The sequence below is a fragment of the Coregonus lavaretus genome (genome assembly GCF_964263955.1).
Source record: "Coregonus lavaretus genome assembly, contig: HAP1_SCAFFOLD_440, whole genome shotgun sequence".
NCBI classification, from domain to species: Eukaryota; Metazoa; Chordata; class Actinopteri; order Salmoniformes; family Salmonidae; genus Coregonus; species Coregonus lavaretus.
Genome location: NW_028157292.1, coordinates 246,057 through 318,145, shown reverse-complemented (window position 1 = coordinate 318,145; position 72,089 = coordinate 246,057). Strand labels below are relative to the sequence as shown.

At 42.2% G+C, this 72,089-nt stretch overlaps 1 protein-coding gene across 1 annotated transcript; it reads right to left on the bottom strand.

Moving 5' to 3' along the window:
* Positions 1–27,957: 27,957 nt before the first annotated feature.
* On the bottom strand, positions 27,958–63,618 carry LOC311125578 (uncharacterized protein; the record flags this gene model as incomplete). Its single annotated transcript, XM_084199606.1, has 16 exons — positions 27,958–28,036; positions 29,673–29,899; positions 29,996–30,059; positions 30,158–30,248; positions 30,458–30,721; positions 30,830–31,090; positions 31,203–31,457; positions 31,721–32,080; positions 32,338–32,562; positions 32,683–33,006; positions 43,410–43,424; positions 54,141–54,258; positions 55,232–55,334; positions 55,734–55,796; positions 62,855–62,988; positions 63,589–63,618. 16 exons carry the CDS (start codon positions 63,616–63,618, stop codon positions 27,958–27,960), a joined length of 2,613 nt encoding a protein of 870 aa, XP_084055732.1.
* Between the last annotated feature and the right edge of the window lie 8,471 nt (positions 63,619–72,089).

The following is a 72,089-nucleotide window of genomic DNA, read 5'->3' as shown; positions in this document are numbered from 1 at the left end:
TAGTCAAATATATTATGCTATCCATATATAGTCTATGGTAGCATGTTACACATATATTGTCTAATGTAGCCTGTTATCCATATATAGTCCAATGTAGCCTGTTATCTATGTATAATCTAATGTAGCCTGTTATCTATATATAGTCTAATGAGGCATGTTATCCATATATAGTCTAATCTAGCCTGCTATCCATATATAGTCTAATGTATTCAGCTATCCATATATAGTCTAATGTAGCCTGCTATCCATATATAGTCTAATGTAGCCTGCTATCCATATATAGTTAAATGTAGCCTGTTATCTATATATAATCTAATTTAGCCTGCTATCCATATATAGTCTAATGTAGCCTGTTATCCATATATAGTCTAATGTAGCCTGTTATCCATACATAGTCTAACGTAGCCTGTTATCCATATATAGTCTAATGTAGCCTGTTATCTATATATAGTCTAATGTAGCATGTTATCCATGTAGTCTAATGTAGCCTGTTATCCGTATATAGTCAAAGGTAGCATGTTATCCATGTATAGTCAAATGTAGCCTGTTATCTATGTATAGTCTAATGTAGCCTACTATCCATACATAGTCTAATGTAGCCTGTTATCTATGTATAGTCTAATGTAACCTCTTCTCAATATAGTCTAATGTAGCCTGTTATCGATATATAGTCTGATGTAGCCTGCTATCTATATATAGTCTAATGTAGCATGTTATCCATATATAGTCTAATGTAGCCTGTTATCCATATATAATCTAATGCAGCCTGTTATCCATATATTGTCAAATGTAGCCTGCTATCTATGTATAGTCTAATGTAGCATGTTATCCATATATAGTCTAATGTAGCCTGTTATCTATACATAGTATATTGTAGCCTGTTTTCCATATATAGTCTAATGTAACCTGTTATCCATATATAGTTTATTGTAGCCTGTTATCCATATATATTCTATTGTAGCCTGTTATCCATATCTAGTCTAATGTAGCCTTTTATCCATATATAGTCTAATGTAGCCTGTTATCCATATATATAGTCTAATGTAGCCTTTTATCCATATATAGTCTAATGTAGCCTGTTATCCATATATAGTCTAATGTAGCCTGTTATCCATATATTGTCAAATGTAGCCTGCTATCTATGTATAGTCTAATGTAGCATGTTATCCATATATAGTCAAATGTAGCCTGTTATCTATACATAGTATAATGTAGCCTGTTATCCATATATAGTCTAATATAGCCTGTTATCCATATATAGTCTATTGTAGCCTGTTATCCATATCTAGTCTAATGTAGCCTTTTATCCATATATAGTCTAATGTAGCCTGTTATCCATATATAGTCTCTTGTAGCCTGTTATCTAAGTATAGTCTGATGTAGCCTGTTATCGATATATAGTCTAATGTAGCCTGTTATCTCTATATAGTCTAATGTAGCCTGATATCCATGTGGTCTAATGTAGCCTGTTATCCACATATAGTCAAAGGTATACTGTTATCCATAAATAGTCAAAGGTAGCCTGTTATCTATGTATAGTCTAATGTAACCTCTTCTCAATATAGTCTAATGTAGCCTGTTATCGATATATAGTCTGATGTAGCCTGCTATCTATATATAGTCTAATGTAGCATGTTATCCATATATAGTCTAATGTAGCCTGTTATCCATATATAATCTAATGCAGACTGTTATCCATATATTGTCAAATGTAGCCTGCTATCTATGTATAGTCTAATGTAGCATGTTATCCATATATAGTCTAATGTAGCCTGTTATCTATACATAGTATATTGTAGCCTGTTTTCCATATATAGTCTAATGTAACCTGTTATCCATATATAGTTTATTGTAGCCTGTTATCCATATATATTCTATTGTAGCCTGTTATCCATATCTAGTCTAATGTAGCCTTTTATCCATATATAGTCTAATGTAGCCTGTTATCCATATATATAGTCTAATGTAGCCTTTTATCCATATATAGTCTAATGTAGCCTGTTATCCATATATAGTCTAATGTAGCCTGTTATCCATATATTGTCAAATGTAGCCTGCTATCTATGTATAGTCTAATGTAGCATGTTATCCATATATAGTCAAATGTAGCCTGTTATCTATACATAGTATAATGTAGCCTGTTATCCATATATAGTCTAATATAGCCTGTTATCCATATATAGTCTATTGTAGCCTGTTATCCATATCTAGTCTAATGTAGCCTTTTATCCATATATAGTCTAATGTAGCCTGTTATCCATATATAGTCTCTTGTAGCCTGTTATCTAAGTATAGTCTGATGTAGCCTGTTATCGATATATAGTCTAATGTAGCCTGTTATCTCTATATAGTCTAATGTAGCCTGATATCCATGTGGTCTAATGTAGCCTGTTATCCACATATAGTCAAAGGTATACTGTTATCCATAAATAGTCAAAGGTAGCCTGTTATCCATATATAGTCTAATGTAGCCTGTTATCCATATATAGTCTAATGTAGCATGCTATTCATATATAGTCTAATGTAGCCTGTTATCTATATATAGTCTAATGTAGCCTGTTATCCATATATAATCTAATGTAGCCTGTTATCCATATAGTCTAATGTAGCCTGTTATCCATATATAGTCAAAGGTAGCCTGTTGTCTATATATAGTATAATGTAGCCTGTTATCTATATATAGTCTAATGTAGCCTGATATCCATATATAGTCTAATGTAATCTGTTATCCATATATAGTCTAATGTAGCATGTTATCCATATATAGTCTAATGTAGCCTGTTATCTAAGTATAGTCTGATGTAGCCTGTTATCGATATATAGTCTAATGTAGCCTGTTATCTCTATATAGTCTAATGTAGCCTGATATCCATGTGGTCTAATGTAGCCTGTTATCCACATATAGTCAAAGGTATACTGTTATCCATAAATAGTCAAAGGTAGCCTGTTATCCATATATAGTCTAATGTAGCCTGTTATCCATATATAGTCTAATGTATTCTGTTATCCATATATAGTCTAATGTAGCATGCTATTCATATATAGTCTAATGTAGCCTGTTATCTATATATAGTCTAATGTAGCCTGTTATCCATATATAATCTAATGTAGCCTGTTATCCATATAGTCTAATGTAGCCTGTTATCCATATATAGTCAAAGGTAGCCTGTTGTCTATATATAGTATAATGTAGCCTGTTATCTATATATAGTCTAATGTAGCCTGATATCCATATATAGTCTAATGTAATCTGTTATCCATATATAGTCTAATGTAGCATGTTATCTATTTATAATGTAATGTAGCCTGTCGTCCAGATACCTAATGTGAATATAAACTGCATATATTGTCAATATATAGAAGTATATAATTACATATTATAACTATTAACTAGTAATTTTTAGGATCTCTGTTTAAAGAACTCTGATTGGTCTATCTAGGACAGGAAGTTAGGACAGGAAAATGACGCTTAGTGTGATCTAAACCAATAAAACCACAACCCACCATCACTGTGTCTCATGTTAATACTACTCCTAAACACAACCCACCATCACTGTGTCTCATGTTAATACTACTCCTAACCACAACCCACCATCACTGTGTCTCATGTTAATACTACTCCTAAACACAACCCACCATCACTGTGTCTCATGTTAATACTACTCCTAAACACAACCCACCATCACTGTGTCTCATCTTAATACTACTCCTAAACACAACCCACCATCACTGTGTCTCATGTTAATACTACTCCTAAACACAACCCACCATCACTGTGTCTCATGTTAATACTACTCCTAAACACAACACACCATCACTGTGTCTCATGTTAATACTACTCAAAAACACAACCCACCATCACTGTGTCTCATGTTAATACTACTCCTAAACACAACCCACCATCACTGTGTCTCATGTTAATACTACTCCTAAACACAACCCACCATCACTGTGTCTCATGTTAATACTACTCCTAAACACAACCCACCATCACTGTGTCTCATGTTAATACTACTCCTAAACACAACCCACCATCACTGTGTCTCATGTTAATACTACTCCTAAACACAACCCACCATCACTGTGTCTCATGTTAATACTACTCCTAAACACAACCCACCATCACTGTGTCTCATGTTAATACTACTCCTAAACACAACCCACCATCACTGTGTCTCATGTTAATACTACTCCTAAACACAACCCACCATCACTGTGTCTCATGTTAATACTACTCCTAAACACAACCTACTGTCACTGTGTTTCAGGTTAATACTACTCCTAAACACAACCCACCATCACTGTGTTTCATGTTAATACTACTCCTAAACACAACCCACCATCACTGTGTCTCATGTTAATACTACTCCTAAACACAACCCACCATCACTGTGTCTCATGTTAATACTACTCCTAAACACAACCCACCATCACTGTGTTTCAGGTTAATACTACTCCTAAACACAACCCACCATCACTGTATCTCAGGTTAATTCTGCCCATAAACTCATCATTCTTACTCTTACTGTTACTCATAATTCAGGCCATTTTTCTAAAAAGTCCCCCCACTATATTATATTCTTCTCATCACCATGCCCATAACAGAGGAATATGGTTCATGGATACAGACATATAATAATAAAATAGACATATTTTAAGATATTGTCAAGCATACTTACAGAGTGAAGGGGAGAGAGGTCTTGTGATGAACTTTCTGGCAGTCTAAGGAAACAGACACTGACTGTGAGGTTTTAGGTCTGTGGTTGACACAACTTTGAAGTAGTGAGAGACCATAGAGTTGGATAAAAGACACACTAGCTACAAAGACTGTTTAAGCATTGACATGACATTGTATGCATCCTTTCAGTATGTTTATCGACTGTCATTATACTCAGGGAGGTTGAACAAGAAGAAATTGACAACTTTAAAATGGAGATAGCCCTCAAATGTGCTGCCGATGTTGTAACAGAAGCCAGCATGAAAAGATGCCAAGCTGTGCCCTCTGTCCAACTCTATGTCAGGGACCAAGACGCTGATTCAGAGATGGCTTGCTTCCTCATTCACAGAGGCTGTATTCAAGAGCATCCAAACTGTGACGTGTCATGGGTAAATTGTGACTGACTGACTGATCTACAAATCACCTTGCATGATAAATAACTACTTCATATTATTTGTAGATCAGTCAGTCTCGACTTTAAAGTCGGCTGCAATGTCGAACGCGGCCACATTTACATGCTTGACAACCAATGATGTCATTCGATATTATAATAACTTTCTACAGTACTGTGGAAAGATGTTTAACTTCTGTTTCTTTTTTGTTTTATTTTAAGGTAACAGACGATATAGAATGACAGGATAACCTGCAATATTTAAAAGAAAAAACATTAGTATGTATTGTCTTTAGCTTTGAGCTTATTTACAACATGATGCATACATTACACTGAATCACACTTCATCTAAAATAGGTAATTATGCATAATTTTACAATAAAACAAGCGTGATTATGGTATTAATATTCCTTCTCATAAATGCCATTGCTCAATAATGTCTGACAGCAATACAAAGTAAATCATTTTAACACATCAAGATAAACTTGGTCCAAGATTGTACACATTAAAAAGCTGTTATCAATGTTATCAATATCAGTCACTGAGAAAAGTACATTAGGTAATAAAAAAATCTGGAAATGTCAAAACCCCATAGAAAAATAGCAGAAGCATAATCTATCCCATTTATCATCAATATACATAATTATCATTACAAGGAAAGAGAATTCAACTCCACATTTACTCAAAAGTTAAAGCTATGGAAAACATCCTGGATCTGATAGCAATATGATAGTAGGAGAATAGAGGTGTGAGGCCTAGTTTTGGACTCCATCACATTGTAGAAACATCTCAAGGATGATCAATGGAAACAGGATGCACATGAGCTCCATTTCTAGTCTCATAGCAAAGCGTCTGAATACTTATGTAAATAAGGTATTTCTGTTTTTATTTTTAATACATTTGCAAAAATGACTGAAAACCTGTTTTCACTTTGTCATTATGGGGTATTGTGTGTAGATGTATTTATTATTTTTATTTAATACATTTTAGAATAAGGCTGTAACAAAAATGTGTACAAAGTCAAGGGGTCTGAATACTTTCCGAATGCGCTGTACACTACAAGGTTTTTGTGAAACTTGTTGTGTTCAGGTCTTCTTGGTTCTGGGTTTGTTGTGTTCAGGTCTTCTTGGTTCTGGGTTTGTTGTGTTCAGGTCTTCTTGGTTCTGTGTTTGTTGTGTTCAGGTCTTCTTGTTTCTGGGTTCGTTGTGTTCAGGTCTTCTTGCTTCTTGGTTCTGAGTTTGTTGTGTTCAGGTCTTCCTGGTTCTGTGTTTGTTGTGTTCAGGTCTTCCTGGTTCTGTGTTTGTTGTGTTCAGGTCTTCTTGGTTCTGGGTTTGTTGTGTTCAGGTCTTCCTGGTTCTGGGTTTGTTGTGTTCAGGTCTTCCTGGTTCTGGGTTTGTTGTGTTCAGGTCTTCCTGGTTCTGGGTTTGTTGTGTTCAGGTCTTCCTGGTTCTGGGTTTGTTGTGTTCAGGTCTTCCTGGTTCTGGGTTTGTTGTGTTCAGGTCTTCCTGGTTCTGGGTTTGTTGTGTTCAGGTCTTCTTGTTTCTGGGTTCCTTGTGTTCAGGTCTTCTTGATTCTTGGTTCTGAGTTTGTTGTGTTCAGGTCATCCTGGTTCTGTGTTTGTTGTGTTCAGGTCTTCCTGGTTCTGTGTTTGTTGTGTTCAGGTCTTCTTGGTTCTGGGTTTGTTGTGTTCAGGTCTTCCTGGTTCTGGGTTTGTTGTGTTCAGGTCTTCTTGGTTCTGGGTTTGTTGTGTTCAGGTCTTCCTGGTTCTGGGTTTGTTGTGTTCAGGTCTTCCTGGTTCTGGGTTTGTTGTGTTCAGGTCTTCCTGGTTCTGGGTTTCTTGTGTTCAGGTCTTCCTGGTTCTGGGTTTGTTGTGTTCAGGTCTTCCTGGTTCTGGGTTTGTTGTGTTCAGGTCTTCCTGGTTCTGGGTTTGTTGTGTTCAGGTCTTCTTGTTTCTGGGTTCCTTGTGTTCAGGTCTTCTTGATTCTTGGTTCTGAGTTTGTTGTGTTCAGGTCATCCTGGTTCTGTGTTTGTTGTGTTCAGGTCTTCCTGGTTCTGTGTTTGTTGTGTTCAGGTCTTCTTGGTTCTGGGTTTGTTGTGTTCAGGTCTTCCTGGTTCTGGGTTTGTTGTGTTCAGGTCTTCCTGGTTCTGGGTTTGTTGTGTTCAGGTCTTCCTGGTTCTGGGTTTGTTGTATTCAGGTCTTCCTGGTTCTGGGTTTGTTATGTTCAGGTCTTCCTGGTTCTGTGTTTGTTGTGTTCAGGTCTTCCTGGTTCTGGGTTTGTTGTGTTCAGGTCTTCCTGGTTCTGGGTTTGTTGTGTTCAGGTCTTCCTGGTTCTGGGTTTGTTGTGTTCAGGTCTTCCTGGTTCTGGGTTTCTTGTGTTCAGGTCTTCTTGGTTCTGGGTTTGTTGACTGTACTGTAGAGAACAGAGGAGTCCTCCTCAGCTGATTGTGCTGCGGGTCTGAAGAGAGAGAAACAAAAATGAAACTGAAAGTGTGTTCCAAATGGTGGCACCCTATACCCTTTATAAAGCACTATCTTTCACCAGGGCCTATGGGCTCAGGATAAAAGTAGTGCACTAAATAGGAAATAGGGTGCCATTTGGAACTCACTCGAACTGTTCATCAAAACCATCATCACATCACTCCCTCATTATAGACATGTCATAATAATTGTCTTGAGATGTCCATTGTTGGGTCCATAGTTTAAGGAAATGACATCAGTAGTGGTCACTAGGGGTCAACTGTTTTGCCTATTGATGATATCTACAATAAACAGCAGCATATGAATGACCTTATTGCAGAATATGCAGAATATGGCAGCAGTGGGGCGGTTCCATTTCACAGCAGTTTATTGCACTTCCTGTTTCTGGTGTTGAGGCATGAATGCACAATATGCATCACTCATGACATCATCATTGTCTACTCCTCCAATGAGCACATGGCCGTTACTACGTTTGAGGACACAGAGGTCGTGAATGTTTTTCTAATTTGGAAATAATAATAATAATAGCCTAATACAAATACTGTACACAGTAAAGAAAATTAATTACGGATCAACATCTAAATATTGCTCCCAGCGTTGGTCAAAGCTCAGAACGCTTATTTTCTTGATCTGACTAATCGCGCCTGCCTCTTTGTGAATGAGTGGAATCATGAACAGTGGTTTGTTTGTTATGATCTCTGGCATCCCCCAGATATGCCTCCCTAATTTTATCAGCACATTCACCACTCTCTCAAACGGCTAATTCCCCTTCTCGTGGCACTTCCCGAGGGCGACGTGAAACGAACTACCCCAGGCCGCAGGTTGCTCTGCTGACAGTGTATTTGCGAGATGCTGTGTCCCGCGACTCCTGCCTTGTCTACAGTCAGTCAGGTCTAGAAGGATGAAGTAAGAATCTAATGTTAAACGGAGCCTACCTCAGCAGGAGAAAACCAAACACTGCTAAGCTAGGCTACTGAGACAGACATTGATGTGGTGCTCATTGGAGAGGCTGAGGCAGGCTGCAATGCATGCAGGTGGAAGTAGAGGAGACAGAGAGAGAGAGGAAGCAAGCAGAGAGAGAGGTTTTTACAGTGGTTCCCAAACTTGGGGTCTGATCAAACAATTTAGGAACATAAAAAAAGATGTTTCAATATGAATATCTCCACTTGGCCTATCTTCCCTATAGGCATACATTAAAATGCTATCAACATGCGAACAATACAGTTATAAAAATGTCACACGTTTTTGTTTTGTTGCTGATGCTGCGTGTCAGTGTGAATCATCTCCCATATTTCCTCCCTTTCAGGGGTATAACATTACAACTGTATAGCTAATAGGCTATGTGTTTGTAGATGGACTGAGGTGAATGAACCTACAGCAGCCAAGGTGATAACGGCTGGCGTCATTTTTGCTTGTTTTTGCTGTTTTCCAAATAACATTTTAAAGTGTTTTAATTGTATAGAAATGCAGTAAATAAGAATCTACTTTCCAACCCCCTGGACATCCAGATTTGGTTGTAAACAAACAAACGTATCCTTAAATGCTGTGTGTTTCCAATGTTCTAGTATTGGTTCTATGTTGCTGTAATGGCAGAATATGCTCACTTGGTGGCAGAACTGGGGCGATTCAATTTCACAACAGCGTATTGGACATCTTCGTCTTGTTTCTGTTTCTGGACGGTTGAGTACAGTGGGACTTCCTGGTTTTTGGAGTGAGAGAAGTGGACGCTGGCGTAGTGAACATCATCCTGGTCTACGGTGGCTGCTGTCTGTGTTGCAGTAAGGGTCATGGCCATGCTTGAGATGTTGTCATACACTGGACTAGAGTCTCCCTGATGGAGAAAGAGGACAGACAACATGAGGAGTGGAAATGTTCCACAAAGCAATACCCAGACATCACAGTCATCTTCTGATTCCAACAGACTCACCTGTCCATTTTCTGCTATATCACTTGTGTCTCTCATGTCAGAGGTGGATTTGGAGGCCTTCTTCCTGTTTTGCACATTAATTAATTAATTAATGAAGTTAACAACAAATCAGAGTGCTACATTTAAAAAATAAACAACATAAAAATATGAATTTTCACTCACCTGAACCACATGAACCAGAACAACCACTATGTTTCCAACAGCTGTAGTCATAACTGAGGTTTGTTTCCCTATAATATAATATGGATGATGTGAGTACATGGCATGATATAATAAACTAAAAATAAACTGAAATACAGGACATTAATGCAATACTTGTTAAGGGATCTTATAACCCGATGTATAGTTATAAACTAAGGAGTAATAACACAAAGTATAATGATTAAGATTAAATTGAAACATGTAGTTTTGTATTGAAGTATTGAAGATGAATCTTGACCTGCTACGGTGATCATCAGAGCTTTAGAGTTGCAAGATGCTATTGTATTCTCAGCCTCACAGTAGTATTCTCCACTTTCCTCAGAGCTGATGTTAGTGATGTTGTAACTCTGTCCTGATGCTTTTGGTGAGGTTATGTTCTTCTTGTACCAGGTGTATTTGTCCACAGGTGGGTTGGCATCACTGCTGCAGGTCAGAGTCACTGAACTGCCCTCCACTATTTCACCAGAGGGACTGGCTGACACTGAGGTGTTCTTTGGTCCATCTAATGTAAAATACAGTTGATTTAAAAAGAGTAAAAATTAGGTCAGTTAAAAATATTATATATACTTTCCACAATTGTACTTTTCCACACAATGACTTTTAAATTCACCCTCTTATTGAAGATGATCAATTCAAGTGTCATGTGGAGCTAATATCTGTCACTGCAATGTTAATATAGCAAACTAAACATTTAAACCACATGTACTTACATCTGACATTGAGAGTCTCTTCAGGAGAGCGGAGATCCTCATGGCCTTCCACAGCACAGGAGTATCTTCCTGCATCCTCACTGCTGACTGGGAATAGGCTATAGACAGGAGAGTAGGTGTTGCTGTTTGGTATAGGCTGTCCATTCTTATACCAACTGTAGGCTGTAATGGGGTCCAGTGTACATTTGGTTCTACATGTCAGTGTGACTCTCGCCCCCTCTGACACAGATGTAGGATCCATCTCCAACACAACATCTAGAGAAAAAGGAAACACATCATTAGTCTCCTCCTATATATGTCCTCTTATATGATATACTAGATTTGTTTTTTTCTGTCACATTCCACTACTGTGTCTGTATGACTGCCCTTAATAAGGTCATTACAGTAATAGATGTGAGATGAGTGACAGATTACCTGTGACAGTCAGGGAGACAGGAGCCAGCAAACTTTCATCAATAATTATAATTAAACATCACATAGAAATGTATGTATAAACATGATCATTTGTTCAGTGTAACCTGTGACAGTCAGAGTTGTTCCAGTGAAGCTGTATCCCCATCTTGATGTATGTGTGTTGAATATGAACTTGTACTCAGCTGAGTCCTCTTCTCTCAGATCTGTGATTCTCAGGGTGGAGTGACCTCTCTCCTTCTCTCCACCATACTCCACACGACCTGCATACCCTGGGTCTGTGGTTATGTCCTCAGGGATCAACTTACCACTCCACCTAGCACTCTGTTTAGGACTAAACCAGAGTGATGATGTGACGGTATCATAACCACTGCCATAAGTACATGATATGTCCACTGATGACCCCTTCAAGACACAGATTATCCTCTTGGTGTAAGTCACTCTTTTGCAGTCCTGACCCTGGACACCTGAAATATAATGGAATCTGATGAGTACATTATACTGTATTTCCTGACTCTGAATGCCTGAAACATAAAGATTTTTGTTATTTCATTTATTTTATTTTCTAAATGTTTCTTGCCAAGAATATATCAATAGCAAGTTCCACTTTGGAAATATTGTAGTTTACTTCAACAGTAAATGTAACTTGAAGTTTCTGAGCATTTAATAAGTCATCACCAACTTTTCAGCTTACAGGCTTTGTCAGGGTTTAATCCACATTCACAGACTGCAGGAGACCGGAGATCCTCATGGCCTTTTACAGCACAGGAGTAGCTGTCTTCATAGTTACTGGAGACTGAGTATTTGACCTTGTAGGTGCTCTCATCTAGATGTTGTCCGTTCTTGTACCAGATGTAGGTGGGGTTACCAATCAGGGTACAGGTGGTGCTGCAGGTCAGTGTCTTCCAATACCCCCATCTTGTCCACATTCCCCCAGTCACCTTTAGATCTGAAGTTATGAAACAACAATGGAGAACATCTGTCTGTCAGCACCATTCCAAGGTTCTCACTGAAAATGTAATAAATCATTTGAAGTGGTAACTATACTCTTTATGTCAGATTACAGTACCTGTGACAGAGAGAGTAACATATGAGCCATATTTCGATGAGCCTGCTGTAAATGAGAAGTAATATGATGTTGAATCCTCCTTTCTCAGGTCTGTGATTCTCAGGGTGCAGTCATTCTCCTTGTTCCCACGGTACTCTATACGATCCTCATATTTATCTTGGACTTCAGTCCAGATCGAATTCTTCCATTTATACCATTTGGTTGTCGTGACTGTATAACCTCTGGGATATGTGTAGGAGCAGGACAGCTCCACTGTTGACCCCTTCAAGGTACAGATACTATTCTTGGTGTAGCTCACACTCCAGCCATTCTGACCCAGTACCACTGAAACACAGTCACACAATACAATGGTATCATAATTAAGTCAAGGTCTTTTGGCTCACACTAACAGTAGGGTTTGTCCACAATTTGTTGCCGTAGTTGTTGAGTTGAGTGTGAATGGAAACCACAGATAAGCATCACTCAGTGAGGTGTGAAAGATAACTATTTAAAGTGAAGTGGAGACGCCTAACAGAACACACCAGAATAATATTATGATTCTTATCCTTTTAGAAATGTCTGTAGATTGTTAAACAGAGCAACTAAAATATAATAATGAGACCATACCTGCTACAGACCAGAGAAAAACCACCAACACACTTCCTGCTGTTCTCAAGGCCATTGTTGCATCTCCCACCCTGCAGTCTTAGAAACATAAACAACAACTCACTCTATAGCTGGTGAATAACTACACCTGATACATTGAAGTATAAACTGGAAATGGGGTACAGGGCCTCATTACTGAAAATGAACCAGGCTCATATTGTGTTGAGTTGTATTGTGCTATATGGTTGTCTATGTGATTACTGTCTTTCTGTAAGTCTATTGTATTTAATGTGTGTGACGTGTTTCATGTCTGTCTACGTCTTTCTATTTAAGATGACATGATGTATGATGCTAAAAATTTTTCCTAATGGATTAAATAAAGTCATCATCATCATCAACAACATCAACAACAACAACAATCACTTATTGAACAGATCTGTAGTACTGTAAACAGATATTTCTATGTTGATTGTTCTGAAGTTGTTTTATTCTCAGAACTCCAAATAAAGGAGGATAAATGTTCAATACTCTACGGTCCGTCAAGCTGTACAGCAGCCTGAAGACTGACCACCAGGTTCAATGATAGCTCCTATCCCCAAGCAGTGAGGCTAAACATCAAGTGACACACACACACACACACACACACATACACACATACACACACATACATACACATACATACATACAGTGGGGAGAACAAGTATTTGATACACTGCCGATTTTGCAGGTTTTCCTACTTCCAAAGCATGTAGAGGTCTGTCATTTTTATCATAGGTACACTTCAACTGTGAGAGACGGAATCTAAAACAAAAATCCAGAAAATCACATTGTATGATTTTTAAGTAATTAATTTGCATTTTATTGCATGACATAAGTATTTGATCACCTACCAACCAGTAAGAATTCCGGCTCTCACAGACCTGTTAGTTTATCTTTAAGAAGCCCTCCTGTTCTCCACTCATTACCTGTATTAACTGAACCTGTTTGAACTCGTTACCTGTATAAAAGACACCTGTCCACACACTCAATCAAACAGACTCCAACCTCTCCACAATGGCCAAGACCAGAGAGCTGTGTAAGCACATCAGGGATAAAATTGTAGACCTGCACAAGGCTGGGATGGGCAACAGGACAATAGGCAAGCAGCTTGGTGAGAAGGCAACAACTGTTGGCGCAATTATTAGAAAATGGAAGAAGTTCAAGATGACGGTCAATCACCCTCGGTCTGGGGCTCCATGATAGATCTCACCTCGTGGGGCGTCAATGATCATGAGGAAGGTGAGGGATCAGCCCAGAACTACACGGCAGGACCTGGTCAATGACCTGAAGAGAGCTGGGACCACAGTCTCAAAGAAAACTATTAGTAACACACTACGCCGTCATGGATTAAAATCTCGTAGCGCACGCAAGGTCCCCCTGCTCAAGCCAGCGCATGTCCAGGCCCATCTGAAGTTTGCCAGTGACCATCTGGATGATCCAGAGGAGGAATGGGAGAAGGTCATTTGGTCTGATGAGACAAAAATAGAGCTTTTTGGTCTAAACTCCACTCACCATGTTTGGAGGAAGAAGAAGGATGAGTACAACCCCAAGAACACCATCCCAACCATGAAGCGTGGAGGTGGAAACATAATTATTTGGGGATGCTTTTCTGCAAAGGGGACAGGACGACTACACCGTATTGAGGGGAGGATGGATGGGGCCATGTATCGCGAGATCTTGGCCAACAACCGCCTTCCAACAGTAAGAGCATTGAAGATGGGTCGTGGCTGGGTCTTCCAACATGACAACGACCCGAAACACACAGCCAGGGTAACTAATGAGTGGCTCCGTAAGAAGCATCTCAAGGTCCTGGAGTGGCCTAGCCAGTCTCCAGACCTGAACCCAATAGAAAATCTTTGGAGGGAGCTGAAAGTCCGTATTGCCCAGCGACAGCCCCGAAACCTGAAGGATCTGGAGAAGGTCTGAATGGAGGAGTGGGCCAAAATCCCTGCTGCAGTGTGTGCAAACCTGGTCAAGACCTACAGGAAACGTATGATCTCTGTAATTGCAAACAAAGGTTTCTGTACCAAATATTAAAAGTTCTGCTTTTCTGATGTATCAAATCAAATCAAATCACATTTTATTGGCCACATGCGCCGAATACAAAAGGTGCAGACATTACAGTGAAATGCTTACTTACAGCCCTTAACCAACAGTGCATTTCTTTTTAACCCAAAAAAATTAAACAACAACAAAAAAAGTCTTGAGAAAAAAAGAGCAGAAGTAAAATAAAATAACAGTAGGGAGGCTATATATACAGGGGGGTACCGGTGCAGAGTCAATGTGCGGGGGCACCGGATAGTTGAGGTAGTTGAAGTAATATGTACATGTGGGTAGAGTTAAAGTGACTATGCATAAATAATTAACAAAGTAGCAGCAGCGTAAAAGGATGGGGTGGGGGGGCAGTGCAAATAGTCCGGGTAGCCATGATTAGCTGTTCAGGAGTCTTAAGGCTTGGGGGTAGAAGCTGTTGAGAAGTCTTTTGGACCTAGACTTGGCACTCCGGTACCGATTGCCGTGCGGTAGCAGAGAGAACAGTCTATGACTAGGGTGGCTGGAGTCTTTGACAATTTTGAGGGCCTTCCTCTGACACCGCCTGGTATAGAGGTCCTGGATGGCAGGAAGCTTGGCCCCAGTGATGTACTGGGCCGTACGCACTACCCTCTGTAGTGCCTTGCGGTCGGAGGCAAAGCAGTTGCCATACCAGGCGGTGATGCAACCAGTCAGGATGCTCTCGATGGTGCAGCTGTAGAATTTTTTGCTCAGTCCTCTTTTTTTTCCTGTAGTCCACAATCATCTCTTTTGTCTTGGTCACGTTGAGGGAGAGGTTGTTGTCCTGGAACCACACGGCCAGGTCTCTGACCTCCTCCCTATAGGCTGTCTCATCGTTGTCGGGGATCAGGCCTACCACTGTTTTGTCGTCGGAAAACTTAATGATGGTGTTGAAGTAGTGCCTGGCCCTGCAGTCATGGGTCAACAGGGAGTACAGGAGGGGACTGAGCATGCACCCCTGAGGGGCCCCCGTGTTGAGGATCAGTGTGGCAGATGTGTTGTTACCTACCCTTACCACCTGGGGGCGGCCCGTCAGGAAGTCCAGGATCCAGTTGCAGAGGGAGGTGTTTAGTCCCAGGATCCTTAGCTTAGTGATGAGCTTAGAGGGCACTATGGTGTTGAATGCTGAGCTGTAGTCAATGAATAGCATTCTCACGTAGGTGTTCCTCTTGTCCAGGTGGGAAAGGGCAGTGTGGAGTGCAATAGAGATTGCATCATCTGTGGATCTGTTGGGGCGGTATGCAAATTGGAGTGGGTCTAGGGTTTCTGGGATAATGCTGTTGATGTGAGCCATGACTAGCCTTTCAAAGAACTTCATGGCTACAGACGTCAGTGCTACGGGTCGGTAGTGATTTAGGCAGGTTATCTTAGAGTCCTTGGGCACGGAGACTATGGTGGTCTGCTTGAAACATGTTGGTATTACAAATACTTATGTCATGCAATGTCATGCAATAAAATGCAAATTAATTATTTAAAAATCATACAATGTGATTTTCTCTGGCGAGCACATGGAGGGCTGTGCGGCCCCCCAAAGAAATGCCACCCCACACCATGACTGACCCACCGCCAAACCGGTCATGCTGGAGGATGTTGCAGGCAGCAGAACGTTCTCCACGGCGTCTCCAGACTCTGTCACGTCTGTCACATGTGCTCAGTGTGAACCTGCTTTCATCTGTGAAGAGCACAGGGCGCCAGTGGCGAATTTGCCAATCTTGGTGTTCTCTGGCAAATGCCAAACGTCCTGCACGGTTTTGGGCTGTAAGCACAACCCCCACCTGTGGACGTCGGGCCCTCATACCAACCTCATGGAGTCTGTTTCTGACCGTTTGAGCAGGCACATGCACATTTGTGGCCTGCTGGAGGTCATTTTGCAGGGCTCTGGCAGTGCTCCTCCTGCTCCTCCTTGCACAAAGGCGGAGGTAGCGGTCCTGCTGCTGGGTTGTTGCCCTCCTACGGCCTCCTCCACGTCTCCTGATCTACTGGCCTGTCTCCTGGTAGCGCCTCCATGCTCTGGACACTACGCTGACAGACACAGCAAACTTTCTTGCCACAGCTCGCATTGATGTGCCATCCTGGATGAGCTGCACTACCTGAGCCACTTGTGTGGGTTGTAGACTCCGTCTCATGCTACCACTAGAGTGAAAGCACCGCCAGCATTCAAAAGTGACCAAAACATCAGCCAGGAAGCATAGGAACTGAGAAGTGGTCTGTGGTCACCACCTGCAGAACCACTTCTTTATTGGGGGTGTCTTGCTAATTGCCTATAATTTCCACCTGTTGTCTATTCCATTTCCACAACAGCATGTGAAATGTATTGTCAATCAGTGTTGCTTCCTAAGTGGACAGTTTGATTTCACAGAAGTGTGATTGACTTGGAGTTACATTGTGTTGTTTAAGTGTTCCCTTTATTTTTTTGAGCAGTGTAGTTAACAGAGGAAGAACAATGATTTCAAGCACCACCCTCCTTTTAAAGCTTCCAGTCTGTTATTCTAACTCAATTCAACACTCTCACCCGTGTTAACGAGAGAATCACTGACATGATGTCAGCTGGTCCTTTTGTGTCAGGGCTGAAATGCATTGGAAAAGTTTTTTAGGGATTAAGTTCATTTTCATGGCAAAGAGGGACTTTGTAATTAATTGCAATTCATCTGATCACTCTTCATAACTTTCTGGAGCATATGTAAATTGCCATTATAAAAACTGAGGCAGCAGACTTTAATTAATATTTGTGTCATTCTCAAAACCTTTGACCACGACCGTACATGATTCCATGTGTGTTATTTCATAGTTTTGATGTCTTCACTATTATTCTACAATGTAAAACATAGAAAAAATAAAGAAAAACCCTTGAATGAGTAGGTGTGTCCAAACTTTTCACTGGTACTGTACATATATACCTTTTAAATAATAATTATATGGACCGGGGGCTCTGATCCTGGATCAACACTGGGGGACACTGAGACACTTTATGAATACTGGCCCTGATGGAACAACCAAAACACAGCTCAAATAGTAACAATAAGTAAAATGTATATTTAGTATATGACTACATTTCAATATATTGTCAAGAGTACTTACAGAATGAAGGAGAGAGGTCTTGTACAGTGAGTCAACTGACTGGCAGTGCGCGGAAACAAGAAGTAGGAAGTAGTAAGTGTGAATTCTGTGGTTGATACATATTTAAAGTGGTCAGGGCAGAATTAGCTGATGCAGAACTTCCTTTCCTTCCACTTTGACATGTATGAGGACCAGACCAGCACGTCATAAGCGGGAGGTTTTATTTCAATAGAAAATGGACAACAGAATGCATATCTAGTTGCCTTTTTTCATTTGAGGATTGGTCTTACATTTTTTCTAATGGGCAAAATGTGGGCTATTTCCACTGTATTCTTTTGACCACATACACTATCATGTAAACAATGTGTTTACTATAGCCTACTATTTGGAATGTTTATAGTATCTTAGAATGTGTTTACTATAGCCTACTATTTGGAATGTTTATAGTATCTTAGAATGTGTTTACTATAGCCTACTATTTGGAATGTTTATAGTATCTTAGAATGTGTTTACTATAGCCTACTATTTGGAATGTATATAGTATCTTAGAATGTGTTTACTATAGCCTACTATTTGGAATGTTTATAGTATCTTAGAATGTGTTTACTATAGCCTACTATTTGGAATGTTTATAGTATCTTAGAATTTGTTTACTATAGCCTACTATTTGGAATGTTTATAGTATCTTAGAATGTGTTTACTATAGCCTACTATTTGGAATGTTTATAGTATCTTAGAATGTGTTTACTATAGCCTACTATTTGGAATGTTTATAGTATCTTAGAATGTGTTTACTATAGCCTACTATTTGGAATGTTTATAGTATCTTAGAATGTGTTTACTATAGCCTACTATTTGGAATGTTTATAGTATCTTAGAATGTGTTTACTATAGCCTACTATTTGGAATGTTTATAGTATCTTAGAATGTGTTTACTATAGCCTACTATTTGGAATGTTTATAGGGAGAGGTTGTCGGGAGAGGTCGTGTTTTTCTCTAGCTGGAGGTAAGCAGGAGGTAAGCTTCTCATATGGTGTTGAGTAAAGCTTAACCATGTATTAGATCGTAGGTAGGTAGTTAGCTGTAGTTAGGTATTGTATTTATTATAGGTTAGTATTGTTGTTATTGTAGGTTTCCGTAGGTAATTGTAGGTTAGTATCGAAGCACGAGGCTAGCTAGCTAGCGGGTAGTTACTGGTATCGATTAGCAACGCTGGAGAGCTGTTTCCAATGTTAATGTAGTCCTAGCCAACGTTTAATTTTTGCTGCGTTATGCGTTATGAAAGGAACTAGACACGGACTTGAATTATCTGTTTAGTGTGCTAACACACTCTTGGCAGTTTGTTGTAACCAAGTATTGATGCTAAATTGTGTGTTAATGGATGCTAGCTTGCAAGTTAGCTACGGCGTCATAGCTAGGCATCGTGGGTTGTTGTGGGTAGTTACTGTGTCTTGGCAGTGCCGGCTGTAGCACGAAGCGAGCTACCTAGCCGTTTTTTCGAACAGAGTCAGAGTCAACACAATAGCCATTGTGTGCCGGGTGTAGCACGAAGCTAGCTAGCTAGCCGTTCTTCAAACAAAGTCAACACAGTGGCCATTGCTAGCTACCCAACACGACCAGCTAACTGTACGGTAGTAGCTAAATACAATATACTTGTCCTAGCTAGCCAACGTCTAATCATTGCTGCGTCATGAAAGGAACTTGACACAGACACGAATGATCTGTTTAGTGTGTTATCACACTATTGGTGGTTTGTTGTGACCAAGTGTTGGTGCTATACGGTGTGTTATTGTTATTGGATGCTAGCTTGCTAGTTAGCTATGGTGTCATAGTTGAATAAAGTGGGTTGAGTCTATTCCTTTAAACATTGAACCGCTGTGGTTCACAACAATTCTGATTTCTAAAGGTGGAAGTTGGGAGAGTTTTTGTTCGGGTGGTTCAGTGAAACAATTTTAGTTTCTGAGGTAGAAGTTTTTGGTGAGGGAGGCCCTGCTCTCTCCGCTCCCAGATGCTTAGCTCATTTCATTCCGATCTCCTCTGCATTTTTGTAGCCATTTGCTACAGCCTGTCAACTATGCCTCTGCCTATCCCTGTTCTCTCCTCTCTGCACAGGCTACACAAACGCACCACACCGCGTGGCTGCTGCCTCTCTAACCTGGTGGTCCCTGCACGCACCACCCACGTGGAGTTCCAGGTCGCAGGCAGCCTCTGGAACTGCCGTTCTGCTGCCAACAAAGCTGACTTCATCCCAGCCTATGCCAACCTCCAGTCCCTCGACTTCCTGGCGCTGACGGAAACATGGATCACCACTGAAAACACTGCTACTCCTACTGCTCTCTCCTCGTCTGACCATGTGTTCTCGCATACCCCGAGAGCATCTGGTCAGAGGGGTGGTGGTACAGGAATCCTCATCTCTCCCAAGTGGACATTCTCAATTTTTCCCCTAACCCATCTGTCTATCTCCTCATTTGAATTCCATGCTGTCACAGTCACTAGCCCATTTAAGCTTAATATCCTTGTCATCTATCGCCCTCCAGGTTCCCTTGGAGAGTTCATCAATGAGCTTGACGCCTTGATAAGTTCCTTCCCTGAGGATGGCTCACCCCTCACAGTTTTGGGGGATTTCAACCTCCCTATGTCCACATTTGACTCATTTCTCTCTGCCTCCTTCTTTCCACTCCTCTCCTCTTTTGACCTCACCCTCTCACCGTCCCCCCCTACTCACAAGGCAGGCAATACGCTTCACCTCATCTTCACTTGATGCTGCTCCTCTACTAATCTCACTGCAACTCCCCTCCATGTCTCCGACCACTACTTTGTTTCCTTTTCTCTCTCGCTCTCCTCCCACACTACTCACTCTGCCCCTACACAGATGGTAATGCGCCGCCGCAACCTTCGCTCTCTCTCTCCCACTACTCTCTCCTCTTCCATCCTATCATCTCTTCCCTCTGCTCAATCCTTCTCCCTCCAATCTCCTGATTCTGCCTCCTCAACCCTCCTCTCCTCCCTTTCTGCATCCTTTGACTCTCTGTGTCCCCTATCCTCCCGGCCGGCTCGGTCCTCCCCTCCAGCTCCGTGGCTTGATGACTCATTGCGAGCTCACAGAACAGAGCTCCGGGCAGCGGAGCGGAAATGGAAGAAAACTAAACTCCCTGCCGACCTGGCATCTTTTCACTCCCTCCTCTCTACATTTTCTTCATCTGTTTCTGCTGCTAAGGCCACCTTCTACCACTCTAAATTCCAAGCATCTGCCTCTAACCCTAGGAAGCTCTTTGCCACATTTTCCTCCCTCCTGAATCCTCCTCCCCCCCCCCCCCCCTCCTCTCTCTTTGTGGATGACTTCGTCAACCACTTTGAAAAGAAGGTTGACGACATACGATCCTCGTTTGTTAAGTCTAATGACACTGCTGGTCCTGCTCACACTGCCCTACCCTATGCTTTGACTTCTTTCTCCCCTCTCTCTCCAGATAAAATCCTGCGACTTGTGACTGCAGGCCGCCCAACAACCTGCCCCCATCCCCTCCTCCCTTCTCCAGACCATCTCCGGTGACCTTCTCCCCTACCTCAACTCGCTGATCAACTCATCCTTGACCGCTGGCCATGTCCCTTCCGTCTTCAAGAGAGCGAGAGTTGCTCCCCTTCTCAAAAAACCAACACTCGACCCCACTGATGTCAACAACTACAGACCAGTATCCCTTCTTTCTTTTCTTTCCAAAACTATTGAGCGTGCCGTCTTTAGCCAACTCTCTTGCTATCTCTCTCAGAATGACCTTCTTGATCCAAACCAATCAGGTTTCAGGACTGGTCATTCAACTGAGACTGCTCTTCTCTGTGTCACGGAGACTCTCCGCACTGCTAAAGCTAACTCTCTCTCCTCTGCTCTTGTCCTTCTAGACCTGTCTGCTGCCTTTGATACTGTGAACCATCAGATCCTCCTCTCCACCCTCTCCGAGCTGGGCATCTCCGGCGCGGCTCACTCCTGGATTGCGTCCTACCTGACCGGTCGCTCCTACCAAGTGGCGTGGCGAGAAGCTGTCTCCGCACCACGTGCTCTCACCACTGGTGTCCCCCAGGGCTCAGTTCTAGGCCCTCTCCTTTTCTCCCTATACACCAAGTCACTTGGCTCTGTCATATCCTCACATGGCCTTTCATATCATTGCTACGCTGACGATACACAACTAATCTTCTCCTTTCCCCCTTCTGATAACCAGGTGGCGAATCGCATCTCTGCATGTCTGGCAGACATATCAGTATGGATGACGGATCACCACCTCAAGCTGAACCCTGGCAAGACGGAGCTGCTCTTCCTCCCGGGGAAGGACTGCCCGTTCCATGATCTCGCCATCACGGTTGACAACTCCGCTGTGTCCTCCTCCCAGAGTGCGAAGAGCCTAGGCGTGACCCTGGACAACACCCTGTCGTTCTCCGCCAACATCAAGGCGGTGACCCGCTCCTGCAGGTTCATGCTCTACAACATTCGGAGAGTACGACCCTGCCTTACACAGGAAGCGGCACAGGTCCTAATCCAGGCACTTGTCATCTCCCGTCTGGACTACTGCAACTCGCTGTTGGCTGGCCTCCCTGCCTGTGCCATTAAACCCCTACAACTCATCCAGAATGCCGCAGCCCGTCTGGTGTTCAACCTTCCCAAGTTCTCTCACGTCACCCCCCTCCTCCGCACACTCCACTGGCTTCCAGTTGAAGCTCGCATCCGCTACAAGACCATGGTGCTTGCCTATGGAGCAGTGAGGGGAACGGCACCTCTGTACCTTCAGGCTCTGATCAGTCCCTACACCCAAACGAGGGCATTGCGTTCATCCACCTCTGGCCTGCTGGCTCCCCTTCCTCTGCGGAAGCATAGCTCCCGCTCAGCCCAGTCAAAACTGTTCGCTGCTCTGGCACCCCAATGGTGGAACAAGCTCCCTCACGACACCAGGACAGCGGAGTCACTCACCACCTTCCGGAGACATTTGAAACCCCACCTCTTTAAGGAATACCTGGGATAGGATAAAGTAATCCTTCTAACCCCCCCTCCCCCCACTGGCTATAGGGTGAACGCACCAATTTATGAGTCGCTCTGGCTAAGAGCGTCTGCTAAATGACGTTAATGTGCCCTTGAGCAAGGCACTTAACCCTAATTGCTCCTGTAAGTCGCTCTGGATAAGAGCGTCTGCTAAATGACTAAAATGTAAATGTAATCTTAGAATGTGTTTACTATAGCCTACTATTTGGAATGTTTATAATATCTTAGAATGTGTTGCCTTTCTCCCTCTGAGTTCTACATGGAACCGGTCAAAGTTCCATTTTCATTTGGTCAGTTCTATGATGTCATTCATTCTATTCTACAAACCCATTCAATTTACACTCCTCATCAGCTGCACCACTCCCGAGTGGCGCAGTGGTCTAAGGCACTGCATCGCAGTGCTAACTGTGCCACTAGAGATCCTGGTTCGAATCCAGGCTCTGTCGCAGCCGGCCGTGACCGGGAGACTCATGGGCGGCGCACAATTGGCCCAGGGTAGGGGCGGGAATGGCCGGCAGGGATGTAGCTCAGTTGTTAGAGCATGGCGTTTGCAACATCAGGGTTGTTATCTATATATAGTCTAATGTAGCCTGTTATCCATATGTAGTCTAATGCAGCCTGTTATCCATATATAGTCGAATGTAGCCTGTTCTCCATGTAGTCTTATGTGGCCTGTTATCCATATATAGTCTAATGTAGCCTGTTATCCATAAATAGTCTAATGTAGCATGTTATCCATATATAGTCTAATGTAGCCTGTTATCCATATGTAGTCTAATGCAGCCTGTTATCCATATATAGTCTAATGTAGCCTGTTATCCATATATAGTCTAATGTAGCCTGTTATCCATATATAGTCTAATGTAGCCTGTTCTCCATATATAGTCTAATGTAGCCTGTTATCCATGTAGTCTAATGTAGCCTGTTATCCATATATAGTCTAATGTAGCATGTTATCCATATATAGTCTAATGTAGCCTGTTATCCATATATAGTCTACTGTAGCATGTTATCCATATATAGTCTAATGTAGCCTGTTATCTATATATAGTCTAATGTAGCCTGTTATCCATATATAGTCTAATGTAGCCTGTTATCCATATATATAGTCTAATGTAGCCTGTTATCCATATATAGTCTAATGTAGCCTGTTATCCATATGTAGTCTAATGCAGCCTGTTATCCATATATAGTCTAATGTAGCCTGTTCTCCATATATAGTCTAATGTAGCCTGTTATCCATGTAGTCTAATGTATCCTGTTATCCATTTATAGTCTACTGTAGCCTTTTATCCATATATAGTCTAATGTAGCCTGTTATCCATATATAGTCTAATGTAGCCTGTTATCCATATATAGTCTACTGTAGCATGTTATCCATATATAGTCTAATGTAGCCTGTTATCTATATATAGTCTAATGTAGCCTGTTATCCATATATAGTCTAATGCAGCCTGTTATCCATATATAGTCTAATGTAGCCTGTTATCCATATATAGTCTAATGTAGCCTGTTCTCCATGTATAGTCTAATGTAGCCTGTTATCCATATATATTCTAATGTAGCCTGTTATCCATATATAGTCTAATGTAGCCTGTTATCTATATATAGTCTAATGTCACATGTTTTCCAGATATAGAAGCATATAATTACATATTAGAACTAATAACTAGTAAGTTAATAGGATCTCTGTGTAAAGAACTCTGATATGATTCAGAAGGAATGCAATAGGTATAAATAGGACAGGAAGTTAGGACAGGAAAGTGACTCTGAGTGTGATCTAAACCAACAAAACCACAACCCACCATCACTGTGTCTCATGTTAATACTACTCCTAAACACAACCCACCATCACTGTGTCTCATGTTAATACTACTCCTAAACACAACCCACCATCACTGTGTCTCATGTTAATACTACTCCTAAACACAACCCACCATCACTGTGTCTCATGTTAATACTACTCCTAAACACAACCCACCATCACTGTGTCTCATGTTAATACTACTCCTAAACACAACCCACCATCACTGTGTTTCAGGTTAATACTACTCCTAAACACAACCCACCATCACTGTGTCTCATGTTAATACTACTCCTAAACACAACCCACCATCATTGTGTCTCATGTTAATACTACTCCTAAACACAACCCACCATCACTGTGTCTCATGTTAATACTACTCCTAAACACAACCCACCATCACTGTGTCTCATGTTAATACTACTCCTAAACACAACCCACCATCACTGTCTCATGTTAATACTACTCCTAAACACAACCCACCATCACTGTGTTTCATGTTAATACTACTCCTAAACACAACCCACCATCACTGTCTCATGTTAATACTACTCCTAAACACAACCCACCATCACTGTGTCTCATGTTAATACTACTCCTAAACACAACCCACTGTGCCCTCTATCCAACTCTAACTCTATGAAAAAACATTAGTATGTATTGTCTTTAGCTTTGAGCTTATTTACAACATGATGCATACATTACACTGAATCACACTTCATCTAAAATAGGTAATAATGCATAATTTTACAATAAAACAAGCGTGATTATGGTATTAATATTCCTTCTCATAAATGCCATTGCTCAATAATGTCTGACAGCAATACAAAGTAAATCATTTTAACACATCAAGATAAACTTGGTCCAAGATTGTACACATTAAAAAGCTGTTATCAATGTTATCAATATCAGTCACTGAGAAAAGTACATTAGGTAATTAAAAAATCTGGAAATGTCAAAACCCCATAGAAAAATAGCAGAAGCATAATCTATCCCATTTATCATCAATATACATAATTATCATTACAAGGAAAGAGAATTCCACTCCACATTTACTCAAAAGTTAAAGCTATGGAAAACATTCTGGATGTGATAGCAATATGATAGTAGGAGAATAGAGGTGTGAGGCCTAGTTTTGGACAACATCACATTGTAGAAACATCTCAAGTGTGATCAATGGAAACAGGATGCACCTGAGCTCCATTTCTAGTCTCATAGCAAAGCGTCTGAATACTTATGTAAATAAGGTATTTCTGTTTTTATTTTTAATACATTTGCAAAAATGACTGAAAACCTGTTTTCACTTTGTCATTATGGGGTATTGTGTGTAGATGTATTTATTATTTTTATTTAATACATTTTAGAATAAGGCTGTAACAAAAATGTGGACAAAGTCAAGGGGTCTGAAAACTTTACGAATGCGCTGTACACTACAAGGTTTTTGTGAAACTTGTTGTGTTCAGGTCTTCTTGGTTCTGGGTTTGTTGTGTTCAGGTCTTCTTGGTTCTGGGTTTGTTGTGTTCAGGTCTTCTTGGTTCTGGGTTTGTTGTGTTCAGGTCTACTTGGTTCTGTGTTTGTTGTGTTCAGGTCTTCTAGGTTCTGTGTTCGTTGTGTTCAGGTCTTCTTGGTTCTGTGTTTGTTGTGTTCAGGTCTTCTTGGTTCTGGGTTTGTTGTGTTCAGGTCTTCTTGGTTCTGTGTTTGTTGTGTTCAGGTCTTCTTGGATCTGTGTTTGTTGTGTTCAGGTCTTCTTGTTTCTGGGTTCGTTGGGTTCAGGTCTTCTTGCTTCTTGGTTCTGAGTTTGTTGTGTTCAGGTCTTCTTAGTTCTGTGTTTGTTGTGTTCAGGTCTTCTTAGTTCTGTGTTTGTTGTGTTCAGGCCTTCTTGGTTCTGGGTTTCTTGTGTTCAGGTCTTCTTGTTTCTGGGTTCGTTGTGTTCAGGTCTTCTTGCTTCTTGGTTCTGAGTTTGTTGTGTTCAGGTCTTCTTAGTTCTGTGTTTGTTGTGTTCAGGTCTTCTTGTTTCTGGGTTCGTTGTGTTCAGGTCTTCTTGCTTCTTGGTTCTGAGTTTGTTGTGTTCAGGTCTTCTTAGTTCTGTGTTTGTTGTGTTCAGGTCTTCTTAGTTCTGTGTTTGTTGTGTTTAGGCCTTCTTGGTTCTGGGTTTCTTGTGTTCAGGTCTTCCTGGTTCTGGGTTTGTTGTGTTCAGGTCTACTTGGTTCTTGTTTTGTTATGTTCAGGTCTTCTTGGTTCTGTGTTTGTTGTGTTCAGGTCTTCTAGGTTCTGTGTTTGTTGTGTTCAGGTCTTCTTGGTTCTGGGTTTGTTGTGTTCAGGTCTTCTTGGTTCTGGGTTTGTTGTGTTCAGGTCTACTTGGTTCTGGGTTTGTTGTGTTCAGGTCTTCTTGGTTCTGTGTTCGTTGTGTTCAGGTCTTCTTGGTTCTGTGTTTGTTGTGTTCAGGTCTTCTTGGTTCTGGGTTTGTTGTGTTCAGGTCTTCTTGGTTCTGTGTTTGTTGTGTTCAGGTCTTCTTGGATCTGTGTTTGTTGTGTTCAGGTCTTCTTGTTTCTGGGTTCGTTGGGTTCAGGTCTTCTTGCTTCTTGGTTCTGAGTTTGTTGTGTTCAGGTCTTCTTAGTTCTGTGTTTGTTGTGTTCAGGTCTTCTTAGTTCTGTGTTTGTTGTGTTCAGGCCTTCTTGGTTCTGGGTTTCTTGTGTTCAGGTCTTCTTGTTTCTGGGTTCGTTGTGTTCAGGTCTTCTTGCTTCTTGGTTCTGAGTTTGTTGTGTTCAGGTCTTCTTAGTTCTGTGTTTGTTGTGTTCAGGTCTTCTTGTTTCTGGGTTCGTTGTGTTCAGGTCTTCTTGCTTCTTGGTTCTGAGTTTGTTGTGTTCAGGTCTTCTTAGTTCTGTGTTTGTTGTGTTCAGGTCTTCTTAGTTCTGTGTTTGTTGTGTTTAGGCCTTCTTGGTTCTGGGTTTCTTGTGTTCAGGTCTTCCTGGTTCTGGGTTTGTTGTGTTCAGGTCTACTTGGTTCTGGGTTTGTTGTGTTCAGGTCTTCTTGGTTCTGTGTTTGTTGTGTTCAGGTCTTTTTGGTTCTGGGTTTGTTGTGTTCGGGTCTTCTTGGTTCTGGGTTTGTTGTGTTCAGGTCTTCTTGGTTCTGGTTTTGTTGTGTTCAGGTCTTCTTGTTTCTGGGTTCGTTGTGTTCAGGTCTTCTTGCTTCTTGGTTCTGAGTTTGTTGTGTTCAGGTCTTCTTAGTTCTGTGTTTGTTGTGTTCAGGTCTTCTTAGTTCTGTGTTTGTTGTGTTCAGGCCTTCTTAGTTCTGTGTTTGTTGTGTTCAGGTCTTCTTAGTTCTGGGTTTGTTGTGTTCAGGTCTTCCTGGTTCTGGGTTTGTTGTGTTCAGGTCTTCCTGGTTCTGGGTTTGTTGTGTTCAGGTCTTCCTGGTTCTGTGTTTGTTGTGTTCAGGTCTTCCTGGTTCTGGGTTTGTTGTGTTCAGGTCTTCCTGGTTCTTGGTTTGTTGTGTTCAGGTCTTCCTGGTTCTGGGTTTGTTGACTGTACTGTAGAAAACAGAAGGGTCCTCCTCAGCTGCTTGTGCTGCGGGTCTGAAAAGAGAGAAACAAAAATGAAACAAAAGTTGTGTTCCAAATGGTGGCACCCTATACCCTTTATAAAGCACTATCTTTCACCAGGGCCTATGGGCTCAGGATAAAAGTAGTGCACTAAATAGGAAATAGGGTGCCATTTGGAACTCATCCGAACTGTTCATCAAAACCATCATCACATCACTCCCTCATTATAGACATGTCATAATAATTGTCTTGAGATGTCCATTGTTGGGTCCATAGTTTAAGGAAATGACATCAGTAGTGGTCACTAGGGGTCAACTGTTTTGCCTATTGATGATATCTACAATAAACAGCAGCATATGAATGACCTTATTGCAGAATATGCAGAATATGGCAGCAGTGGGGCGGTTCCATTTCACAGCAGTTTATTGCACTTCCTCTTCCTGTTTCTGGTGTTGAGGCATGAATGCACAATATGCATCACTCATGACATCATCATTGTCTACTCCTCCAATGAGCACATGGCCGTTACTACGTTTGAGGACACAGAGGTCGTTAATGTTTTTCTAATTTGGAAATAATAATAATAATAGCCTAATACAAATACTGTACACAGTAAAGAAAATGAATTACGGATCAACATCTAAATATTGTTCCCAGCGTTGGTCAAAGCTCAGAACGCTTATTTTCTTGATCTGACTAATCGCGCCTGCCTCTTTGTGAATGAGTGGAATCATGAACAGTGGTTTGTTTGTTATGATCTCTGGCATCCCCCAGATATGCCTCCCTAATTTTATCAGCACATTCACCACTCTCTCAAACGGCTAATTCCCCTTCTCGTGGCACTTGCCGAGGGCGACGTGAAACGAACTACCCCAGGCCGCAGGTTGCTCTGCTGACAGTGTGTTTGCGAGATGCTGTGTCCCGCGACTCCTGCCTTGTCTACAGTCAGTCAGGTCTAGAAGGATGAAGTAAGAATCTAATGTTAAACGGAGCCTACCTCAGCAGGAGAAAACCAAACACTACTAAGCTAGGCTACTGAGACAGACAGTGATGTGGTGCTCATTGGAGAGACTGAGGCAGGCTGCAATGCATGCAGGTGGAAGTAGAGGGAGACAGAGAGAGAGAGGAAGCAAGCAGAGAGAGAGGTTTTTACAGTGGTTCCCAAACTTGGGGTCTGATCAAACAATTTAGGAACATTAAAAAAGATATGTTTCAATATGAATATCTCCACTTGGCCTATCTTCCCTATAGGCATACATTAAAATGCTATCAACATGCGAACAATACAGTTATAAAAATGTCACACGTTTTTGTTTTGTTGCTGATGCTGCGTGTCAGTGTGAATCATCTCCCATATTTCCTCCCTTTCAGGGGTATAACATTACAACTGTATAGCTAATAGGCTATGTGTTTGTAGATGGACTGAGGTGAATGAACCTACAGCAGCCAAGGTGATAACGGCTGGGGTCATTTTTGCTTGTTTTTGCTGTTTTCCAAATAACATTTTAAAGTGTTTTAATTGTATAGAAATGCAGTAAAGAAGAATCTACTTTCCAACCCCCTGGACATCCAGATTTGGTTGTAAACAAACAAACGTATCCTTAAATGCTGTGTGTTTCCAATGTTCTAGTATTGGTTCTATGTTGCTGTAATGGCAGAATATGCTCACTTGGTGGCAGAACTGGGGCGATTCAATTGCACAACAGCGTATTGGACATCTTCGTCTTGTTTCTGTTTCTGGACGGTTGAGTACAGTGGGACTTCCTGGTTTTTGGAGTGAGAGAAGTGGACGCTGGCGTAGTGAACATCATCCTGGTCTACGGTGGCTGCTGTCTGTGTTGCAGTAAGGGTCATGGCCATGCTTGAGATGTTGTCATACACTGGACTAGAGTCTCCCTGATGGAGAAAGAGGACAGACAACATGAGGAGTGGAAATGTTCCACAAAGCAATACCCAGACATCACAGTCATCTTCTGATTCCAACAGACTCACCTGTCCATTTTCTGCTATATCACTTGTGTCTCTTGTGTCAGAGGTGGATTTGGAGGCCTTCTTCCTGTTTTGCACATTAATTAATTAATTAATGAAGTTAACAACAAATCAGAGTGCTACATTTAAAAAATAAACAACATAAAAATATGAATTTTCACTCACCTGAACCACATGAGTCCAGAGAGACAGAGGATGAGAACCAGAACAACCACTATGATTCCAACAGCTGTAGTCATAACTGAGGTTTGTTTCCCTGTAATATAATATGGATGACGTGAGTATATGGCATGATATAATAAACTAAAAATAAACTGAAATACAGGACATTAATGCAATACTTGTTAAGGGATCTTATAACACAATGTATAGTTATAAACTAAGGAGTAATAATCCAAAGTATAATGATTAAGATTAAATTTAAACATGTAGTTTTGTATTGAAGTATTGAAGATGAATCTTGACCTGCTACAATGATCATCAGAGCTGTAGAGTTCTTAGATGCTATTTTATTCCGGGCCTCACAGTAGTATTCTCCACTTTCCTCAGAGCTGATGTTAGTGATGTTGTAACTCTGTCCTGATGCTTTTGGTGAGGTTATGTTCTTCTTGTACCAGATGTATTTGTCCACAGGTGGGTTGGCATCACTGCTGCAGGTCAGAGTCACTGAAATGCCCTCCACTATTTCACCAGAGGGACTGACTGACACTGAGGTGTTCTTTGGGCCATCTGGTGTTGAAGGTGACAGAAAATAATCAACTCACATAACATGTAAGGTACCAAGAGATCATGTGCATGATTCTCTGATCAAAAGAGGAGATGGTTCGGTGAACTTACACTGAACGTCCACAAACACAGAAGAGTTGAGACGTCCATATTTATTCTCAGCCTCACAGTAATATTCTCCACTGTCCTCAGAGCTGATGTTAGTGATGTTGTAACTCTGTCCTAATGCTTTTGGTGAGGTTATGTTCTTCTTGTACCAGGTGTATTTGTCCACAGGTGGGTTGGCATCACTGCTGCAGGTCAGAGTCACTGAACTGCCCTCCACTATTTCACCAGAGGGACTGACTGACACTGAGGTGTTCTTTGGTCCATCTAATGTAAAATACAGTGGATTTAAAAAGAGTAAAAATTAGGTCAGTTAAAAATATTATATATACTTTCCACAATTGTACTTTTCCAATTGTACTTTTCCACATGTACTTACATCTGACATTGAGAGTCTCTTCAGGAGAGCGGAGATCCTCATGGCCTTCCACAGCACAGGAGTATCTTCCTGCATCCTCACTGCTGGCTGGGAATAGGCTATAGACAGGAGAGTAGGTGTTGCTGTTTGGTATAGGCTGTCCATTCTTATACCAACTGTAGGCTGTGATGGGGTCCAGTGTACATTTGGTTCTACATGTCAGTGTGACATTCTCCCTCTCTGACACAGATGTAGGATCCATCTCCAACACAACATCTAGAGAAAAAGGAAACACATCATTATTCTCCTCCTATATATGTCCTCTTATATGATATACTAGATTTGTTTTTTTCTGTCACATACCACTACTGTGTCTGTATGACTGCCCTTAATAAGGTCATTACAGTAATAGATGTGAGATGTGTGACAGATTACCTGTGACAGTCAGGGAGACAGGAGCCAGCAAACTTTCCTCAATAATTATAATTAAACATCACATAGAAATGTATGTATAAACATGATCATTTGTTCAGTGTAACCTGTGACAGTCAGAGTTGTTCCAGTGAAGCTGTATCCCCATCTTGATGTATGTGTGTTGAATATGAACTTGTACTCAGCTGAGTCCTCTTCTCTCAGATCTGTGATTCTCAGGGTGGAGTGACCTCTCTCCTTCTCTCCACCATACTCCACACGACCTGCATACCCTGGGTCTGTGGTTATGTCCTCAGGGATCAACTTATCACTCCACCTAGCACTCTGTTTAGGACTAAACCAGAGTGATGATGTGACGGTATCATAACCACTGCCATAAGTACATGATATGTCCACTGATGACCCCTTCAAGACACAGATTCTCCTCTTGGTGTAAGTCACTCTGTTGCAGTCCTGACCCTGGACACCTGAAATATAATGGAATCAGATGAGTACATTATACTGTATTTCCTGACTCTGAATGCCTGAAACATAAAGATTTTTGTTATTTCATTTATTTTATTTTCTAAATGTTTCTTGCCAAGAATATATCAATAGCAAGTTCCACTTTGGAAATATTGTAGTTTACTTCTACAGTAAATGTAAATGGAAGTTTCTGAGCATTTAATAAGTCATCACCAACTTTTCAGTTTACAGGCTTTGTCAGGGTTTAATCCACACTCACAGACTGCAGGAGACCGGAGATCCTCATGGCCTTTTACAGCACAGGAGTAGCTGTCTTCATAGTTACTGGAGACTGAGTATTTGACCTTGTAGGTGCTCTCATCTAGATGTTGTCCGTTCTTGTACCAGATGTAGGTGGGGTTACCAATCAGGGTACAGGTGGTGCTGCAGGTCAGTGTCTTCCAATACTCCCATCTTGTCCACATTCCCCCAGTCACCTTTAGATCTGAAGTTATGAAACAACAATGGAGAACATCTGTCTGTCAGCACCATTCCAAGGTTCTCACTGAAAATGTAATAAATCATTTGAAGTGGTAACTATACTCTTTATGTCAGATTACAGTACCTGTGACAGAGAGAGTAACATATGAGCCATATTTCGATGAGCCTTCTGTAAATGAGAAGTAATATGATGTTGAATCCTCCTCTCTCAGGTCTGTGATTGTCAGGGTGCAGTCATTCTCCTTGTTCCCACAGTACTCTATACGATCCTCATATTTATCTTGGATTTCAGTCCAGATCAAATTCTTCCATTTATACCATGTGGTTGTCGTGACTGTATAATCTCTGGGATATGTGTAGGAGCAGGACAGCTCCACTGTTGACCCCTTCAAGGTACAGATCCTATTCTTGGTGTAGCTCACACTCCAGCCATTCTGACCCAGTACCACTGAAACACTGTCACACAATACAATGGTATCATAATTAAGTCAAGGTCTTTTGGCTCACACTAACAGTAGGGTTTGTCCACAATTTGTTGCCGTAGTTGTTGAGTTGAGTGTGAATGGAAACCACAGATAAGCATCACTCAGTGAGGTGTGAAAGATAACTATTTAAAGGGAAGTGGAGACGCCTAACAGAACACACCAGAATAATATTATGATTCTTATCCTTTTAGAAATGTCTGTAGATTGTTAAACAGAGCAACTAAAATATAAGAATGAGACCATACCTGCTACAGACCAGAGAAACACCACCAACACACTTCCTGCTGTTCTCAAGGCCATTGTTGCATCTCCCACCCTGCAGTCTTAGAAACATAAACAACAGCTCACTCTATAGCTGGTGAATAACTACACCTGATACATTGGAGTATAAACTGTAAATGGGGTACAGGGCCTCATTACTGAAAATGAACCAGGCTCATATTGTGTTGAGTTGTATTGTGCTATATGGTTGTCTATGTGATTACTGTCTGTCTGTAAGTCTATTGCACTATGTATTTAATGTGTGTGACGTGTTTCATGTCTGTCTACGTCTTTCTATTTAAGATGACATGATGTATGATGCAAAAGTAATTTCCAAATGGATTAAATAAAGTCATCATCATCATCAACAACATCAACAACAACAACAATCACTTATTGAACAGATCTGTAGTACTGTAAACAGATATTTCTATATTGATTGTTCTGAAGTTGTTTTATTCTCAGAACTCCAAATAAAGGAGGATAAATGTTCAATACTCTACGGTCCGTCAAGCTGTACAGCAGCCTGAAGACTGACCACCAGGTTCAATGATAGCTCCTATCCCCAAGCAGTGAGGCTAAACATCAAGTGACACACACACACACACACACATACACACATACACACACATACATACATACATACAGTGGGGAGAACAAGTATTTGATACACTGCCGATTTTGCAGGTTTTCCTACTTCCAAAGCATGTAGAGGTCTGTCATTTTTATCATAGGTACACTTCAACTGTGAGAGACGGAATCTAAAACAAAAATCCAGAAAATCACATTGTATGATTTTTAAGTAATTAATTTACATTTTATTGCATGACATAAGTATTTGATCACCTACCAACCAGTAAGAATTCCGGCTCTCAAAAACCTGTTAGAGGTTGCATCATCTGTGGATCTGTTGGGGCGGTATGCAAATTGGAGTGGGTCTAGGGTTTCTGGGAAAATGCTGTTGATGTGAACCATGACCAGCCTTTCAAAGCACTTCATGGCTACAGACGTCAGTGCTACGGGTCGGTAGTCATTTAGGCAGGTTATCTTAGAGTCCTTGGGCACAGGGACTATGGTGGTCTGCTTGAAACATGTTGGTATTACAAATACTTATTTCATGCAATGTCATGCAATAAAATGCAAATTAATTATAAAAAAAATCATACAATGTGATTTTCTGGATTTTTGTTTTAGATTCAGTCTCTCACAGTTGAAGTGTACCTATGATAAAAATGACAGACCTCTACATGCTTTGGAAGTAGGAAAACCTGCAAAATCGGCAGTGTATCAAATACTTGTTCTCCCCACTGTATATACATTTATACATACATACATACACTACCGGTCAAATGTTTTAAAACACCTACTCATTCAAGGGTTTTTCTTTATTTTTCCTATTTGTTACATTGTATAACAATATTGAAGGCATCAAAACTATGATATAACACACATGAATCATGTAGTAACCAAAAAATATATATTTTATATTTGAGATTCTTCAAATAGCCACCCTTTGCCCTGATGGCAGCTTTGCACACTCTTGGCATTCTCTCAACCAGCTTCACCTGGAAGGCTTTTCCAACAGTCTTGAATGAGTTCCCACATATCCTGAGCACTTGTTGGCTGCTTTTCCTTCACTCTGCGGTCCGACTCATCCCAAACCATCTCAATTTGGTTGAGGTCGGGGAATTGTGGAGTCCAGGTCATCTGATGCAGCACTCCATCGCTCTCCTTCTTGGTAAAATAGCCCTTATACAGCCTGGAGGTGTTTTGGGTAATTGTCCTTTTGAAAAACAAATGATATTCCCACTAAGCCCAAACCAGATTGGATGGCGTATCACTGCAGAATGCTGTGGTAGCCATTGGGTTAAGTGTGCATTGAATTCTAAATAAATCACAGACAGTGTCACCAGCAAAGCACCCCCACAAAATAACACCTCATCCTTCATGCTTTACGGTGGGAAATACACATGCAGTGATCATCCGTTCACCCACACCACGTCTCACAAAGACACAGTGGTTGGAACCAAACATCTCCAATTTGGACTCCAGACCAAAGGACACATTTCCACCGGTCTAATGTCCATTGCTCTTGTTTCTTGGCCCAAGCAAGTCTCTTCTTCTTATTGGTGTCTTTTAGTAGTGGTTTCTTTGCAGCAATTCGACCATGAAGGCCTGATTCACACAGTCTCCTCTGAACAGTTGATGTTGAGATGTGTCTGTTACTTGAACTCTGTGAAGCATTTATTTGGGCTTCAATTTCTGAGGCTGGTAACTCTAATGAACTTATCCTCTGCAGCAGAGGTAACTCTGGGTCTTCCATTCCTGTGGCTGTCCTCATGAGAGCCAGTTTCATCATAGCGCTTGATGGTTTTTGCGACTGCACTTGAAGAAACTTTCAAAGTTCTTGAAATTCAAGTAATGATGGACTGTAATTTCTCTGGGCTTATTTGAGCTGTTCTTGCCATAATATGGACTTGGGTAGCAGGTAGGGCGGCAGGTAGCTTAGTGGGTAAGAGCGTTGTGACAGTAACCGAAAGGTCGCTGGTTCTAATCCCTGAGCCAACTAGGTGAAAAATCTGTCAATGTGCCCTTAAGCAAGGCACTTAACCCTAATTGCTCATGAAAGTCACTCTGGATAAGAGCGTCTGCTAAAATGTTAATGTATTTTACCAAATAGGGCTATCTTCTGTATACCCCCCCTACCTTGTCACAACACAACTGATTGGCTCAAACACATTGAAATGGAAATAAATTCCACAAATTATATTTTAAGAAGGCACACCTGTTATTTGAAATGCATTCCAGGTGACTACCTCATGAAGCTGGTTGAGAGAATACCATGAGTGTGCAAAGCTGTCATCAAGGCAAAGGGTGGCTATTTGAAGAATCTCAAATATAAAATATATTTTGATTTGTTTAACACTTCTTTGGTTACTACAGTCGTGATCAAAAGTTTTGAGAATGACACAAGTATTGGTCTTCACAAAGTTTGCTGCTTCAGTGTTTTTAGATATTTTTGTCAGATGTTACTATGGGATACTGAAGTTTAATTACAAGCATTCCAGAAGTGCCAAAGGCTTTTATTGACAATTACATTAAGTTTATGCAAAGAGTCAATATTTGCAGTGTTGACCCTTCTTTTTCAAGACCTCTGTAATCCACTCTGGCAAGCTGTCAATTAACTTCTGGGCCACATCCTGACTGATGGCAGCCCATTCTTGCATAATCAATGGTTGGAATTTGTCCGAATTTGTGGGTTTTTGTTTGTCTCTTGAGGATTGATCACAAGTTCTCAATGGGATTAAGGTCTGGGGAGTTTCCTGGCCATGGACCCAAAATGTCGATGTTTTGTTCCCCGAGCCATTTAGTTATCACGTTTGCCTTATGGCAAGGTGCTCCATCATGCTTTAAAAGGCATTGTTCGTCACCAAACTATTCTTGGATGGTTGGGAGAAGTTGCTCTCGGAGGATGTGTTGGTACCATTCTTTATTCATGGCTGTCTTCTTAGGCAAAATTGTGAGTGAGCCCACTCCCTTGCCTGAGAAGCAACCCCACACATGAATGGTCTCAGGATGCTTTACTGTTGGTATGACACAGGACTGATGGTAGTGCTCACCTTGTCTTCTCCGGACAAGGTGTTTTCCAGATGCCCCAAACAATCGGAAAGGGGATTCATTAGAGAAAATTACTTTACCCCAATCCTCAGCAGTCAAATCTCTGTACCTTTTGCAGAATATCAGTCTGTCCCTGATGTTTTTCCTGGAGAGAAGAGGCTTCCTCGCTGCCCTTCTTGACACCAGGCCATCCTCCAAAAGTCTTCGCCTCACTGTGCGTGCAGATGCACTCACACCTGCCTGCTAACATTCCTGAGCAAGCTCTGCACTGGCGGTGCCCCGATCCCGCAGCTGAATCAACTTTAGGAGACGGTCCTGGCGCTTGCTGGACTTTCTTGGGCGCCCAATATCCTTGCCTATGAAGCCCTTTTTGTGCAAAGCAATGATGACGGCACGTGTTTCCTTGCAGGTAAACATACACTGCTCAAAAAATAAAGGGAACACTTAAACAACACATCCTAGATCTGAATGAATGAAATAATCTTATTAAATACTTTTTTCTTTACATAGTTGAATGTGCTGACAACAAAATCACACAAAAATGATCAATGGAAATCAAATTTATCAACCCATGGAGGTCTGGATTTGGAGTCACCCTCAAAATTAAAGTGGAAAACCACACTACAGGCTGATCCAACTTTGATGTAATGTCCTTAAAACAAGTCAAAATGAGGCTCAGTAGTGTGTGTGGCCTCCACGTGCCTGTATGACCTCCCTACAATGCCTGGGCATGCTCCTGATGAGGTGGTGGATGGTCTCCTGAGGGATCTCCTCCCAGACCTGGACTAAAGCATCCGCCAACTCCTGGACAGTCTGTGGTGCAACGTGGCGTTGGTGGGTGGAGCGAGACATGATGTCCCAGATGTGCTCAATTGGATTCAGGTCTGGGGAACGGGCGGTCCATAGCATCAATGCCTTCCTCTTGCAGGAACTGCGGACACACTCCAGCCACATGAGGTCTAGCATTGTCTTGCATTAGGAGGAACCCAGGGCCAACCGCACCAGCATATGGTCTCACAAGGGGTCTGAGGATCTCATCTCGGTACCTAATGGCAGTCAGGCTACCTCTGGCGAGCACATGGAGGGCTGTGCGGCCCCCCAAAGAAATGCCACCCCACACCATGACTGACCCACCGCCAAACCGGTCATGCTGGAGGATGTAGCAGGCAGCAGAACGTTCTCCACGGCCTCTCCAGACTCTGTCACGTCTGTCACATGTGCTCAGTGTGAACCTGCTTTCATCTGTGAAGAGCACAGGGCGCCAGTGGCGAATTTGCCAATCTTGGTGTTCTCTGGCAAATGCCAAACGTCCTGCACGGTTTTGGGCTGTAAGCACAACCCCCACCTGTGGACGTCGGGCCCTCATACCACCCTCATGGAGTCTGTTTCTGACCGTTTGAGCAGACACATGCACATTTGTGGCCTGCTGGAGGTCATTTTGCAGGGCTCTGGCAGTGCTCCTCCTGCTCCTCCTTGCACAAAGGCGGAGTTAGCGGTCCTGCTGCTGGGTTGTTGCCCTCCTACGGCCTCCTCCACGTCTCCTGATGTACTGGCCTGTCTCCTGGTAGCACCTCCATGCTCTGGACACTACGCTGACAGACACAGCAAACCTTCTTGCCACAGCTCGCATTGATGTGCCATCCTGGATGAGCTGCACTACCTGAGCCACTTGTGTGGGTTGTAGACTCCGTCTCATGCTACCACTAGAGTGAAAGCACCGCCAGCATTCAAAAGTGACCAAAACATCAGCCAGGAAGCATAGGAACTGAGAAGTGGTCTGTGATCACCACCTGCAGAACCACTTCTTTATTGGGGGTGTCTTGCTAATTGCCTATAATTTCCACCTGTTGTCTATTCCATTTCCACAACAGCATGTGAAATGTATTGTCAATCAGTGTTGCTTCCTAAGTGGACAGTTTGATTTCACAGAAGTGTGATTGACTTGGAGTTACATTGTGTTGTTTAAGTGTTCCCTTTATTTTTTTGAGCAGTGTAGTTAACAGAGGAAGAACAATTATTTCAAGCACCACCCTCCTTTTAAAGCTTCCAGTCTGTTATTCTAACTCAATTCAACACTCTCACCTGTGTTAATGAGAGAATCACTGACATGATGTCAGCTGGTCCTTTTGTGTCAGGGCTGAAATGCATTGGAAACGTTTTTTGGGGATTAAGTTCATTTTCATGGCAAAGAGGGAATTTGTAATTAATTGCAATTCATCTGATCACTCTTCATAACTTTCTGGAGCATATGTAAATTGCCATCATAAAAACTGAGGCAGCAGACTTTAATTAATATTTGTGTCATTCTCAAAACCTTTGACCACGACCGTACATGATTCCATGTGTGTTATTTCATAGTTTTGATGTCTTCACTATTATTCTACAATGTAAAACATAGAAAAAATAAAGAAAAACCCTTGAATGAGTAGGTGTGTCCAAACTTTTCACTGGTACTGTACATACATACCTTTTAAATAATAATTATATGGACCGGGGGCTCTGATCCTGGATCAACACTGGGGGACACTGAGACACTTTCTGAATACTGGCCCTGATGTAACAACCAAAACACAGCTCAAATAGTAACAAGAAGTAAAATGTGTATTTAGTATGTGACTAAATTTCAAGATATTGTCAAGAGTACTTACAGAATGAAGGAGAGAGGTCTTGTACAGTAAGTCAACTGACTGGCAGTGCGCGGAAATAAGAAGTAGGAAGTAGTAAGTGTGAATTCTGTTGTTGATACATATTTAAAGTGGTCAGGGCAGAAGTAGCTGATGCAGAACTTCCTTTCCTTCCACTTTGACATGTATGAGGACCAGACCAGTGCGTCATAAGCGGGAGGTTTTATTTCAATAGAAAATGTACAACAGAATGCATATCTAGTTGCCTTTTTTCATTTGAGGATTGGTCTTACATTTTTTCTAATGGGCAAAATGTGGGCTATTTCTTTTGACCACATACACTATCATGTAAACAATGTGTTTACTATTTGGAATGTTTATAGTATCTTAGAATGTGTTTACTATAGCCTACTATTTGGAATGTTTATAGTATCTTAGAATGTGTTTACTATAGCCTACTATTTGGAATGTTTATAGTATCTTAGAATGTGTTTACTATAGCCTACTATTTGGAATGTTTATAGTATCTTAGAATGTGTTTACTATAGCCTACTATTTGGAATGTTTATAATATCTTAGAATGTGTTGCCTTTCTCCCTCTGAGTTCTACATGGAACAGGTCAAAGTTCCATTTTCATTTGGTCAGTTCTATGATGCCATTCATTCTATTCTACAAACCCATTCAATTTACACTCCTCATCAGCTGCACCACTCCCGGCCGCGACCGGGAGACTCATGGGCGGCGCACTATTGGCCCAGGGTAGGGGAGGGAATGGCCAGCAGGGCTGTAGCTCAGTTGTTAGAGCATGGCGTTTGCAACGCCAGGGTTGTGGGTTCGATTCCCATGAGGGGCCAGTATGAAAAAAAATTAAAAATAATGTATGCACTCACTAACTGTAATTTGCTCTGGATAAGAGCGTCTGCTAAATGACTAAAATGTAAATGTGTTTCCGTAATGTTCCATCTCTCAGTGTTGGGATGCACTGGATTGACGTGTACGACAGCGTGTTCCAGTGCCCGCCAATATCCAGCAACTTCACACAGCCATTGAAGAGGAGTGTGACAACATTCCACAGGCCACAATCAACAGCCTGATCAACTCTATGTGAAGGAGATGTGTTGTGCAACATTAGGCAAATAGTGGTCAAACCAGATACTGACTGGTTTTCTGATCCACACCCCTACCTTTTTTTTAAAGGTATCTGTGACTAACAGATGCATATCTGTATTCCCAGTCATTTGAAATCCATGGATTAGGGCGTAATTAATTTATTTCAATTGACAAATGTCCTTATATGAACTGTAACTCAGTAAAATCTTTGAAATTATTGCATGCTGTGTTTATATTATTGTTGAGTATAAATCCACTGTGTCTCACACACACACACACACACACTGAGCAGGGATTCAAATGTATGTTTGCATGTCTTTTTTACCCTGGTTAATAATCTCATCCCTATGTAGATCAACACTCCTACACTGAGACACTTTATGAATACTGGCCCTGATGGAACAACCAAAACACAGCTCAAATAGTAACAAGAAGTAAAATGATACATTACCCTCAAGTATATGACTTACGACTAAAAACAAATAACTAAAAACTATTTTTCAAGATATTGTCAAGAGTACTTACAGAATGAAGTGAAGGGGAGAGGTCTTGTACAGTGAGTCTACTGACTGGCAGTGCAGGAACTGCTAGTAAGTGTCAGTTCTGTGGTTGATACATATTTAAAGTAGTCAGAACACAAGTAGCTGATACAGAACTGTCATTTCCTTCCTCTTTAAGACATTAACATGCATGATGACCAGAACAGCATGTGAGAGAAGGGAGGTTACTGTATTAGAGTGGGCCCTACATTTCTAAAATGGACAAAATGTCCCCCATTTCCACTTTTCTTTAATACAGAACCATGTTAACCACCTAAGGTTGATGTAGCATAATCCAAAAATCGCCATACAAATCTGTCAGTTTAAAGGTAGAGATATCTGTTTTTGGTCTCAATCCACCGCGTTCACCTATGTTGCACTTCTGCATCTGTGGTGAAAGGTGACAGAGCTAGACCATGTTTGTCAGACCATGAGACGTCCCGAAAATCGGTCTTCTCATAAAATGTTGCTCTACGAACCCCTCAAGCGTCTTGGGACTCGTCTGAAGTCGGTACAGTCGATCTGTAGCATCCAAACATTTTGGGCTACACACTAATGTGTGGAAAGATGAGACTCTCACGAACATGTCTGTTGTTTTTCTCTAGGACACCCAAAGGCCACATAAGACAAAATTATGGAAGTATATACTGTTCAGTGCCAAAAATAAGGGGTTAAATCCATGTTAAAAATATATATATATTACGATCTTACTTATATCTCTCAGGTATAGGACAGACACTTCAGAATAAACTTCCTTTAGATTTTTTTGGGGGGACTATATTTTATTCCATGTAGTGAATCTGCTATTCAATGCGTTTGTATGGGCTAATAGCAGTAAGGCCAAAAATAATTTTTAATCAAATAATCGTTGTATCTATTGTAGTGTATTAGGATTATGTCTTTGTTCATGTTTTTCATGTGGAACTGAAAGGATGTTTATTTTAGTTCAAAAGTAGCCATTTGTAGGGCGACGCCCCATGGGAGACAGGTGATTGGACAGCAGAGGGAGCAACCCATATTTTTGCATTGTTTATAAGTAAATGCTGGAGGCAGAGGGGGTTAGAACAGACAGATTAATTTGGGACACTGTTTCTCCAGACACTGCAGGTCTGTAAACTTATGCTGAAATCTTGTGATATAAATAAAACTTATAATCAAAGTGCAGCCTAAGCGGACTCTTTGTTTGACAGCAATAAATACCAGCATCGACGCGATACAACAAATGGGGGCTCGTCCGGGATTGGTCTGCATCTTCCCTTTGTTTCATTCATGAGCAGCGAGGTGACTACCGCTCAAGATAAGGTGAGATTCCTCACAAATTATTGGGTGTTAGTTGTTTGGCTGGCTTATGGATGTGCGCTGGTGAAGGTGTACCATGTAAATTACTTGGGTAGATGTGGTCTTATTGCGGTCGACTAAGGGTCTGTCATAATTATTCTAAAATTTTAGAGCAATCGATGGTAGTGAATGAGGCAGATATTGAGGCAGATATACAAGGCAGATATTAAAGGCAGATATACGTATACAAAATTAGGGCATTGCAATCTTGTAAAGACCCCAGGGAGGCGACCTCATGGTGGGCCATAAATCCTCATAACAAGTTAGGTGTTTTTAGGTCAGTCTATGACTGGAGTTGTGGAATTTATTTGATTGTGGTTACTGCTCATCTTCTATCCGACGGGATAGCTGGTTGGGAGAACCTCTCTGTGGATATCCATTGAACTCACGGCATCATAAACGATAGAGAATAGGACAAAGAAAAGGGCAATGCAGGTTACATTGTTATGTGTTGCAAGCCACAGGTTAGATACATGCTAATGCTAAATGCTAATGCTAAATGCTAATGCTAAATGCTAATATGTTGCATGCTACATGCTAACGTGTGACCTTAGAGGGCCATTGCGATGGAATAAAGCCTCTTAAATTATGTTTGTGTGTGTAGAATTCAGGTTCTATGCGTTGTGAGCTCTGTTAAGTGTTATTGTTTGACTATAAGGGGTAAAAGAGAGGAGCTGTGGCAGAATGCTAACGTTCTATTGTCTGGAAATCGTATCGTTGAATGTATTGCGCATGCGTTTAATTTTACGACACTACACTACAACACGTTGGAGTTTACGGCACTAGATTATGACACGTTTGTTTTACGGCACTAGACTACAACACGTTGTTTACTAAAACTACAACACGGGGTATTTTGGGTAATTTGGTCATACTTCTGTTGGACTGTGCTGCAGGGGGAGACAGAGAAACAGACACAGACAAAGAGAAGAGATGTGAACACGAATCTTCTAGTTGTTAAAGCGGCTGTTGTTTGAAAATGAAACTATTTGTTGAGATCTATTGAATTTATAAATTAGATATATGTTGACGGGTTATAATAAATTAAATTAAATGACGGATTTAAAATAAATAAAAATGTTATTGAGCTATTTAGTCCCGAGTTAAGTCTTAGAGCGAATGTGAGTGGGGGAATATTGAATGCTGGAAATAACTCAGTGAGTGTATAAACTTTAAATGCTTGTCTGTCCCTTTTTGTTCCCTTGTCATATGAGAGGCGATAGGACGAGAGGAGAGAGAGAGGAGGGGCTGGCGTATACATCACGTGACAAGGTGTGACGCGGCAGAGGATCGAGTCAGATATCAGGCTAGTTCTGTTTACAAAATCTTCCCCTACAGGATATTTGATGTTATGACAATTTCGCAGACGCTTGGCAACAGACTGATCATTTGAATAAAATTTGCATTTTGGAGTCTCTGTGCATCACTTGGCTTGATTAGGTGTTCGGTTGGAAATCAAGTACTGACATTATTCTGTGAAATTAAGATACTTGGGTGCATATTAAACAATGGAATTTATGAGTATTGTAGTGTTGTAGGATTGGAAGTCTTTGGTTTTTGGGATTGCTGTGAAGTTGACTACTTGTATTTACTTTCCGGATGGGTTGTGGTAAGATAGCCACTAATTGATAAATTGGTAAGATAGGATATAGAAATAAAAAATTGGTTTTAATTATTCATAATTTGTAATTGATTTTTAAATTGATTTTTTATTTTAATTAAAAATATGTTTTGAATAAAAAAAATTAATTGATTTATTTTTTATTTTTTATATATTCATATTTTTATTTATTTTTGGGGGTTGTTTAGTTTATATTAATAATTAAAGGGGGGAAGCCATAGGCTATATAGTCTAAAATAAAATAATTCACAATAAAGGAATATAAAAGAGTAGTTACAATGGGGAGAAAGGACAGCAAGGCTATGAAAGTCATTACACCGGTTGATATAGTTGAAAATAGTAATCCTTTAGTTAAGGGTATTGCGAGGTTATCCGGCAAATGGAACAAACGTTGGCCTGACATTGAACAACCATGGCCAGTGGAAGGGACTTTTAACCCTGACGTCATCAACATCATGAAAGTGCTTCTGTCAATTTAGAAGGCAGATCAAAAGAAGGGGGAAAAAAGGGAACGACGTAAAGAGAAGAGACAAAGGGAGCTGGGTGTTCTTAAGCTGTTTGAAGATGAAGGACAAAAACTGATGAAAGATACCAACGATAAGAGAAACAAAGGTATAGAGAAAATGCTAAAGGAAGAGAAGTCGACAGAAAAACTAAGGGCAGAAGTCAGTATACCTTTCTCACATACGGATTCAGCGAAAAGACCCCCACCTTATGAGAAGGAAGTAGAGCTTAGGGATGTTATCCTCAGCTTCCAGTGATCATCCAGCAGGGTGATTATTGCATCAGAGATGAAGATGAACGAATAATAGAGAAAGGACAAGCAGAAACGACCATAAAAATGCATCCAAACTCCAAAAGTAAAAAGAAAACGAGATGTCTGGAAACTAAGGGTGGAATGAGGTTAAGTAGGATGGAACTGGATAAGGACGATGATGATCAGAGTGATTCAGAGGAGATCATGGGTGGATATGATCCTGTGATCAAACGGAGGTTGGCCAGAACGGAGAGAAGGGGTGAGGAAGGTTTGAAGAAGAAGGATACAAGATATTCTAGTTCTGATGAAAGCAAAGATGAAGACAGCGATAAAGAGGAGACTAAAGGTGCTGTGTATTCAAGAGGAGTTTATCCTACAAGGACTGGCACAGAAGAAATAGAAAGAGATATAGACCAATGCTTATCAGGCCTGGATAAAGCGAGGACTTTAGAAGAGGTAAGAGAACTAGAGGAACAACTCAAGACGCTGAAGATACAGAGGGAGAAACTGCAGGAAAAAGAATCCAAAGAAGTTGAGGGAAAATATGCATTGAGGCCAAGGAAAGAGGCCACGAGTAAAATGATGCCAGTTATCATTCGAGGTCAAAACTTAGAATATAAGCCGTTGCAAAATACCGATATGTCAAATATACTTGAGAAGCTGCCTATTCTTCAGGATGGGGCCTATCCTTGGATTTCGAAATTGGAAGAAATTACGGTGGGAACACAGTCAGCCATAGGAGACGTTAAGAGACTTTTGGCTAATCTCATTGGGATTCCAGATATGGAAGAAGTCTTTCAGAGCGCTGGACTCATTAGATATGTAGGGACTGCAGTGAACGATCCTGAATTGTTGGCTGCAAGTAGGAATCGTCTGTGGAGAGCATTGAAAGATACATTTCCAACAAATGTGCATCCTGATAATATTCTGATTGACCCACTAGGACAACAAGAAAATCCGAGAGCCTATGTGTCAAGAGTTCATCAAGTGTGGAGAAATATTACTGGAAATGATCCAGATGTGAGTCAAATTGAGCAGTCAATTTTGAGAGCTAAACTGCAAATGGGACTGCCCTCACCAGTAAGGAGCAAACTGGCAGAGGTGGTTGGACTTGGAAGCATGACAAAAGGTGTCTATACAGATCATATAGCCCATCAAGTGGATCTGTACAGGAAAAAGGAACACAACCAGAAAGAACAGGACGAAGAAACTCTCAGAAAACTCAATCAAATACAACTTGTGGAGAATAAGAAGGAGAATAAACAAGCTTTGGTTATGCAGAATCAGTGTGCACCAAATCAACAATCACTGCCACAGCTTCAACCAGACCAGTTCCAACCGCAATTGTACCAGCCACCAATGGGGGTACCAGTTGTTTCATATCCACAGCCAATTTCTGGACAGACGCAGAATTGGAGAGGAAGAGGACGAGAAGGCTTCGAAGGAAGAGGAAGGTTTCAGCCACACTTCCAGCAATCTCAAGATGTGTGTTATAATTGTGGACAGGGTGGTCACTATGCCCGGGACTGCAATAAGTCAGGAGGAAACATCAGAGGGAATTTCAGAGGAAGATACAGGGGCCAGTCAAGATCATCTGGAGGACCGGTGAACCCCTACAGGGGTCCGGAGCAAGGATTCTAGAGGTGCCTAGAAGATCCGAAAGGGGGGTGTCAGCTGGTAGCATCAGGACCGGAAAAAGATCCAACAATTGAGGTGAAAATAAACAACCGACCATTGGAAGTGATGGCGGATAGCGGAGCTGCGTTCACCTGTGTTCGGCCTGAAGATGCTACACATCTCCGTATGTCCAATCAACTCATTAGGACAATCGGATTTGAGGGAGTAAAACAGCTGATTCCTCTTACGGAACCAATTGAGCTCTGCTATAAAGATCAGAAAATTACAATACCCATACTGGTATCAGAACATACACCTGTTGCATTATTGGGAAGAGATGCATTGTGTAAATTGAACTGTACAATAAGATGTACACCAGACGGCTGTCTGGTAGAAATGCCAAAGGAAAAGGTTTACCAAGTGTTGATGATGACAGAGATGGATTCGTCTTCAATATTCTGGATTGGAAATCTCAGTGAAGATTTTATGAAGCAGGCTAAGATATGGGAGAGATTTATTGTTGCAAATATGCCGGATGCGAGGCTTCCGGAATATCCATTCCATTGTACGCTCAAGTATTTCAAGAAGGCTGCCCAACCACACTCAGAGGAATGGTTGAGTCATCAACCGAAGAATGTTCAACTTAGCTCAAGTTGCATTATTTTAGGACCACAAGGAGCAGCTATGAAGATAAACACAGACGACTATCTGAATAAATAATTTGAGATTGAGAAGAGTGTGCCACATGTTACCTTGTTGGTTTCGGAAGGCTATGAGCAGAAGCAAATAGGAGAAATGATGACAGAAGCAGAGAAACTTATTTTCAGACCAATGAAAGAGAATTTGGCGATCTGGAGAAGTGAAGATCAACGATTTCTTAAAATAATGATTTCGGCTCAAGGATAAGGAGAGCCACAGGCGGTAGGAATGACACATGAATCTATTTGCAATATGAAGATTGATTCAGACTCTATGAAAGAGGAGATGTTGCAACAAGTTCGAGAAGGGTTGTGGTCTCAACACAGTACCGATATTGGACTTGTGAAATCAGCCCAACCTGTGAAAGTTGAACTTCGACCAGGAGCCAGACCTCCATGGAAAAATCAGTATCCATTGAAAGATGAAGCAGTCCAAGGGATTGAACCACAAATTGAAGGACTTTCGAAAGCAGGTGTTTTAAGGACAACAAAAAACCCTCTGAGTAACACGCCTTTGTGGCCTGTGGAAAAACCAGATGGAACTTATCGTGTGGTTCATGATTTGAGAGCAGTAAATGAGGTAGTGACTGACTTTCCAGCAGAAGTGCCAGATCCGCATACCTTGTTAGCCCAAATTCCTCCTGATGCGACACATTTTACAGTGCTAGACTTATGTGGAGCATTTTTTAGTGTTCCACTTAGTGTAGAGAGTCAGAATTTATTTGGGTTCACATATAAGGGACAATTCTATGAGTACAGTAGAATGCCACAGGGGTACCGGCATTCTCCTCATATCTTCAATAAAGTACTGAAGGATGATTTGGTAGGGATAGATCAGATATTGCAGAGCACTGTCATTCAGTACGTAGATGATATAATGGTTTGCTCACAAAATAAGGAAACATGTCATAGAGACTCAATTAAATTGCTACAGGTATTGGCAGAAAAGGGGCATAAGGTTTCACAGAAAAAGCTGCAATATTGCCAGGAGAAGGTTGTGTATTTAGGTCAAAACATAACGCATGGCCACAGAAACATTTCGAACAGGCAAGTGGAAACTATTCGTAAGGCTCCGAAGCCTAGAACGGTCAGAGAGATGATGACATTTCTGGGTATTGCTGGTTATTCCTCAGCTTGGGTGGAGGATTATACTAGTTTGATGGCATCTTTGAGAGCTATGGTTAGGGGTACTGAGAGTGGTCAACTCCATAGCAATCTTTCCTGGACACAGGAAGGCCATGTGGCATTTGAAACGATCAAACAGAGGTTGCAGGAGGCACCTGCACTTACACTACCAGATTACTCAAATAACTTTTTGCTATATGTGTCTACTTCTACTGGAGGTAGATATGCGTGTGCGGTTCTTTGTCAACCGACAGGCACGGGGACGAATCCTCAGCCTATTTCCTACTACTCTACTGCTTATTCAGAGGTAGAACTAGGGTTACCACTGTGTTACAGAGCAATGGTGGGAGTATATTCAATGTATGACAAAGCATCATCGGTCACAATGGGCTACCCAGTAACAATTCTTACCCATCATAGTCTCAGAAATCTTCTGAACTATGGGAAATATACATTGACTATGCCTAGGCTCAGAGACTATCATAGGCTCTTAGAATAGGAAGATGTCACCCTAGTGAGGTGTGATACAGTAAATCCAGCCGAGAGTTTACCAACTTCAGAGGATTGTGAGCCACATGATTGTGTCCAAGAAGCAGAGAGATATTCGAGGCTTAGATCAGATTTACAAGCCTTTCCATTACGTGAGGCAGACCTGGAGTATTGGACTGATGGGTCTTGTTATCGGGTGGGAGATAAATTGTGTGCTGGTTATGCAGTAGTTAAAGGCAGAGGAACTGGATTTGTTGTGTAAAAGGCTGAAGTAATACCACAGCCTGCGTCTGCACAACTTGCTGAACTTGTGGGGCTAACAGAAGCATGTTTGTTAGCAGAAGGAAGGCGAGTAACGATATACACTGATTCAGCATATGCACATAGTGTATGTCATTTGTTTGGGGCAGTATGGAAAGGTCGAGGGTTTAAGAAAACGGATGGTTCTCCGATACAACATCATGCGCAAATAATGAAACTGTTGCATGCTATGATGAAGCCTAAAGAGATAGCGATAGCTAAGTGTGCAGCTCACAAAACAGATATGTCAAGAGTGACACAAGGGAACAAAGCTGCTGATGAAGCTGCAAAAGCCGTCGCAGGAGCGGATAAATTGGGAAAAGTTTTTCTGGTCACTCATGGAGTGGACTTGGAAGACAAAATTACGCTTCAGGATGTAATTTTGATGCAAGAAGCTGCTTCTATGATCAACAAACAGCTATGGCTAGACCGAGGAGCGGTCAAAGATGCTACTGGTCTGTGGAGAAACCATGAGGGGTTGATAGTAGCGCCTCTAGACCTCTTAGGTCTGATGATTCAGGAAACACATGGGTTAGCTCATGTTGCGAGGGGGGAGGTTAACAGAAAGATCACAAAGGAATATGGTTTTTGGGCTCCATATTTGTTTGAACAAATTGATTATATGATAGGAAGGTGCACTATCTGTCTTAAAAATAATGTTCGAAAAGGGGTAACTGTTCATCCCGGTTACATTCCTACACCAAGGGGTCCTATGCGTGAGTTGGTTATTGACTTTGTTGATATGATAAAACCAGTTGATGGGAAAAGATACATGTTGGTGATTGTAGATAGATTTTCACGATGGACGGAGGCTTGTCCAACCAAGCGTAAAGATGCTCAGTCGGTTGCCAAGTTCTTGTGTAAAGAAGTCATAAGCAGGTGGGGATTACCCGATCGAATATCCTCAGACAATGGAAGGGAATTTGTGGATAAATCAGTTAAATTGATGTTGCAAAAATTGGGAATTAAGCAACGTCTTGGAGCAGTTTATAACCCACAAAGTCAAGGGATGTGTGAAAGAATGAACGGTGTCTTGAAAAATCGCATTGTGAAGATTTGTCAACATACAGGTCTAAACTGGATAGCGGCGCTTCCTTTAGCACTAATGGTGTGTCGCTCAAGTGAGTTACGTGATCTACGTATGACACCCCATGAGTTGGTAACAGGAAGAAGGATGCCTACGCCTTGTTTGCGAACAAGCGGAAAGGGTCCGAGCTTGGCTCTGTTGGAAGATGAAATGAGAGCGTACGTTACATATATGGCCAATTTTCATAAAAAGTTGTCCACATATGTTTCTGACAGGCAAAGACAAGAAGAGGTGCAGGAGGAGCTTGAGGAGGATAAGAGGAATACAGTACAACCGGGGGACAAAGTATTCGTAAAGGTATTCAGAAGGAAGTGGTATAACGAACGTCGTGAAGGACCATTTGAAGTGGTTCGTAGTACTGGAACAGCTGTCCAGGTTAAGGGGTCTCCTACGTGGTATCATTTGTCACATTTTGTTAAAGCGCCTGGAGAAGAGGTGCCACGCACAGAGAGAGAGGATGGAGATAGGGGAGAACAGGAAAAGGGAGAGATTGTCAATGTTGGGGATAACGTTGATAATGTTTACACTTCTGATGATGCCAGAGATGACTATGCAATGGATGGAAAGGAAAGGGGGTTTGGGGAAATTGATTTTCAATATGTCCCAGAAGCAACAGGGAATATTTTAGTGGAATGTGAAGCAGCAGAGACCACCAAGGGCAACTCTGTTACAGGAGAAGCTAGTGATTCAGTTAGACAAAGTAGGCCTAGACCAGTTAGGAGAAAAGTCAGACCAAAACGTTACGAAAACTAGGGATGAAGTAACAACAATGACATCAACACTTCAGTCTATTATAACAACAGTGAAAAGCAATTAAGTCTTTCAACATTGATAGTTATTAAAGCCATACATATATCGCATTTGATTACAAGGGAACCAATAGCTCCAGCACCAATATTAGAAGAAAATACTGTTATTAAGGTTAGGAGGGGTGAGACAGCTCATCTTCCTTGTAGCTGTGAGCGATGGAGTGGGGGAGGGGACGTTCCTCCCACATGGAGAGATAATTATGGAGAAGAAGTATTGTTATCAGGACCAGATGTAGAAGCGGTGCCCCCTAGTCAAAGGAAGTATATTTTGTACAACAATATGAAGGGGAAGAGGGTTATGAGTGATTGTTCACTTATTTTGCGTAATGTTACGAATAAAGATCAGGGAGAATATATGTGTACTTATCTAGTGCAAGCATTAAAATTGGTTCCGGTTAAGAATTATTGGTTAAAAGGCTATGTAATTCGTAAAGTGACGCTTATAATGGAAGAGTTGAAGTCTGATGAAGCTTCCACAGTCACCAAAGGAGTTCAGGAGAAGTATATTACAGTAGCCACTCCAACAGTAAATAATACACAGAGGATATCGGTAGCTTTCCCACTAGAAGTAATTAAGGGTGTTAATTAATCAACTAAATCAACTACTTTAATGGTAACTTTGGAAGGGATTAATGGTACGACGGCAATAACAAATGTAGGAAGTGTGACACCGACACCGACAACAACTTTTCTGAAATTAAAGGATGTAGCAAGAATGACTCAGCAGATAGTGATAGAGAACAATATAGATTCATCTGAAATAGTGCAAAATAATATCATGAAGGTACAGGATGAGTTATTTGATTTCAACATAACATCAGAAGATACATCTGATCAATACCGCTCGTTAGGGAAAAGAGAGACTAAATGGAAGGCATATGGATTTGATTCTTCTGTTTTGAAGATTAAAGATGAATGGGCAGGTAGAAATCTTTGGTTCCAGCAGTTAACTCATTCTGTAAGGTCAGTGAGGAATCTTGAGGGTCCATGTCTGTTGAGAATTCCAGCACCAGAGACATGGGGTTCCATTTTAGAGACGGTCGCTCAACCTCTATCGAGTATGTGTCAATCTTATGCTTTGTCATGGCTGTTGTATCAGCAACAATCATTAACAGATAAAGTAATGTCGTTGTCAAAACATTTGTTTAGGCCTAGGTTTAGGTGTTCTTGGTTAAATGAATTACCCTATGTGAATTTGTTAGATGGTAAGGAAAATCAGGTAACAGCGAACCCTGAAGCATTGGAGGTGAAAGCAGTGAGGGCTAAAAGTTGTTTTTGTTCTAATAAAACATATGATGGAAAGGGTATGTTCATGGGAATATCAGATTGTGATGATTATATGATGACTTTGGGTAAGCATGAACATAAGGTTAGAGATGACAAATATAATGTAACTTTTTATGTACCAGTTAGTAAGAAGAGCAGGACTTTGATGGTGAAAGATCAGCTTTTGCCTGGCAATGTGACTATTGGGAATTTTAGAGATATTTGGTTGGTTTGTGGTGATAAAGCATATATATTCTTACCCTATGGATGGACAGGATGTTGTTACATGTCAAGATTGAAGCTTCCATATGAGGCTTTTACCATTAAAAGAGGGGTAGCACCGGACACAGATAAATCTGAAGCTAGGGTTGAAAATAGGGTGAAAAGAGACATGGCGACATTTCATAGTCTTGAAGCCTACCATTGGAGGATAAGTCTAGGAGAGAAGTGGGGACTCTGACTTTTTCCATGGTATGGTGTAACATTTTTGGCAGATCATATTGATAATATTACCTATACTTTGCAGGGGTTTGCGAATGAAACAATAAGAGGGTTTAACCTTCTGTCAAATACTCAAAGAAGTCACAGACTGACACTGTTGAAACATGACATGGCTCTTGACTATATTTTAGCAAAACAAGGTGGCTTATGTTTGGCTATGAATCTGACGGGGGATGATTGTTATACTTTGATCCCAGATAGTTCCGATAATATCACGGCAGGGATAGAGATTCACTGTAGGGTCCGATGGGTTGACCAGCCTTAGAGTGGACATTTTGGATAGTATTTTGTTTGCTGGGGCTTTCATGTGTATTTAATTGCATCATAGTTTCAAATGCATTGATAAAGATTTATGAATTCATCGGGAGTACCTAGGTGGTTGCCTGGGGCAGAGGGACCGTGAGAGAATTTTACTGTCTTCATTGATGGATGGAAATTTGGAACAAAGGCTGCCAGACAGATTTTTCGCTCTCACACTCCATAAAGATTTGTTCATATTTCATAGTAATGTATTCACACTCCATAAACATTTGTTCATATTTCATAGAAAGGTATTTACACTCTAGAGAAAAATGTTTTTTGGTTTAATGTTAAAGATACTCAATAAGATAAATTGTTACTTGTCATAATCCTGTTTTGTTTGTTTTCGAGACTTTTAGTTCGTCTCGAAGGGGGGAATGCAGTGTATTAGGATTATGTCTTTGTTAATGTTTTTTATGTGGAACTGAAAGGATGTTTATTTTAGTTCAAAAGTAGCCATTTGTAGGGTGACGCCCCAGGGGAGACAGGTGATTGGACAGCAGAGGGAGCAACCCATATTTTTGCATTGTTTATAAGTATATGCTGGAGGCAGAGGGGGTTAGAACAGACAGATTAATTTGGGACACTGTTTCTCCAGACACTGCAGGTCTGTAAACTTATGCTGAAATCTTGTGATATAAATAAAACTTATAATCAAAGTGCAGCCTAAGCGGACTCTTTGTTTGACAGCAATAAGTACCAGCATCGACGCGATACAACACTATTTTTTGGATAGTTAAGGTTTCTTAACATTCTAAATCAAATAGCTAAATTATCATTGGTATGACCTTCTTTAAAATAATCAATATAGGAGGTCCTCTGTAGCTCAGCTGGTAGAGCACGGCGCTTGTAACGCCAAGGTAGTGGGTTCGATCCCCGGGACCACCCATACACAAAAAAAAAATGTATGCACGCATGACTGTAAGTCGCTTTGGATAAAAGCGTCTGCTAAATGGCATATTATTATTATTATTATAACCCATTATAAGTGCTTATATATGTTTATAAATTATAGTTGATGTTTTGACAGACAGACAGATGTCCTTATCCTGAGGAGGCATACTGGGAGGCTGAGGAGGTGTTGAGGCCTCTAAGGTTGGTTCTCTGAGGGCTTTGTACCTGATTACCAGCCTGGTGCTCTCCAGCTCCACCCCCTGGACAGGAGGACAAACAACAGGCACAGTCCAAATACATACAATGGAACCAATAACATAGTCCCAAAAGTACAATGGGACTAATAGCACTGTCCCAAAAGTACAATGGAACCAATAACAACGTTTTTTTCCTTTGCCACCAGAAAGGAGTTGAATTGTTGTACTTTACTCTCTGTGTTGGACAATGGTGATAATTTTTGATACAGGTCTTGACCCTGTGTATTATGCAGAGACATCTAACTCCCCATTGGGATCTCTACAGTGCTGTCAGGTGGACATCATTAGCAACACGCAAGCTCAAACACTGGTACATTCTTATTCAGAAGGCCATTGAAGGAAAACTGCCATTTTATCTATCCTCTATTCTAGCACGAAATGAGAACACATTCAAGCTCAGATCTCAATCTTGTTTTATGCTAACAGTCCTGAAATGTAAAACCAAGCATGGAAAAAGGTCCTTTCATTATTCAGCCCCCTGATCTTGGAATTCCCTCCAAGCCAACATAAAACTCCACGACCTGGTGTCCCTAGAGGAGTTCAGGACAAATAGATGAATAGGTTGTTGAGACATGTATCTGTTTCTAGTTGTCACCCCATGTCACTAGTTTGCATTGCTTGCTGTTGTATTTGTGCTTTTTTTTAAACTTAGAATGACGCACCGGTGCGGGTTAAATAAATGTGTTCCTAAAAGTACAATGGAACCAACAGCATAGTCACAAAAGTACAACGGAACCAAAATTATAGTGACAAAAGTACAATGGAACCAATAGAATAGTCACAAAAGTACAATGGAACCAATAGCATAGTCCCAAAAGTACTTGGAACCAAAATTATAGTCCCAAAAGTACAATGGAACCAATAGAATAGTCACAACAGTACAAACTAAATAATTGAAATAATAAATAATAATTGAAAGCACATCTCACATAGTTGAAGGCATTTTGACAGCATTATGTTTCATCCCACCACTCACCTGGAGCCTCTCCAAGGCGAGAGCGGCCATGTTGGCATTCTTTAAGTTGATGAAGGCACAGAATCTCTCATGAAGAACACTGATGCTCTCTATCTCCCCACATCTGCAGTACAGGACATAGAATTAGAATGTAGAACTCTGATACTCTCTATCTCCCTACACCTACAGAACAGAACATAGAATTAGAATGTAGAACTATGATACTCTCTATTTCCTCACACCTACAGTACAGAACATATAATTAGAATGTAAAAGAATGATGATTCCCTTTCCATAAATGTCATTGGATTAGAATGGTGGACCGGCGGCCATTTTGTGCTAACCATTTCAAGTGTTAATTTTATGTTACTTGATGATTATCACACCACATCATGTAAGAAACAAAGAAAGTCACAGCAAGAGAAGCCTAAGCAGTGGACATGGAGATATATATATATATATATAGAAATAGAGATGTAGATACAGAACTAAAACAGATAGAAATGGGGCATGGTGGTCGTACGTTTTGAAGAGGTCCCATATGTGTGTCTCAGTGACGTTACCCGGAGAGAGGGACAGGTTGGACCTGAGGACGAGAGGAATGGAGGGAGGGGACCATCGTCAGAACACATCCATTAAGATGTTAAAATGACATCAATTGCACTGGTGTTATCCAGACCTTTGTTCAAATAGTATTTGAAATCATTCAAATATTTTGAGCGTTTGCTTGTACCTACTTGTGGTGTCAGATTTATGTTATTTGCACTTTTGGGACTATTCTGTTGGTTCCATTGCATCAAACAAGCTCAATCTTTAAGTAAAGCTAGTTTGAGTATAGGAAATACACTATTTTCACCCAGGTGTGGTTCCCACCCCTTCTAAATTGGTAAAGCTACCTGGGTAATGCTCTGAGGCTTACCCAGTGTTCCCAGGATGTTGCGTAAATAGTGTGTCAGGGGGGTTGACAGTAATAATACTCATTTATGTTGTACTGATAAATAAAGAGCTATTCGAAGGGACTTTTATTTGGAAAATTCCTTAGGGATGATGTTGAAAAATGTGCTATGACAGTTGTAGTGAATGATACTGCAACACTAATGAAGGGGTTATGACTGGTTACATAAAGGTGTAATGTCTACCCCCTTCATATGATGTGCCCCCCACCCGACGCCTCGAATCCAAGATGGAACGGATAGAGTACGCCAGGGCCCCCTCGATGTCCAGAGGAGGTGGAGGAATCTCCCGCACCTCAGACTCCTGGAGCGGACCAACCACCCCCGGCCTGAGGAGAGACACATGAAACGAGGGGTTAATACGGTAATCAGGGGGAAGTAATAACCTATAAGTGACCACGTTGATTCTCCTCAGGACTTTGAATGGCCCCACAAACCGCGGGCTCAGCTTCCGGCAGGGCATGCGGAGGGACAGATTCCGGGTTGAGAGCCAGACCCTATCCCCCGATACGAAGACCGGGGCCTCACTGCGGTGGCGGTCAGCATTGGCCTTCTGACGACTCACGGCGCGCTGGAGGTGAACTTGGGCTGTGTCCCACGCCTCCTCCGCGCACTGAAACCAGTCATCCACTGCAGGAGCCTCGGTCTGGCTCTGGTGCCACGGTGCCAGAACCGGTTGGTAACCTAAAACACATTGGATTGGCGTTAGGTTAGTAGAGGAGTGGCGGAGAGAGTTCTGGGCATATTATGCCCATGGCAAGAACACCGACCACTACCCACATCCTGATTTACCCGTTCCACCTGCCCATTTGACTCGGGGTGGAACCCAGAGGTCAGGCTGACCGAGACCCCCAGACGTTCCATGAACGCCTTCCAGACCTTGGACGTGAACTGGGGACCTCTGTCGGACACTATATCCTCTGGTACCCCGTAGTGCCGGAAGACGTGAGTAAACAGGGCCTCCGCAGTTTGCAGGGCCGTGGGGAGACCGGGCAGAGGAAGAAGGCGGCAGGACTTTGGAAAGCGGTCCACAAAGACCAGGATGGTGGTGTTACCTTGGGAGAGGGGAAGATCAGTAAAAAAATCAACACTTAGGTGAGACCATGGTCGTTGTGGAACTGGTAAAGGTTGTAACTTACCCGCTGGGAGGTGCCTAGGTGCCTTACTCTGGGTGCACACCGAGCAGGAGGAGACGTACACCCTCACGTACTTAGCCAAGGTAGGCCACCAGTACTTTCCGGTCAGGCAGCGCACTGTACAACTGATACCTGGGTGACCAGAGGAGGGTGAATTGTGTGCCCAGTAGATCAGACGATCACGGATAAGAGCAGGCACGTACCGCAGCCCAGCTAGACACTGAGGTGGAGATGGATCTGTGCGTAATGCCTGCTCTATATCTGCGTCCATCGCCCATACTACCGGCGCCACAATGCAGGAGGCATTACGGAGTATGGGGGTGTTGTCTCTGGGCCTCTCCTCTGTGTAATACAGCCGGGACAGTGCGTCGGCCTTCACGTTCTTCGAAACCGGAATGTATGACAGTGAAAAATCAAACCGGGTGAAGAATAGGGCCCACCTGGCCTGGCGAGGATTCAGCCTCCTCGCTGCCCGTATGTACTCCAGGTTATGATGGTCCGTCCAGATGAGGGAAGGGTGTTTCGCCCCTTCGAGCCAATGCCTCCACACGGTCAAAGCTCGGACAACAGCCAACAGCTCCCGATCACCAACGTCGTAGTTCTGCTCCGCCGGGCTGAGCTTCTTAGAGAAGAAGGCACAGGGGCGGAGCTTGGGTGGCGTTCCCGAGCGTTGAGATAGGACAGCGCCTATCCCTACCTCAGACGCATCCACCTCCACTACGAACGCTAGTGATGGATCGGGGTGGGCCAGTACCGGGGCTGAGGTGAACAGACCCCACAGTCTACTGAAGGCCAGGTCAGCCTCAGCAGACCAGCGGAGCCGGGACTGCCCACCCTTCAACAGGGATGTAATGTGAGCTGCAACCTTGCCAAAGCCCCGGATAAACCTTCGATAGTAGTTGGCGAAGCCAAGGAGGCGCTGCACCTCCTTAACCGTGGTTGGAGTCGGCCAATTACGCACGGCTGAAATGCGATCTCCCTCCATCTCCACACCTGAGGTGGTAATGCGGTATCCGAGGAAGGAGACGGACTGCTGGAAAAACATACACTTCTCTGCCTTGGCATAAAGGTCATTTTCCAACAGTCGGGCCAGCACTTTGCGAACCAGGGACACATGCTCGGCGCGCGTAGCGGAATACACCAGGATGTCATCGATGTAGACCACTACACCGCGACCAAGCATGTCCCATAACACCTCGTTCACAAAGGACTGGAAGACGGATGGAGCATTCATCAAACCGTAGGGCATCACCAGGTATTCATAATGCCCCGTGGTTGTGGTGAATGCTGTCTTCCACTCATCCCCCTCACGAACACACACCAGGTTGTATGCACTCCTGAGATCTAATTTGGTGAAGAAGCGCGCCCCATGCATTGACTCAATAACTGAAGGAATGAGGGGGAGAGGATAACTCAATCTTATCGTCTCCTTGTTCAGTGATCGATAATCAATGCACGGGTGCAGACCACCGTCTTTCTTCTTCACAAAGAAGAACACACCTGGTCCCATGTGATCGGGAAAGTAGATAGGTAGGGTACAGTGCACAGCAGAGGGCACTGAATGAGTGTGGGTGTTCGATACCTGGGGTGATGCGAGAGTGCCCTGCCTGCCGCCTCCAGACCCAAAAGAGCGTTGACGACTAAGCCCTGCGCGGTCCTCATCCCCTGCCTCAGGTGGACCAGCCGCTCGCCCGCCTCTCGACCTTCGGGCGGGTGATCGAAGACCGCCTGAAAGAGGCGAGCGAACTCCCCGTAGTTCTCCAACGCGGCTCCTCCTTTGTTCCAAACCGCGTTGGCCCACTCCAAGGCTTTCCCCGAGAGGCAGGAAACAAGGACGGACACCTTCTCCCGCTCCGATGGGGCTGGCCTGATGCTGGAGAAGTAGAACTCCAGTTGGAGGAGGAATCCTTGGCAGAGTGCCACCGTCCCGACGAACGCCCGTGGTCGGGATATCTGGATCCCTCCGGGTGCTGGGGTGTAGGTGGCTGGTTCCTGTTGGCCAGCTGGTCTCGACAGATCGGGTTCTCTCCTCTCCAGGCATTGGACGAACTGAAGAACCCGATCCTTCGCTTCCCCAAGCTGGCCAGCATCGTGGAATGCTCCTGGACCCGTGCCACGACTCCAGGCATGCGCTCCTCTCCCGCTGACTCCATAACGGGTGGGTGATTCTGTGATGAGTGTGATAGAAGGAGTCAGGCGCAGGAGGGTAAATCACCGAATACAGAGTTTATTCCATCGTACACAATTGCGCTAGATAGCGACACACGAAAACAGGCACAGGGGAAACTATCTACCCTGGCAATACACGGTACGGGATACTCCAACAATATACAGGCACAGGGGAAATATCTACCCTGGCAATAACAACGTGCGAGTAGCTCCACCGAGCTACACTACTCTCACATTAAACAATCACCCACAAGGACAGGGGGGCAGAGGGAACAGTTATACACAGACTAATGAGGGGATAAGAACCAGGTGTGTGTAATTGACAAGACAAGACAAATGGAATGATAATATATGGAGCGGCAGTGGCTAGTAAGCCGGTGACGACGAACGCCGAAACCTGCTCGAACAAGGAGGGGAGGCAGCCTCGAAAAAAGTTGTTGCTCACCTGACAACATAATAACCACCGGAAAACTTATTACAGTGAACAAAAATATAAATGTCCCATGTTTCATGAGCTGAAATAAAAGATCCAAGAAATTTCCCATATGCACAAAAAGCTTATTTTGCTGAAATGTTGTGCCCAAATTTCTTTACGCATCTGGTGAACAGGTCAGGGTTCCATAGCCACAGGCAGAACAGCAGAAAACAACACAGGCCCTGATAGAACAGCTAAAACACAGGCCCTGATATCACAACTAAAACACAGGCCCTGATATCACAGCTAAAACACAGGCCCTGATGTAACAGCACCTTTGGCAGCGATTACAGCCTTGAATCTTCTTGGGAATGACGCTACAAGCTTGGCACACCTGTATTTGGGGAGTTTCTCCCATTCTTCTCTGCAGATCATCTCAAGCTTTGTCAGGTTGGATGGGGAGTGTTGCTGCATAGCTATTTTCAGGTCTCTCCAGAGATGTTCGATCGGCTTCAAGTCCGGGCTCTGGCTGGGCCACTCAAGGACATTCAGAGACTTGTCCCGAAGCCACTCCTGCGTTGTGTTGGCTGTGTGCTTAGGGTCGTTGTCCTGTTGGAAGGTGAATCTTCGCCCCAGTCTGAAGTCCTGAGCGCTCTGGAGCGGGTTTTCATCAAGGATCTCTCTGTACTTTGCGCCGTTCATCTTTCCCTCAATCCTGCCTAGTCTCCCTGTCCCTGCCGCTGACAAACATGCCCACAGCATGATGCTGCCACCACCATGCTTCACCGTAGGGATGGTGCCAGGTTTCCTCCAGACGTGACGCTTGGCATTCAGGCCAAAGAGTTCAATCTTGGTTTCATCAGACCAGATAATCTTATTTCTCATGATCTGAGAGTCTTTCGGTGCCTTTTGGCAAACTCCAAGCGGGCTGTCATGTGCCTTTTACTGAGGAGTGGCTTCCGTCTGGCCACTCTACCATAAAGGCCTGATTGGTGGAGTGCTGCAGAGATGGTTGTCCTTCTGGAAGGTTCTCCCATCTCCACAGAGGAACTCTGGAGGTCTGTCAGAATGACCATCCGGTTCTTGGTAATCCATTTTAGAATAAGGCTGTAACGAAACAAAATGTGGAAAAAGTCAAGGTCTGAATACTTTCCGAATGCACTGTAACAGCTAAATCACAGTCCCTGATATAAGAGCTAAAACACAGCTCAAAACAAAACGAAATGTTAAAGGATACGTTAAGACATACCCTCAAGAAAAATTATTCAAGTGCACACTTCGGGAAGGTTGAAGAATCAGGACGCAGTCAGAAAGGGCTGGGGCCAGGGACAAGGGGCAGAGAGGAAGAGGTGAAGCTGAAATCTTTGCCAGGGGCCAGAGAACCGGGCGAAGGATTTACTTTTTCCACAAAACTCTTTCATCAATGGGGAGAGGGAGGGGAAGGGGTCATTGCAGGTCAGACCCTACAATGACCCCCTGTAGTGTCTACAACATGGTCGTCGTAAAGGTGGTTGCCTGGCAACCCCTCAAGGTTCTAATGATGACATCATCTCCATTATCTGACATCAACGATGACATGTTTCACAGCTCAGGCCGAGGGAGAGAAGGGGGAAGGAAATCAGAGGAGCACTTCATACTGTATGTCCAGTGTTCGGTTTGTGTTGTGTGTCAGAGGTCTACAAAAGGGGTGACACCCCCAACAACCCCATTCTATCCAAGCCTCCTGTTCCCTTTTAAAGTAGGTACACGGTCCCTCCTCATCTTCCACAATCTTAATATTCATTATTCTGTTCTTCGTCCTCCTCTTCCTCCCTCTGTAAGGGTGGTCAGAGTTGTCAGGGTGGTCAAACAACAACACAATTAGACCCAACCAGATCATGAGAAAACAAAAAGAGAATTACTTGACACATTGGAAAGAACAAACAAAAAAAAACAGAGCAAACTAGAATGCTATTTGGCCCTAAACAGAGAGTACACTGTGGCAGAATACCTGACCACTGTGACTGACCCAAATTTAAGGAAAGCTTTGACTATGTACAGACTCAGTGAGCATAGCCTTGCTATTGACAAAGGCAGCCGTAGGCAGACCTGGCTCTCAAGAGAAGACAGGCTATGTGCACACTGCCAACAAAATGAGGTGGAAACGGAGCTGCACTTCCTAACCTCCTGCCAAATGTATGACCATATTAGAGACACATATTTCCCTCAGATTACAGCGATCCACAAAGAATTCGAAAACAAACCCAATTTTGATAAACTCCATTATCTACTGGGTGAAAAACCACAGTGTGCCATCACAGCTGCAAGATTTGTGACCTGTTGCCACAAGAAAAGGGCAACCAGTGAAGAACAAACACCATTGTAAATAAAACCCATATTTATGTTTATTTATTTTCCCATTTGTACTTTAACTATTTGCACATTGTTACAACACTGTATATATACATAATATGACATTTGAAATGTCTTTATTATTTTGGAACTTCTGAGTGTAATGTTTACTGTTAATATTTCTTGTTTATTTCACTTTTGTTTACTATCTACTTCACTTGCTTTAGCAATGTTAACACACATTTCCCATGCCAATAAAGCCCCTTAAATTGAATTGAAATTGAATTGAGAGAGAGAGAGAGAGAGAGAGAGAGAGAGAGAGAGAGAGAGAGAGAGAGAGAGAGAGAGAGAGAGAGAGAGAGAGAGAAACTTGAAAGTGAAAGTGCTCAATGGTGCTGCCCATGCTAAAATTTGCTTTTGGGCACTAGAGTCCTCTATCTATCTCTATGGAGGACACATGAAAACACCTGCAACCGCATGCCAGTGCTCCCGCCTGCACAATCTGGCATTTGTCTGTGTCAAAAGTTATGATATGAGTTGATTGGTAAAACTTCAGAATAACTCATAATTAACCAATTATAAATGATTATATATGATTATAAATGATAGTTGATGTTTTGACAGAGACAGATGTCCTTACCCTGTGGAGGCGTATTGGGAGGCTGAGGAGGTGTTGAGGCCTCTAGGGTTGGTCCTCTGGGGAGAGGGAGGGGTTCTCTGCATACAGCGGTCTGGGTACCAGATCACCAGCCTGGTGCTCTCCAGCTCCACCCCCTGGACAGGAGGACAAACAGCAGGCAGAGTCCAAATACATACAATGGAACTAATAGCATAGTCCTAAAAGGTTGTGCAGCCTGTCTATACTATCCACCCTGTGGTGGGGTCTGGTAGTGCAGCCTGTCTATACCATGTCCCCTGTGGTGGGGTCTGGTAGTGCAGCCTGTCTATACTATGTCCCCTGTGGTGGGGTCTGGTAGTGCAGCCTGTCTATACTATGTCCCCTGTGGTGGTGTCTGGTAGTGCAGCCTGTCTATACTATGTCCCCTGTGGTGGGGTCTGGTAGTGCAGCCTGTCTATACCATGTCCCCTGTGGTGGGGTCTTGTAGTGCACCCTGTCACTACAGACCCTGGTTCGATTCCAGGCTTCATCACAATCTGGCCATAATGGTGAGTACCATGGGGTGGCGCGCAATTTGCCCAGTGTCGGCAGGGGTAGGCCGTCATTGTAAATAAGAATTTGTTCTTAACTGAATTGCCTAATTAAATAAAAAATGCACAGGGTCTGAGCTCTCCACCTGAAATGAGACAACTCAGTTAACAGTGCGTGTGATTTCTGATGAATTATTATTGATCTATGATAGTTTATCTCCTGACAGTAATGGCTACGTGGTTCAATAGAGCCATCATGTGTCCAATAGGCAGAAATACAAGAAACAACATCGAAGTGGAAATAGTCATGAATCAATGTATTAATAGTTAATCAAATAATCAATGTCTATATTGTCTAATTTTTGTTTTATTTACAACATGTTTATCCTGAATTGACACTGAACATCACTGTAAAAACTGCAAATGTAAAAATATTTGACGTATCTAAATAGTTAATAATATATATATTTTTAATAATAAAACAAGCAATATCATGACACTGAACAATATGGTATTACATAATATAAAATGCGGAACAATGTCTGACAACAATACAAAGTAAATCATCATTAAACACATCAGGAGCAACTTGGCCCAAGAGCTACAAGTATTAAAAAGCTGTTACCAGTATTATTCATGTTAGTCGCTGAAAAGTATCATCCTGCATCCTTTGACTCTCTATATCCCCTATCCTCCCGGCCGGCTCGGTCCTCCCCTCCTGCTCCGTGGCTTGATGACTCATTGCGAGCTCACAGAACAGGGCTCTGGGCAGCCGAGCGGAAATGGAGGAAAAATAGACTCCCTGCGGACCTGGCATCGTTTCACTCCCTCCTCTCTACATTTTCTTCATCTGTTTCTGCTGCTAAAGCCACTTTCTACCACTTTAAATTGCAAGCATCTGCCTCTAACCCTAGGAAGCTCTTTGCCACCCTCTCCTCCCTGGTGAATCCTCCTCCCCCTCCACCCCCCCCTCCTCCCTCTCTGTGGATGACTTTGCCAACCATTTTGAAAGAAGGTTGACGACATCCGATCCTCGTTTGTTAAGTCAAATGACACTGCTGGTCCTGCTCACACTGCCCTACCCTATGCTTTGACTTCTTTCTCTCCTCTCTCTCCAGATGAAATCTTGCGACTTGTGACGGCCGGCCGCCCAACAACCTGCCCGCTTGACCCTATCCCCTCCTCTCTTCTCCAGACCATCTCCGGTGACCTTCTCCCTTACCTCACCTCGCTCATCAACTCATCCTTGACCGCTGGCTATGTCCCTTCCATCTTCAAGAGAGCGAGAGTTGCACCCCTTCTCAAAAAACCAACACTCGATCCCTCTGATGTCAACAACTACAGACCAGTATCCCTTCTTTCTTTTCTCTCCAAAACTCTTGAGCATGCCATCTCTCTCAGAATGACCTTCTTGATCCATACCAGTCAGGTTTCAAGACTGGTCATTCAACTGAGACTGCTCTTCTCTGTGTCACGGAGGCTCTCCGCACTGCTAAAGCTAACTCTCTCTCCTCTGCTCTTGTCCTTCTAAACCTGTCTTCTGCCTTTGATACTGTGAACCATCAGATCCTCCTCTCCACCCTCTCCGAGTTGGGCATCTCCGGCGCGGCTCACTCTTGGATTGTCTCCTACCTGACCGGTCGCTCCTACCAAGTGGCGTGGCGAGAATCTGTCTCCGCACCACGTGCTCTCACCACTGGTGTCCCCCAGGGCTCAGTTCTAGGCCCTCTCCTATTCTCGCTATACACCAAGTCACTTGGCTCTGTCATATCCTCACATGGCCTCTCCTATCATTGCTACGCAGACGACACACAACTCATCTTCTCCTTTCCCCCTTCTGATAACCAGGTGGCGAATCGCATCTCTGCATGTCTGGCAGACATATCAGTGTGGATGACGGATCACCACCTCAAGCTGAACCTCGGCAAGACGGAGCTGCTCTTCCTCCCGGGGAAGGACTGCCCGTTCCATGATCTCGCCATCACGGTTGACAACTCCGTTGTGTCCTCCTCCCAGAGTGCGAAGAGCCTTGGCGTGACCCTTGACAACACCCTGTCGTTCTCCGCTAACATCAAGGCGGTGACCCGATCCTGTAGGTTCATGCTCTACAACATTCTGAGAGTACGACCCTTCCTTACACAGGAAGTGGCACAGGTCCTAAATCAGGCACTTGTCATCTCCCGTCTGGATTACTGCAACTCGCTGTTGGCTGGGCTCCCTGCCTGTGCCATTAAACCCCTTCAACTCATCCAGAATGCCGCAATCCGTCTGGTGTTCAACCTTCCCAAGTTCTCTCACGTCACCCCACTCCTCCGCACACTCCACTGGCTTCCAGTTGAAGCTCGCATCTGCTACAAGACCATGGTGCTTGCCTACGGAGCTGTCAGGGGAACGGCACCTCCGTACCTTCAGGCTCTGATCAGTCCCTACACCCAAACGAGGGCATTGCGTTCATCCACATCTGGCCTGCTGGCCCCACTACCTCTGCGGAAGCACAGTTCCCGCTCAGCCCAGTCAAAACTGTTCGCTGCTCTGGCACCCCAATGGTGGAACAAGCTCCCTCACAACGCTAGGACAGCGGAGACACTTGAAACCCCACCTCTTTAAGGAATACCTGGGATAGGATAAAGTAATCCTTCTATCCCCCCTTACCCCACCCCCCCAAAAAATATAAATAAAAATAAAAACATATTGTAAAGTGGTTATCCAATTTCACAACTCTTAGTACAAAACTCAAAACAAATAATCAAAAAGGTGTTTTTTCACAACTTTAAGCTCATTTTCAAATGACTGAGTAAAACACAAAAAATCACACAGTAACTTTTTCACCAAACATAATCAGTATTTCATCTAGAAATACCTTTCATATAAAGTCATTGCCCTTCACAATGCAATGCTCACAATACTTTTCATATGATTCTCTTCTCATTTGTTTAAATACATTTGACCATCACTTAATCCAGCTGTGCTTAATGGTTAATCACTTAACCGTTTGGTAAACCTATAGATTTTTAACTGGTTTGTCTACTATATTATGGATTTTGAGAACTACAGAAATAAAATGTGTTTTTGTAAGGTATAAACATCTAAATTACATGTATGATACATGATAATCATACATAATGACAACTCGTTATTGCTAACTGATATCACATAGTGGTAACCACAATTGGTCACCATATAAAAGGGTGTGTGTGAACACTTGCAATTTCTTTCAACATGGATCAGGATAGACAGCAAGGGAGAGGAATAAATCAAAGAGCTCGTGGACAACGGACCCATCATAGAGGTCAAAGAGGTGGACATGGGCCCCATCAAAGAGGTCAAAGAGTTGGACATCAGAGAGAGGGAGGCAGACGGCAGGGAACTGTCGTGTCTAATGAAGTCCGGGCCAAGAGGCCTTGCCATGGCAGAGGCTGCCAGATTAGTTCATCCCAATCTGAAAAAGATCAGCTGTCAATTAGATTATGAAAACATTTCGCCAAGAAAACCGGTTAATCTGCAGGATATGCACTATGCTTTACCATTACATTTAAAGTAAATTACACATTGTAATGCATGTGGTGACCGTGGTAGTGTGCTGACCTACCAGCAGGAGTGGGCAGTTGTGGAAATGGTGAGGGCCAGGAATGACATATGGCTGTCTGAAATAAAGCAGGCCATTGAGGAGAATGATGACACCTTTGCCAATGTGCATCCATCAGCCTACTAATAATCACCTGCCTTTTGAAGAGGCAGCAGGTATCTATGGAACACATTTACCTGGTGCCTTTTGAGAGGAACAACCACCAGATAAAACAGCTGTATGAGTATGTTCAGGTACAGCACTATATACTGTATCACTGTTACTATGTGATGCACATGCTACTTCACAATAAATTACTGGAACTATACTATAAAAGCACTAAAGATGGTGTGGTAGGACGTAGGCCATGACTTGGATCCTACAACGCTGCACACCTCATTGTGTTTCTCAGTGAAATTGAGCAGGCCTGTCAAGGTGAAGGGGTCACCTATGTCATTGTATGGGACGATGTCAGGTTCCACCATGCAGAGGTGGTTCAGGTATGGTTTCGGGCCCATCCCCGATTCGTGACCCTATACCTGCCCCTATACTCTCCTTTCCTCAACCCTATTGGGGAATTTTTCAGCATGAAGGTGTATGATGTCCTGCAATGCATGATCAATGAGGACATTCACTATGATGTGGATGAGAATTTATAGCCAAATGCTCAAGACAGGCTTGATGCAAATTAATGCGTGCTAAAGGTTGTTTAATTTTCATTCATTTTATTTGTTTCATTTTTGCATGAATTATGTGTAGAGGATGTCTTCATTGATCACCTTTGATTGCACATTGGATAGATATTATGGAAATTATAGATCTTCTGTCAATTTTGTTGGGTAATGTAAGTGTATTGCCTAATGTGAAAACGGTGTAATTTACAGTACAGTAGCATATTACTTTCAGCACTTCTAAGGGTGATTTGAAACACATATCTTGCATTGTTTGCTATTGGATTAACTGGTAGTTAAAATGACTAAATTGAAAATATAGTATGTTGTGTTTTGGTGATTAAACCAATGTTCTCATTACATTTCAGAATGAACTTATATTTTGAATTAATGGATGTGTGGTGATAGATGTTTACAATCAAAATTAATGTACAATGACAGGTTTTGAATGAAAGACTGGCTGCGTTACAAGTGTGACAAGTTTGGAGTTTTGTACTAAGAGTCGTGAAAATGTACCACGTATGGGTGAAAATAAAACCAAAACGATTTTAAAAAACGAGAACCTTTTGCATGTAGTGTTGATAAAACACGTTTGTGTGCGTGAATGTTTGTGTGTGTCTGTGTGTGTGCATGTTCATGTGTATGACTGTCTGTGTGTGTGTGTGTGTGTGTGTTTGTGTGTGTGTAGGCATTTGGATTTGATGTTTAACAAACATATAGATGAGCTGGTTAAGAAGATAAGATTTAAAGTTGGCTTTTTTTACGGAAACAGGTCATGCCTTTCTCTAAGCACTAGGAAGCAGATTATTCAGTCAACCTTTTTATCTGTTCTTGATTATGGTGATATTATTTATCAAAGTGCAGCTGCTACTACTCTTAACCCTTTGGATGCCATCTACCATAGTGCCCTTTGTTTAATAACAGGAGACAGATTTGATACTCATCAACGCATACTGTATCATGTATCATGTATGTATGTTTACTGTATATGTATTGTGGTCCTCTGTATCTCAGCTGGTAGAGCACGGTGCTTGTAACACCAAGGTAGTGGGTTCGATCCCCGGGACCACCCATACACAAAAAAAAAAAAAATGTATGCACGCATGACTGTAAGTCGCTTTGGATAAAAGCGTCTGCTAAATGGCATATTATATTATTATTATTATAAAAGGTTGGCTGGCCTTTGCTAAAGACTCCACTGAAGATAGTGTTATACTAAGGTCAAAACAATGACAATTACGTTTATTCTTAAAAATGTATCAGAAAAAAATTAAGAAATGTTGCATCAAGCAGAACTCTTTCCTGGACATTGAGGCAAAATTGTGCCATAGTTTGTAATAAAAACAATTAAAAATATTTATAAAAAAATCAAGCAAACTTCTAGGATGTGTATCATCTAATAGTAGCATATGAAGTAATACAATATAATAGAAACACAACAACTAGGACCTTGAGGTTGCCTACTTCAGAAATACAGATATTTTTTAAAGATCTGGTACTCAGAAATATTAACGATTTTACTTAAGAAATATTAAACTTATAAAATGTTCAACTATATTATTATATACTATTATAAACTGGTTAGTTTGGGTCTTGGATGCTGACTGACTGAAACTGCATTTCAGAAGTGAATACTGTATATCAGACAATATACCACGGGTATGGCGTAAAAAATACTATTTATGTTGGTAACCAGTTTCTAATAGCAATCAAGCCAATATACGACGGCATATCCGCTTTGTGTCAAGAACAGCCCTTAGCCGTAGTATAAACCACTCAGTTTATAATGGCCAATATTCCACACCCCCTCAAGCTTTATGGCACTTATTTTGTATATATGGGTTTTTGTCAAACTTGTTGAGTTCAGGTCTTCTTGGTTCTGGGTTTGTTGTGTTCAGGTCTTCTTGGTTCTGGGTTTGTTGTGTTCAGGTCTTCTTGGTTCTGGGTTTGTTGTGTTCAGGTCTTCTTGGTTCTGGGTTTGTTGACTGCCTTGACTGTAGATCACAGAGGGGTCCTCCTCAGCTGATTGTGCTGCTGCAGGTCTGAAGAGAGAGAAACAGAAATGAAACAAAGGTTGCGTCCCAAATGTTGGCACCCTATACCCTTTATAGTGCACTGCCTTTGTAGTGCACTAAATAGGGAATATGATGCCATTTGGAACGCAAAATGAGCAGTTCCTCAAAACCATCATTACATCAATACATGTCATAGTAATTTTCTTGAGATGTCCATTGTTGGGTTCGTAGTTTAAGGAAATTACATCACTAGTGGTCACTATGGGTCAACTGTTTTGCTTATTGATGACATCTCCTACAATAAGCAGCAGCATATGAATTACCTTAATGCAGAATATGCTTACTGGGTGGCAGCAGTGGGGCGGTTGAATTTCACAGCAGCGTACTGGACATCCTCGTCCTGTTTCTGGGGTTGAGGCAGTTGGGCGGTGGAGTACAGAGGGACTTCCTGGTTTTTGGAGCGAGAGAAGTAGACGCTGGTGTAGTGAACAACATCCTGGTCTACGTTGGCTGCTGTCTGTGTTGCAGTAGGGGTCATGACCATGCCTGAGATGTTGTCATACACTGGACTAGAGTCTCCCTGATGGAGAAAGAGGACAGACAACATGAGGAGTGGAAATGTTCCACAAAGCAATACCCAGACATCACAGTCATCTTCTGATTCAAACAGACTCACCTGTCCATTTTCTGCTATATTTACATTTACATTTACGTCATTTAGCATTTACATTTACATTCACCTTATAGCCAGTGGGATAACCACTTTACAATGTTTTTTTTTTTTTTTTTTTTTTTTTTGGGGTGGGGGGGGGGGTTGGAGTAAATGGGGGGGGGGGGGGGGGGGGGTAGAAGGATTACTTTATCCTATCCCAGGTATTCCTTAAAGAGGTGGGGTTTCAAATGTCTCCGGAAGGTGGTGAGTGACTCCGCTGTCCCTACTATATCACTTGTGTCTCTTGGGTCAGAGGTGGATTTGGAGGCCTTCTTCCTGTTTGTTAACTAATGAATTAATCAATCAATCAATGTTACTAAAGTTAAATAAGAAATAATAAATAATACAATTCACTCACCTGAACCACATGAGTCCAGAGAGACAGAGGATGAGAACCAGAACAACCACTATGATTCCAACAGCTGTAGTCACAACTGAGGTTTGTGTCCCTGTAATATAATATGGATGATGTGAGTACATGGCATGATATAATAAACTAAAAATAAACTGAAATACAGGACATTAATGCAATACTTGTTAATGGATCTTATAACACAATGTATAGTTATAAACTAAGGAGTAATAACACAAAGTATAATGATTAAGATTAGATTGAAACATGTAGTTTTGTATTGAAGTATTGAAGATGAAACTTGACCTGCTACAATGAAAGGGGATTAAAACACATATCATGAAGTAATAGTTTGCAGTATTGATAAGATGTGACATGCAGTGTTACCTGAGACAGTCAGAGATGTTCCAGGGAAGGTGGGCTCCCAGTTTGTCTGATCTGTTATGACTCTTAACTTATACTCAGCTGAATCCTCCTCTCTCAGGTCTGTGATTCTCAGGGTGGAGTCACTCTGCATATTTCTCAGGTACTCCACACGACCTCCATACCCCGGGCTCAGGATTTGTGGCGCCTCATCAAGTTTTCCTTTTGTATACCAGTTTGTTTCGGAGACTGTATGACCACTGGGATATGTGTAAGAGCAGGATATGTCCACAGATGACCCCTTCAAGGCACAGCTACTCTGATGGGTGTAGGTCACGTGGAAATAACTGTGACCCCCCCAACATCTGAAACACAAGTACATTTTTCAAATGGAGTACATATCTTGAACTGTCAACATCCATTAATCGAAATGAAATAGCAGCCCTATTTCATGTCTGTTTCACTGCACATCAACACTGACCAATGATGTATTGGATGATTTTGTAAGACTTTAAAAAGTGTATTAGTCACACTCACACACTGCAGGAGAATTGATGCCTTTTACAGCACAGTAGAAGCTGTCTTCAGTTTTTAAGTAGACTGAGTATGAGAGGGAGGAGTCCTCTTGTACAATCTTACTGTTCCTGTACCAGATGTAGGTGGGGTTGGGGTTGTCAGTCAGAGTACAGGTGGTGCTACAGGTCAGTGTCGTTGACCACCATGTAGTGGTCACCTTCACCTGCAGGTCTGGAGTAGATAACAACATTAAATACCTCAATTACCTGTTGTCTAGTTCAAATGAGGCAGGAGTGGACGTTCTCAAATCATCAATTCAGACATTCCTATTTTACGCATACTTTCATATTATTATTATTATTTAAATACAAATTAAGACAATTTTCCAGAACCAATTAAACAGATCAGCACTATATATAACATCACTGTACCTGTAACAGACAAAGTGACTCCAGGATCCCTTCGGTCTGATCTGTAATAAATCTGAACTTGTACGTAGCTGAGTCACTCTCTCTCAGGTCTGTGATTGTCA